This window comes from Silurus aristotelis (assembly GCF_946808225.1).
Source record: "Silurus aristotelis genome assembly, chromosome: 5".
Lineage (NCBI taxonomy): Eukaryota > Metazoa > Chordata > Actinopteri > Siluriformes > Siluridae > Silurus > Silurus aristotelis.
In genome coordinates, this window is record NC_139578.1 from 33,180,459 (window position 1) to 33,248,225 (window position 67,767).

At 39.7% G+C, this 67,767-nt stretch overlaps 1 protein-coding gene and 5 long non-coding RNA genes across 6 annotated transcripts; 5 read left to right on the top strand and 1 right to left on the bottom strand.

Moving 5' to 3' along the window:
- Window positions 1–8,399: 8,399 nt before the first annotated feature.
- On the top strand, window positions 8,400–9,269 carry LOC310725928. Its single transcript, XR_014533560.1, has 3 exons — window positions 8,400–8,515; window positions 8,793–8,904; window positions 9,004–9,269. It is a non-coding gene; the product is annotated as an uncharacterized lncRNA (long non-coding RNA).
- A 5,018-nt stretch (window positions 9,270–14,287) lies between these two features.
- Window positions 14,288–21,572, top strand: LOC310725920 (C-C motif chemokine 3-like). Its single transcript, XM_083541077.1, has 3 exons — window positions 14,288–14,447; window positions 14,703–14,814; window positions 21,303–21,572. The coding sequence occupies exons 1-3, from the start codon at window positions 14,378–14,380 to the stop codon at window positions 21,403–21,405; spliced, it is 285 nt and encodes a 94-aa protein (XP_083397203.1). The 5' UTR covers window positions 14,288–14,377; the 3' UTR covers window positions 21,406–21,572.
- Window positions 21,573–26,705: 5,133 nt separating this feature from the next.
- LOC310725925 lies at window positions 26,706–27,691 on the top strand. The gene is made up of 3 exons (XR_014533553.1): window positions 26,706–26,877; window positions 27,232–27,343; window positions 27,433–27,691. It is a non-coding gene; the product is annotated as an uncharacterized lncRNA (long non-coding RNA).
- Window positions 27,692–33,133: 5,442 nt separating this feature from the next.
- LOC310725930 lies at window positions 33,134–34,875 on the top strand. The gene is made up of 3 exons (XR_014533562.1): window positions 33,134–33,291; window positions 34,410–34,521; window positions 34,612–34,875. It is a non-coding gene; the product is annotated as an uncharacterized lncRNA (long non-coding RNA).
- Window positions 34,876–47,943: 13,068 nt separating this feature from the next.
- Window positions 47,944–49,078, top strand: LOC310725946. The gene is made up of 3 exons (XR_014533582.1): window positions 47,944–48,465; window positions 48,705–48,816; window positions 48,911–49,078. It is a non-coding gene; the product is annotated as an uncharacterized lncRNA (long non-coding RNA).
- An 8,529-nt stretch (window positions 49,079–57,607) lies between these two features.
- On the bottom strand, window positions 57,608–58,065 carry LOC310725944. The gene is made up of 2 exons (XR_014533580.1): window positions 57,963–58,065; window positions 57,608–57,698 (listed from the first exon to the last, which is right to left on the bottom strand). It is a non-coding gene; the product is annotated as an uncharacterized lncRNA (long non-coding RNA).
- Between the last annotated feature and the right edge of the window lie 9,702 nt (window positions 58,066–67,767).

Here is a 67,767-nt window from a genome sequence, read left to right on the forward strand (position 1 = left end):
GATTGCTCGCTTTGTGCTCTCCTGAAGTCCACAATCATCTCTTTGGTTTTGTCAACGTTCAGAGACAGGTTGTTAGCTCCACACCAATAATAATAATAATAATAAATAATAATAAGTTTAACTTATATAGCGCCTTTTCCAAGCTCAAGGACGCTTTACAAGGTGCAATATAATATAATGAACATACATAAACATAAACATATTCGTCTGACATTTGCCCAGGACGAAGGATCACATGCAGCTGCATGAGTTAATAGCAGAGACAACACAGACACAGAAACATACAGGACAAGAGATAGAACACTACATAGTACATGAAACATACACCACATTTCAGAAAAATGAAGGACTCCTAACACATATGCATTGACTGATAGTGGAGGTTGAAAAGGTGGGTCCTAAGCCTTGATTTAAATTCAGTCAAAGTGGTAATGGTTCTGAGTGCAATGGGTAAGGGGTTCCATAGTATTGGAGCAATGACAGAAAAGGATCTGCCACCCGCAGAGGATAGACGGTATCTAGGTACACAAAGAAGTTCAGAATTTAAAGACCGGAGTGATCGTGAAGGAACATAGGATGAGAGAAGATCGGAAAGATAGTGAGGGGAAAGAGCATTTAGTGCCTTATAAGTGAGGAGTATGATTTTATATTTTATGCGAGATGAGACTGGCAGCCAGTGAAGATCAAATAATATTGGGGTAATGTGGGCAGATTTTTTATTGGAGGTTAACATTCTGGCAGCCGAGTTTTGTATGTATTGTAAATGTGAGATTGAGTGAGCTGATAGACCAGAGAAGAGTGAATTGCAGTAGTCGAGACGGGACGTAATCAGAGCATGCACTAATGTTTCGGCATCATTTCTGCAGATGAAAGGTCGCAGTTTGACAATGCGTTGTAAATGAAAAAAATATGTTTTTGAGAGGCTGCGAATATGGGCATCAAAGGATAGTGAGGGGTCGAGTATGATACCTACATTTCTAACAGTAGCTGAGGGGAAAATCGTAGTAGCATCCAGATCAAGACTAAAGTCCACAGAGTTGTTTTTCATTAGAGATGCGGGACCAGTTATCAGAATGTCGGTTTTACCCAGATTCAGGCTAAGAAAATTTGAGTGGAGCCATTGTTTTAACTCGCTAACACAAGAGGAGAGCGAGGATTTTACATTAACAGAATCTGGTTGACAAGCAGTATATAACTGAATATCATCAGCATAACAATGATAACTAAAACCATGTCTACGAATGATGTTGCCAAGCGGCTGAATGTACAGAATGAATAGTAGTGGGCCAAGAACAGAGCCCTGTGGGACACCCTGTTTAAGTAAGACAGTAGGAGATTTGGAATTGTGTATGGAGATGTGATATTGCCTGCCCGTGAGATAAGAGGAAAACCAGGATAGTGCAGAGCCTGATATGCCTAATTCCCCTAATCGTGATAGTAAAATCTTATGACAGACAGTGTCAAAGGCAGAGCTGAGGTCTAATAACAGAAGTATAGAGAGACTACCTGAGTCTCCAATAAGTAAAAGATCATTAACAACCTTTACTAGGGTGGTCTCCATGCTATGCTGCTGGCGGGAGCCAGATTGCAAAATATCAAAGAGTTTGTTACCAGCTAGGAATGACTGCAGCTGAGAGGCCACAGCCTTTTCCATGATCTTCGATACAAATGGCAGGTTGGAAATAGGGCGGTAGTTGGATAAGTCTGCCAGGTCCAGATTAGTCTTTTTGAGTATGGGAGTAACAGCAGCAGTCTTAAGTGACACAGGTACAGTAGAGGAGATAATTGACATATTAATAAGGTGGGAGATGGGGGCAGAAATCGCCGATGTACAGTCTTTTAGCAGGAAAGTAGGTGCAGGATCAAGAGTGCATGATGAGGAGTTAGATTTTTGTATTAGGTCAGTGATTGAAGAGGAATTGGTCATGGCTAGGGTTGTCATAGAATTAATAGTTTAAGATTTCATATGCTCATCGGTAGTTGGTTTCTCACCAAATGTCGCATACAAAGTGTCTAGCTTACCCTGGAAATGGTTCAGGAAAGAGCAGCACATAACCATGGATTCAGAGTCACTAAGGCTTTGCTTTGGTGCTTGAGTCAGTTTATTAATTGTGCTAAATAACATTTTGGGCCTATTGCTTGCTTTGTTAATGATGCTGGAGATATGGGAAGAGCGGGCTGTATTTAAGGCCAGTTTGTATTGCTGAAGGCATTCAGCGTATATAAGAAAATGGCCAGTTGAACCAGTTTTCCTGAGGAGACGTTCATGTTGTCTACATTTTACCTTCAAACCTCGAAGCTCTGCATTGAACCACGGGGAGGAATGGGACATAGGGACAGATCTAATCTTAGTTGGGGCAAACTTATTCAACAATTTTTCAACAGTACAGCAATACTTGTCATAAATCATAGATGGGCAGGTTAAATTTAGCACATCAGAAAGAGCAGAGGAGGCAACAGAATCACAAAAGGAGCTATTGTCAACAGTATTTAAATGACGATAACGTATGGTTAGATTTTTGATGTGGTTGACTGGACAGATGGATGTAAAATCAAAGGAGATTAGTCTATGGTCAGAAAGAGGGATAGCTAAACTATCAACAGAGATATTATTCAGACCAGATGTACAAACAAAATCAAGCGTGTGACCATGAGTATGAGTTGGAAAATTAACATGCTGGATGAGGTCAAAACAGTCAAAGACAACATTTAGCTGAGTAGCAGTGGAGCAAGCAGTATCAACATGAATGTTGAAATCACCAAGAAGAAGAACTTGGGACAACACAGCACACGCTTGGGTTAGTAGTTCACTGAGTTCTGAGAAAAAAATCACTTTGTTGTTTAGGTGGTCTGTAAATTAATATAAGTACAACGGGATGTTTGATACCAAACTTCATAACCATGTATTTAAATGTCGTGGTATTGTGAAAAACCAGTTTAGAGACAGTTAAAGATGCACGAAGAATGACAGCAAGACCACCCCCTTTACCAGTTGTACGTGGTTCTGACATATGTCGATATCCAATAGGGGTAAGCAGATTCAGCTGGATAAAATCATCTGGTACCTGCTAAGTCTCTGTGAGAAATAACATGTCATATTTATTAACTATTAGCTCATTCATATAGGTGCCTTTGTCTGAGATAGATCGACAGTTTAGGAGGGCACAGTGTTTATTCGTTCCATTGACAGTAGGGGTGTGCTTTATCACAGAGTCAGTCATATTAATGTTGATAAGGGAGCGATGTCGATTATGAGAATGCGCCGACTGTTTCATAGCCCTGCTAATGGACCAGATAGAAGGTATCGCAGACGATGATGACTGATGAAGGACGTATCTTCTTCTGGAAGAGCGATGTATATATCTTGAGCGACGAAGGATACCAGATGCACGGCAATGGTCATACGTCGCGGGGTCGAGGCGCCAGTGCCCGTTTAGAGCCACTAGCTCACAGGGCCTGTATACGATTTTCATTTGAGTGTTGAAACCAAAAATAGCCAGAGATAGAGTAGTAAATGCCAGAAACTTTAACGTGCTGAGAAGAGCCATGGAAAAGTCAGCCAACAGCATTACCGCGTTAGCCAGAACCGAACCCAACCAAACATCAACAAAAGCACACGGAAAGTGCAGCTACCTGACCAAACAGTATGCTAGCAGACAATCCACAAGAAGAGTGTTAACTCACCTCATAGTTAGTCAGATCGATGCAGGATCGAGAGGGTAGAGGGCTCGCGATAAACTAGAAACCAAACTTTCAAAAAAACTCTCCAACACGAGTTCTCCAGCACGCCAAAAGGCAAAAGATAACATCCAGCCGTATGGAATTACTCAGATCGGGAAGTAATCCAAAACAATAATTCCGAAATGTGAATTAACACAGCAGGCATACGAAACAAAACAAAACAAAACAAGACAAGACAAAACAAAACAATAACCCAGCATGGAGCGGCAGCTAGATGCGCACAGCGTTCCCAAACCAGAAGTGGTGACATCTCACAAGGCGTAAGCTTATCCACCAGGCTGTTAACCGTTGCACCTCCTCTCTGTATGCTGACTCGTCGTTCTTGCTGATTCAAATCAAATCAAATCAAATCAAATCAAATCAAATTTTATTCATCACATACACATACATACAGGGTACGACATGTAGTGAAATGTTTTTATACGATGGTCCGGCATGAGGGAATAGGATGGGGAAAAGAAAAGGAGGCAGATAAATAAGTATAAGGTATAAGAAAAACTATTAAAATAAAATAAAAGAAATAAATAAAATAAAATAAAAGAATATAAGGTATAAAGATATATAAAAGGATAATGTATGAAACAAATATACATATAAACAGTAAACAATGTGTAGTAAAAAATGTAAACAAAATAAAAATGTAAACAATAGGCAATTTGTGGTGGGTTGTCCATAAAGTGTCCGTGTGCGGTATGGTGTGGTGTAAAGGTCCATAAAGTTTCCATGTGCAATATGGTGCAATATGGTCCATGTGGTATGAATAAAATAAAAAGCGCACTGTGATGTGCAAGTCCAGAGTTTAAAGTGTCGTGGTGCGAACGGTGAGATATGTTTAAAGTGTCGTGGTGCGAAGGTGAATATTTGTACAGAGCAGTGTGGTGATGATGGTGGAGAGAGTGGGCCAGTTCTAGATCCTGGGTGTTTCCTGGTTTAAACACCGGATGGCCTGCGGGAAGAAGCTCCTCCTCATTCTCTCTGTTTTCCTGAACGCAACAGAGAAAAGAGTCCTTTGTTGGGATGGCTGAGGTCCTTCATAATCTTCCTGGCTCTGGTCCTGCACCGCATGATTAGACCCACCATGGTCGTGTCATCGGCAAACTTGACGATGTGGTTGGAGCTGTACATTGTACAGTGCTCAGCCCAACAGCAGTGGGCTGAGCACACAGCCCTGAGGGGCCCCAGTGCTCAGTGTGGTGGTGCTGGAGAAAAGTGCTGGACTGACTGAGGTCTCCCAGTCAGGAAGTCCAGGATCCAGTTACAGAGGGAAGTGTTCAGGCCCAGTAGGCTCAACTTCTCGATCTGGTGCTGAGGAATGATTGTGTTGAATGCTGAGCTGGGAACAATGGTCATTGTCTTGAGGCACTGAGTAACAACATTGCTGCTCAGGGAGATGTTGAAGATGTCAGTGAAGACATCTGCTATCTGTTCTGAACATTCCCTGAGCACTCTGCCAGGAATGTTGTCAGGTCCAGCAGACTTCCGTGGGTTACCTCTGCATAGAGTTTTCCTCACTTCAGCTGTGGTTAGACAGAGCACCTGGTCAGTGGGAGGAGGGGTGGTCTTTCTTGCCTTCACGTTGTTCTGTGCCTCAAACCGGGCGTAGAAGTCGTTCAGCGCATCTGGGATGGAGGCGTCATGGTCACAAGCAGGTGATGTTGTCTTGTAATTCGTGATCGCCTGGATGCCCTGCCACATTCGCCGGGTGTCTCCGCTGTCCTGGAAGTGGTCGTGGTCAAATTTTCTTCGCGTGTGCGCACTTCACCTCTCTGATGGCACGGGACAGTTTGGCCCTTGCTGTTTTTAAGCCCGCCTTGTCCCCTGTTCTGAAGGCAGAGTCTCTTTGTTTCAACAGCACACGCACATTTGCAGTCATCCACGGCTTCTGGTTGGAGCGTGTAGTGATGGTCTTGGAGATGTTCACAATGCACTTGCTTATGTAGCTGGTCACTGATTATGTGTACTCCTTAAAGTTGATGGAATCGCCGTTGGTTGCAGCCTCTCTAAATATGTCCCAGTCAGTGCACTCAAAACAGTCCTGAAGAGCAGAAGTAGCTCCTTCTGGCCAGGTTTTCACCTGTTTCAGAACCGGTTTAGAGCGTCGGATGAGCAGTCTGTTTGCTGGAATTAACATAACAGAGCTGTGGTCTGAGTATCCAAGATGGGGCGGGGCTCCGCACGATACAGGCCGGGGATGTTTGTGTAAACAAGATCCAGCGTGTTCGCCCCTCTCTTTGCGAAGTCCACATGCTGATGGAGTTTAGGAAGCACAGTCCTGAGATTCACATGGTTGAAATCTCTGGCGATTATAAACAATCCGTCAGGGTGAGTATTCTGCAGGTCACTAATAGCGCCGTAGAGTTCACTTAGTGCCTCCTTAGCATTAGCGCTGGGAGGAATGTACACTCCGACAATGTAAACAGTGGTGAATTCCCATGGTAAATAAAATGGTCTGACCATTCCATGTTGATATAAACACACATGCCACCACCGGGAGTGAGCCACGTCTCCGTGAAAACAAAGTCGCAACAGTCTCTAAACTCTCGCCTTGTGGTTCACTGGAGTCGGATGTAATCCAGTTTTTTTGTCCAGGGAGCAGAAGAAAAATGGACGGGAGAGCCGGCCGGCTAGGGTTAGCATTTAGCCTAGCACAGACACCCGCCCGATTGCCATGCTTCCGTGTCCTCGAGCAGTGCTTCAGACATCCCCTCTCCAGGCCACCGGCATCACGTGACACCGAGGGCTGGGGGCCTGTTCTTTGTGGTGGAGGTCGCAGCAAGCCGAGGTCGTGAAGGTTATTGGTGACATAATCATGCAGATTGTAGGTTGCAGGATGCCTGTACCGTAGCAGTGTCTGGTGGTCGTACACATGAACACAGCTGACTCTGGTGTCCATGTATTGTGAAAGGTCGAGCTAAATATGGTGAAAGCACCATTTTTGGACCCGGAGAGGCCACTGCTACTGCCGCGCCGCCATCTTGGATCAAGTCTAGCAAGCAGGAGATTATGATCCATGGTGTCAAAAGCTGCACTGAGGTCGAGCAAAACAAGTAAAGAGACGAACCCCTGCTCAGAGGCCAATAACAGGTCATTTACCACCTTAACTAGCGCCGTCTCTGTGCTATGATGAGGCTGAAATCCTGACTGATTCATTTAAAAAATGTTATTCATTAATAGATGTGAGCAGAACTGCTGTGCTACAACCTTTTCTAGAATCTTGGAGATAAAGGGGAGGTTTGATATTGGACTGTAGTTGGACAGCTGACATGGTGATGGTCAAGTTTCTTAATTAGGGGGTTGATAACTGCAGTTTGAACGATTTAGGTACAAAACCAGTGCTGATGGAAGAGTTTATTATTTTTAAAACAGGTTCAATTCCCTCTGGAATGATCTGTTTGAGGAAACTTGAAGGTGAGGGATCGAGAATGCAGGTTGATGAAATTAATAAAATGAAGTTATTCTCTTGAATAGGAGTAAAATGTTTTAATTGATTGTATGTTATAATTACACTGCTGTCTACAGGGTTATTTATAAAAAAGTTTGGATTTATTTTAATCGGCTGGATTTCTTGCCTTTCTCGTCTCATTTCTTGTTTGTTTAGTTCAGATAGACTATATGTTTATACATGTTCCTGGGGTATCAGTGACCAATGTTTCTGTCCTTTTCTCCTCTTTGGATCTTCCTGGTACATCAAAATACGTCTACCTACTTCTGGGTGGCGTTTTCTTTAATTGGAGACCACTCTGTGTGAGGATGGGTCCACGTCTAAATCCTTAAGATCCATTAGGATCCATTAGGATCTGAGCAATATCAACATTTTGCTACGATGTTTCAGGACCATGAACAGTTCTGTATTTAACTGTACTGTTATGAAGGGACATTCAGTGATGAGGATGAAGATCCCTTTGGATTCTGGTTCCTCTCAAGGTTTCTTCCCCATGAAGTGTCAGGGTTTTTTCCATCACCACAGTCACCAATGGATCACTCATTCGAGATAAACTTACAATTATAAGGAACAGATTTATAAGCACTAAACTTCACTCTATTATAAAACTTTATAACTGCTTTATATCTAGAAAGGTGCTTTAGCATTATTTGCTTAAATCCATTATATAATTGGATGTAAAATGTCAAAGGTTTGTGCACAACTGACGATAATGACCATCTATGGAGCTGGCTTTGTGCATGCTCATGTCATGGTGGAAAAAGTTTGGGTGAATTTCATGATAGTGACTCCAACGACGTCCGAAAACAATTGTAGGTCCCCATCTTTTTTGCAAACAGTTTGGGGAAGAAGATCATATGGCTGGAAACATCAGGTTTCCAATAGTTTTGGTCAAATAATGTATGAGGACGAAACCTTTAGAGGGCCCAAGGATGCAAAATGAATCCCATATTATAACATTATGATAATAATCCAATACAGTGTATTTATTTTGTTTATGTGTGCGATGAAAACGTTGTGTTTTTCATCTAGAAAGTGCAACATAATGATTTCTGCATTCAGCTGAAAACCACAGACAGGTTCTTGTGGAAGACGTGTTGCTTGTTTTCTGTCTACTCGTTTTCAGTCCCAGTCCCTTCTCCCCTCCCCTCTGTCCACTCACTCCTCCTTCTCTTCCTTCTCTGATGGCTTTATAAACCTCAGCTTTTCAAGCTCAGATCTATCCCACATCTCAACGATTATCATCTCCATCATCAGCAGCCATGTCCTCCTGTTCTCTCCTGCTGGTTCTCCTGGGGCTCCTCTCCCTACAGTCCTTCACTATGGCACAATGTAAGACTTTTCTGTTTTTATTATTATTATTTTTTTTTTTGAAGAGCCAATTAAATTAATGTATTTATAACATACTTTTTTATACTTGGTTTATCAGTCATTTGATTTACAGTTATTAAATTGGCAGAAATAATCTGTGATTTATATAAGAAAGTAAAGTCTATCACTTTCTGATGGAACCACTAATGATTTCAGATATTCACTCAGCTCATTCAAAATGACCTGTAACTTTTATATGAACTTTAACCTTTAGTGTGAATGAAATGTTTTGTCACAGCTGCGAGTGGAGCAGATCTGTGCTGTTTTGAGTTCCACAAAAGACCAATTCCTGCAGCGAACATTGTCACTGTTGAAGAAACGAGATCCGACTGTACACTTGTTGGAGTCATGTATGATTTATGATTACAATTTGATTTAAATATATAATTCAGTGTCAATAGAGACATGATTTCACTTCAATACTGATCCATATCTTCTTTCCTTTGCAGTTTTACTACAAAAAAGGGATTCCGGATGTGTGTGGACCCCGAGGTGGATTGGGTGAAGACGATCATTGAGACCAAAAAACCGAACAAACAGGCCTGAGAGCATCCCTTCATCTTCCACGAATTCACTTTGAGTTGCAGAACGCTTCATTTCATTAACATGTTTTTATAATTTGATCTTCTTGAATGTAACAGAACAAAGGTTTTTTTTCAGCTGCACTCACTGATTTATCTGATCTTCTGCCCAAATAAACAGCATTTTTGTTACACCTTATTGTCATTGTGTTGTCATTGTTTTCAAGTCTTTTACACAAAGTGATTTTGGGGTTTAAGTGATGATGAGGTGTAGGGATCTGAAAGACATTGTGGTGTCAGTAATACCGTTTTTTTTGTTTTTGTTTAAACACAATTTTAACAACAATGATTATTTTGCCTGAACGTTACACACAATTTACACACACACATGAATAGCAGAACATCTCAGTTCTTTTGCAAAATGAAACATTTCATTGAAAACTTTACAATAATTTAACCCAATGTTTACACCGTATGGAACACACAAGGTTCATACAATAAGATTCCTTTTGATTTATTTACACACTGCTGTTCACAATCTTACACACGTAAACATTTCTAATTTGATATGATGATGTCAACTGGGTTTGATTTTTGTCACAGATACTGTAAGGAACATGAATATATTGAGCAAACAGTAAACACAAGACCATCACTGCATCCTTAGAAAAATATTGATTTCTCTCCACATTTCTAAACCAGTGAGTTCATCCACTCATTTTTTAGGGTTGAAAATCTGAATTGAAAATCAGAACATTCCAAATACAATATAGTTCATGAACAAAAACATTTACAAAATCATTGCTTTTGGATCTGTTGGATTTCCATATTATATTACCTCATTAATACAAACTGTTTTACATGCTGTTTCGCACAAACTATTTTGTTTCATTTTGTTTAATTACAATGTTCCCTCCTGTACTCAGTTCTCTTTTACACACCACACTGTGTAATTTACAGCAGGTTAACTGTTGGTGCTATTTTGTGTTTTGTGTATTTGTCCTACGTTGTATTGTGTGGTCTTGCACTGTTTGCACCAGGTTGCACACGATGCACTTTCTGTGGCGAGGACACTTACTAGTCCTGAACTCTGTATTTCTGTTATGTAGATTTATGTTGTTAAATGGAGCACCAGGGTTCTGGAGGAACGTTGTTTCATGTCACTGTGTACTGCGTCTGATATATACGGTTTAAATTACAATAAAAGTTTCATGACTTGACTTGTCCAGGTTTTTGTTAAAAAAAATAAATAAAAAAAAAATGTAAAAAATAATCAATATTTTTGTCTCAGTTTTGGCCTTTTGTCCACTTCAAAGTGGATAAATTTGACCGTGTGTGAAAACGGAGGCTTTAGAAACCGATGACTCATTTTTAGTTGCTGCCGCGTTGTTTCTAAGAGCTGTAAAGAAAATAAGCGGCGGGCGGAAATGATGCAGTCGAAACATCTTATGTTTTGCTGATGCGCAGGACAATGACGTGAGCATTTTTAAACGTTTCAATGTGTATTTTTGGGAAACAACTTTAAACAAAAGTGTTGGATGCGTGTGGAACATTTTCGAGTAGTGTAGACATAAGCTCATTCTTACAACTGCTGAAGGGCCCAGAACACCAACATCTCAACCACTGAGCTCCCCCTTCCCTGACTCGACCCAGTTTGTTTAGTTCAGATAGACTATATGTTTAAACATGTTTCTGGGGTATCAGTGACCAGTGTTTTTGTCCTTTTCTCCTTTTCGGATCTGCCTGATACATCAAACTACTTCTACCTAGTTCTGGATGTAGTTCTCTTAAATCGGAGACCACTCTGTGTGAGGATGGTTCTACGTCTAAAGCCTAAAGATCCATAAAGTTACTGAGCAACTCAAGAACTTTAAAGATGGATTTTGACTGGAATTAATATCGACATTTTGCTACGATGTTTCAGGACCATGAACAGTTCTGTATTTAACTGTACTGTAATGAAGGGACATTCAGTGATGAGGATGAAGATCCCTTTGGAGTCTGGTTCCTCTCAAGGTTTCTTCCCCATGAAGTGTCAGGTTTTTTTTTTCATTACCACAGTCACCACTGGATCACTCATTAGAGATAAACTTTTTACAATTATAAGGAACAGATTTACAAACCCGATTAAAAAAAAATTGGGACACTGAACAAATTGTAAATTAAAAAGTAATGCAATCATTTACAAATCTCATAAACTTATATTTTATTCACAATAGAATATAGATAACATATCAAATGTTGAAAGTGAGACATTTTGAAATGTCATGCCAAATATAGGCTCATTTTGGATTTCATGAGAGCTACACATTCCAAAAAAAGTTGGTACAGGCAGCAATAAGAGGCCGGTAAAGTTAAATGTACATATAAGGAACAGCTGGAGGACCAATTTGCAACTTATTAGGTCAATTGGCAACATGATTGAGTGCATGATTAAGTGTCAGTGTCTCTCAGAAGTCAAGATGGGCAGAGGATCACCAGTTCCCCCAATGCTGCGGTGAAAAATAGTGGAGCAACATCAGAAAGGAGTTTCTCAGAGAAAAATTACAAAGAGATTGAAGTTCTCATCATCTACAGTGCATAATATCATCCAAAGATTTAGGGAATCTGGAACAATCTCTGTGCATAAGGGTGAAAGCCTGAAAACCAAACTGGATGCCCGTGATCTTCAGGCCCTTAGACGCCACTGCATCACATACAGGAATGCTACTGTAATGGAAATCACAACATGGGCTCAGGAATACTTCCAGAAAACATTGACGGTGAACACAAGCCACCGTGCCTTTCACCGTCGCCGGCTAAAACTCTATAGGTCAAAAATAAAGCCATATCTAAACATGATCCAGAAGTGCAGGCGTTTTCTCTGGGCCAAGGCTCATTTAAAATGGACTGTGGCAAAGTGGAAAACTGTTCTGTGGTCAGACGAATCAAAATTTGAAATTCTTTTGGGAAAACTGGGACCCCATGTCATCTGGACTAAAGAGGATAAGGACCACCCAAGTTGTTATCAGCGCTCAGTTCAGAAGCCTGCATCTCTGATGGTATAGGGTTGCATGAGTGCGTGTGGCATGGGCAGCTTACACATCTGGAAAGGCATCATCAATGCTGAAAGGTATATCCAAGTTCTAGAACAACATATGCTCCCATCCAGACGTCGTCTCTTTCAGGGAAGATCTTGCATTTTCCAACATGACAATGCCAGAACACATACTGCATCAGTTACAACATCATGGCTGCATAGAAGAAGGATCTGGGTACTGAAATGGCCAGTCTGCAGTCCAGATCTTTCACCCATAGAAAACCAGTGTTGTGCTCGTTACTAAAAAATAGTAACTAGTTAAGTTTATTCGTTACTTCATTCAAAAAGTAACTCCGTTACTTTGTTGATTATTTACACCAAAAAGTAATGCGTTACTGTTAAAAGTAACTTTTTAGTTACTTTTTTAAAGAACCTTCTTTAATGTTCCCATTAATGCCCTTTTATGTGTTATGGTCTACAAACACAAAACTGACTTCAACACAAAGTATTTTTTAAACACTATTTTATTAAAGTCAGAGCAGCACAAACTGAATATATCACAAGGATTTCTGAAATAAAGAACAAAACAAGCTGAATAATAGATTCACAATCAAACACTAAAGTGGCTTCTGCTGTTGTGTTGAGCTCTTAAACATGTTCCCCTTTACAGCTGAAGTATGAAAACTATCAACAATGTAGAACAGAACACCGGGTTAGCGCATAGCTTCTAGCTCCTCAGGCATGGAGGTCCTGGAGGAGCTTCAACAGATTGGAGTTGCTGTTTATCGCAGTAGATACGAGCTTCGAACCAGAAACACACAGATTACATTTGACTTAAAAGTTTTTGTCTTTATGCTCAACTAAAGTGAAATAATGAGCATATTTCCACTTTGAGAAACTCGTCTTGCTCTCGCCTCAACTCGCCATTACTGCCGCACAGACCTGAATAAACTGAGACACGCCCAGAGCGCGTCTTCTTCATGTTTACAGTGGTGTTTATCCTCCAATCCTAAAATGCATCGCTGCTGTAAACAGGTTAGACTGTAGTCTACAGTTCAGCCCAAATTAATTCATTTAAAAAAGTAACGGGTAACGCACCATACGGTAACGGTAACGGAGTTACTTTATTTTTAAAAGTAGCACGTTACAGTATTAGTTACTGTCAAAACACTGTAGAAAAGATGTGGCACATCATAAAGAGGAAGATGCGATAAAGAAGACCTGAGACAGTTGAGCAACTAGAAGCCTGTATTAGACAAGAATGGGAGGACATTCCTATTCCTTAACTTGAGCAACTTGTCTCCTCAGTCCCCAGACATGTACAGACTGTTATAAAAAGAAGAGAGGACGCCACACAGTGGAGACATGGCCTTGTCCCAACTTTTTTGAGATGTGTTGATGCCATGAAATTCAAAATCAACGTATTTTTCCCCCTGAAATGATACATTTTCAGTTTAAACATTTGATATGTCGTCTATGTTGTATTCTGAATAATATATTGAAATTTGAAACTTCCACATTATTGCATTCTGTTTTTATTCACAATTTGTACAGTGTCCCAACTTTTTTGTAATCGGGTTTGTAAAAGCACTAAACTTCACTATATCATAACGCTTTATAACTTCTTTGTATCTACAAAGGTGATTTAAGCATTATTTTCCTAAATCCATTATTTATTTGGATGTAAAATGTCAAAAGTTTGTGGACAACCGAAGATAATGACCATCTTTCACTCCAGCCCATGTTTTATGGAGCTGGCTTTGTGCATGCTCATGTCATGCTGGAAAAAGTTTGCGTGAATTTCATGATAGTGACTCCAAAGACGTCCGAAACAATTGTGGGTCCCCAACTTTTTTGCAAACAGTTTGGGGAAGAAGATCATATGGCTGGAAACATCAGGTTTCCAATAGTTTTGGTCAAATAATGTATGAGGACGAAACCTTTAAAAGAACTAAGGATTCAAAATGAATCCCATATTATAACATTATAACAATAATCCAATACAGTGTATTTATTTTATGTGTGCGATTAAAACGTTGTGTTCTTCACCTAGAAAGTGCAACATAATGATTTCTGCATTCAGCTGAAAACCACAGACAGGTTCTTGTGGAAGACGTGTTGCTTGTTTTCTGTCTACTCGTTCTCAGTCTAAGTCCCTTCTCCCCTCCCCTCTGTCCACTCACTCCTCCTTCTCTTCCTTCTCTGATGGCTTTATAAACCTCAGCTTTTCAAGCTCAGATCTATCCCACATCACAACGATTATCATCTCCATCATCAGCAGCCATGTCCTCCTGTTCTCTCCTGCTGGTTCTCCTGGGGCTCTCCTGCCTTCAGTCCTTCACTATGGCACAATGTAAGACTTTTTTCTCTCTTTTTTTTTTTTACAGTTCTGCATTTGCAGAAAAATATTGTGTCTGTTTGTGTTTTTGTGTTTGTCTGTCTTATTTATATAGTGTAAGAAAGTAAAGTCTATAAGTCTCTAAAGTAAAGTCTATCACTTACTGATGGAACCACTAATGATTTCAGATATTCACTCAGCTCATTCAAAATGACCTGTAACTTTTATATGAACTTTAACCTTTAGTGTGAATGAAATGTTTTGTCACAGCTGCGAGTGGAGCAGATCTGTGCTGTTTTGAGTTCCACAAAAGACCAATTCCTGCAGCGAACATTGTCACTGTTGAAGAAACGAGATCCGACTGTACACTTGTTGGAGTCATGTATGATTTATGATTACAATTTGATTTAAATATATAATTCAGTGTCAATAGAGACATGATTTCACTTCAATACTGATCCATATCTTCTTTCCTTTGCAGTTTTACTACAAAAAAGGGATTCCGGATGTGTGTGGACCCCGAGGTGGATTGGGTGAAGACGATCATTGAGACCAAAAAACCGAACAAACAGGCCTGAGAGCATCCCTTCATCTTCCACGAATTCACTTTGAGTTGCAGAACGCTTCATTTCATTAACATGTTTTTATAATTTGATCTTCTTGAATGTAACAGAACAAAGGTTTTTTTTCAGCTGCACTCACTGATTTATCTGATCTTCTGCCCAAATAAACAGCATTTTTGTTACACATTATTGTCATTGTGTTGTCATTGTTTTCAAGTCTTTTACACAAAGTGATATTGGGGTTTAAGTGATGATGAGGTGTAGGGATCTGAAAGATGATTTTTGACTGAACTCTACACACAATTCACACACACGAATAGCAGAACATCTCAGTTCTTTTGCAAAATGAAATGAAAGTCGTATGGAACATAAACAATTCATACAATGTGATTCTGTTCCTCAGTATTACAGTTTTTTTATTTTGTACATGCTAAAATAAAAATAACACACAGTGAAACCTTATACTGGAGAAGCAAAACCTCAGCTCAGATATGCACAACAATTAGCATATTCTCAGCCTCACACTTATCTAAACACACATCTCTACATTAGACACAGAAATCTAACATAGAGCTTTGTGTGACTGCTTATGCACTATTTTAAAAACAAGGCTCATTTCACACATCCCCCCACACACACACATGAATAGCAGAACATCTCAGTTCTTTTGCAAAATGAAACATTTCATTGAAAACTTTACAATAATTTAACCCAATTTTTACACTGTACTCAGATCTCTTTTTCACACCGCAGTGTGTAATACACAGGAGGTTTACAGGTGGCGCTATTTTGTGTTTTGTGTATTTGTCCTACACTGTCTTGTGTGGTCTTGCACTGTTTGCACCAGGTTGCACACGATGCACTTTCTGTGGCGAGGACACTTACTAGTCCTGAACTCTGTGTTTCTGTTATGTAGTTTTATGTTGTTTTATGGAGCACCAGGGTTCTGGAGGAACGTTGTTTCATGTCACTGTGTACTGCGTCTGATATATACGGTTTAAATGACATTAAGCTTCTTGACTTGTTGGATCTGGCCATAGCACTTCCACATGTGTCTGAATTTCTCTGAGACATTTTAGATTATTGATCGAAACATATTTCTGATCTTGTTCCTCTGTGAAGATTGGCCTCCTCCTCCTCTACGTTCTCGACCCTCAATCCTAAGTGGATCAATCAAAATACATGTTACACAGTAAATGGTATTAAATAGTACTGATGGAGGTAATATAGTATTCTACATTGTACTGTAGACAGTAGAGAAAAGTAGTTTTTTTACCTGTTCGCTTGTCGAAATGTCTGAATTACTGTATCAATCATATATCTGCTGAAGTTGGGATGAACTCTCTACCCAGACTCTTTCCATCTCAACCCATGGTTTACAACATGGTCAACCAATGTTGCTTAAATCACATCTTATAAATTTGGTCACCTTTTTGTTTGTCCACATCCTCCCTCAGGTCTATCCCACTACTACTGCCCTTCCTTCATCACCCTCTCTTTTCTTCCATGGGCTCCCCCTCTCATCTTCACTCTTTCTCTTCCTCCTACACCGACATTGCTTTCCATTTTTGTTGCAGACACTTAAACTCACCTGTAGTTGTTTTATTGTGCGTACACCTGATTGTTGAGTCTCAGTTGCTGGTTAAACCAGTCAAATGTGTTTCGAATCGTTGAGATGAAAACAGGACAGTGAATGGCATTAGATCAATCATTTCGCAACCAGTTCTCTAAAACAGGTGAAAGGTGGATCTTGTGAACATTCAGTTGGCGACAGACAGAGCGAAACATAAAATTACAATTTTTGAAAATGGAAGAACAACCAGGAAATAAACTGACACTAATAAGTAAAAGTGTGAATTCTGTCTGGTCTCCTACAAATCAGTTTTTCTCAGTCGCTTTGGAGCGTTTCTCAGATCAGAAATGAAATTCTCAAAACTACTTGTTCACCCTCCACATCATGTCGTCATTTGTGCACATAATTAAAAGCATGTTTTGTTGCTTCGATCAAATTACGAACTCTTTTGTACATTTTTTTAATCAATCATGTACGAGTGTCTACTGTTTCCTACATTATCAGTTGCTTATGTTCATGTTGATCAAAATATATTATACTGCTTTTATCTGAATAGTTTTAACCCCCAAAACATCTCAGCGTCAGTTCATTGTATACGTCATTAAATGCAAAATGATTAAACCAGTTTTCAGAATCCGTAAGGTCAGTAAGATGATTGGGTATAAATAGTGCCTCTTAGAGAGGCAGAGTCTCAGTGGAACAATTTCAGAATAATGTTCCTGAACATCAAATTGTAAAACAGAATATCTGATCATTTACAGCTGATAATATCAAAAGCTTTAAAGAATCTTGACAAATGTCTGTGCACAAGGGACAAAATCAATATTGGATGTTTGTGATCTTTGGCCCCTCGGCGTCACTTAAAACAGTTCTGTAATAGAAAACACTGCACACGGTTCTCCATTTCATCCACAAATGCAGGTTCAATCTCTATCATACAAAAAAGATGTCATGCGTGAACATGATCCAGAAATGCCGCAACCTCTCTGGACCAAAGCTCATTTAAAATGTCGCTGTGGCTGCCAAAGAAGGAGGCATCGAAAGCGGTGTGCTAGGGCAGGGGTTAATCCTAGGCTAAAAGCTAAACCTAGCCTGCTCTACTATCTATCCTAATAGCAAATGTCTGCTTCCTGTACAACAAACTCAACATTTACATATTCATATTTATGGCATTTGGCAGCTGCCCTTCTCCAGAGCAACTGACATGTATCTCGGTCAGACAGCTGAGCAGCTGTGGGTTTAAGGGCCTTGCTCAGGAGCCCAGAAGTAAAGACCAAAAGCGAACTGCAGAACACACACCCTGACGGACTGTTATTTTCACTGTAGATTTTAACCATGCAAATCTCTGGAATATGCACTCTAAATTTCACCAGAATGTGGGCTTTGCAACCAGATGGGAAAAATGCATGTTTTGTTTATACTGTAAAAACATCCTGGGCACATACCAGGCAAAGCCCAGCCCAAACCTCGACTATTAGACCACATCTCTTACAACTACTGGACCAGCACGATTGTCCTTGAGCTGGGGCATGAGAAATATTGGGTGCCAGTGCCGGACACAGTGGAACTTAAGACGGACCACCACTAGATAGAATGCCTTGGAAGTTGGGAAAGGCCAAACGAAACATGGAGAGAGCGTCCTTGTGGCTGCCCCTAGAGGCAGGTCTCTGGTTGGCACCCAGGCTTTCTGTTTAACACGATGAAGCGGGGCGGCCCCTTCTGCAGAGGTTTAAGGTGGAGCAGTGCCCTCGGCAGGACTCGGCATCCTCAGCGGCTCAGAAGTAAAGTAACATCCTCAGCGGGGATCGGAAAAATTTCCTCAGCGGGGTTTGGGAGTGAAGTAACGTCCTTAGCAGGGATCAGCAGCTGAGGCATCTACAGGGTCTGGGCATCTGAATGGTCTATTGTTGCCAAGATTATTCTGTCAGAAACGCAACGCCTGGCCAGATTGTTCTGTCAGGAATGCGACTGTAAGGAGGACCGAAATGCAGGATGCAACAGGAGTATGGTGAAAATGGTTTTTAATGAAATGAAACAGTTTTTTCGATTCCGAAAAAACAGTCCTAAAGCCAAGAGCCAGCAGAACCAAAAGCAGAGAAAAAAACTGTCCAAAATTCAGGCATGGCAAATGGAGCAATATAAGGCAGATCGAAAACACAAACCAAAAACAGTCCAGGGCCTATACCTGAACCTAGGGAGGCAGCGCAGAACAGGGATCAGGAACAGGATCAGGAACCAAAACAGGTGGCAAGAATAATCTCAGGGATTCAGGGAGCCCGTGAAAAATTCTGGCCCTGAGTAAATTTCTTTTGTGTCCTTATATAATGGGTGGTGAGGGAATAATGGCAAAATGGATCAGTGGAGCAAATGTAATAAATGGAGGGATCAGTGGAGCAGTAATAGAGGATGGAGGGATCAGTGGTAGAGGATAGAGGTATCAGTGGAGCAGTGAAGAGGATGAAGGGATCAGTGAAGCAGTGAAAGAGGATGGAGGGATTAGTGAAGCAGTAATAGAGGATGGAGGGATCAGTGGTAGAGGATGGCGGGATCAGTGGAGCAGTGAAGAGGATGGAGGGATCAGTGAAGCAGTAATAGATGATGGAGGGATCAGTGAAGCAGTGATAGAGGATGGAGGGATCAGTGGAGCAGTAATAGATGATGGAGGAATCAGTGAAGCAGTGATAGAGGATGGAGGGATCAGTGGAGCAGTAATAGATGATGGAGGAATCAGTGAAGCAGTGATAGAGGATGGAGGGATCAGTGGAGCAGTGAAAGAGGATGGAGGGATCAGTGGAGCAGTAATAGATGATGGAGGGATCAGTGAAGCAGTGATAGAGGATGGAGGGATCAGTGGAGTAGTGATAGAGGATGGAGGCACATTTATAACAAGATTATCAGGGATTCCTTTAACTTTCCACTCCAGTCTGGTAAATTCTCCACCCACAGCTGAATTTTTACACAAAGTATCTGTTGAAATGTGCAGTGTAGTCCCTCCAAAAGTGCACATTCAGCAGGTATTTATACACTTACAGTGCCAGTGTGAGTATTTGTGTGTGAAGTGAAGCCGGAGGTGGATGGTTTACCAGGTTTCATAAGTGTGATCAGTAGTGAAAATTATGAGATCAATCTCTGAAGATAAACACCGCTCACCCACCTCTCTTGATATGTGTTCTAGTGACTGTTGTAATATCCTGTGCAATAAAGTTTTCAGAACCACACATAGTTCAAATGTTCTTCAATGTACTGTACATGTACGAGATAGACGTTTCTCTGGCAGTCACATCAGGAAGTTAAGCTTCTTCTACGTTTCCTTAGATGGTTATTTTGTGTTCTGTGATGAGGATGGATCATGTGGACATCCTGACACCTTCTAGCTGTTAGATCTCTTTACCTTGCAGCTTGCAGATAAGAAGCAGTGTGTGATCTATTGCATGAACCTTGCTGATGTTTATGACTCATACTAATGATGTATAATGTAAAAGATATAAGGTAGAAGTAATTTTTAGGTTATATTCAGTATTGTTTGAACATGTTTATACTGAAGCCTACATGTCTTTCTTTTTTATTTGTGCGCGTGATTAAGCACAGCTGGGAGGACATGCAAATATAAAATGTTAGATCGCTATCATTTTAGGTGACAACCACAGCCAGCTTCTAGCTCAAGAAGTGGCGGAGGTTTGGGCTGTGTGTGTGTGTGTGGGGGGGGGGGGGGGGGGTGTTTGTCCTTTCTCAGTCAAAAATATATATTTTTTCATCTTTAAACTGCCCTCTAACCCTCCCACCACACCACACACTCTCCCTCCTCCTCTGATTGGCTATTACCCCAGTGTGGAGATCTTATCTATTTTGTTCTCTATTAGTGAACATTTTCCCAATAACAAATCAAAACCATCATCGTCTCCATCAGCAGCAACCATGTTCTGTCGTTCTCTCCTGCCGGTTCTCCTGGGGCTCTCCTGCCTTCTGTCCTTCACCATGACAGAGAGTAAGATTTTTATTGATATATTTTAAATATAGCGATTAACCTTATAGCTCATTTTAACACTGTTTTATAAACGTTTTTTAAAAGTCATTATAAAAATGTGTGTGTGTGTGTGTGTGTGTGTGTGTGTGTGTGTGTGTGTGTGTGTGTGTGTGTGTTTATCAGTCTCTTTAGTAAAATAACTTTTTTTTCTGAATTATTTTATTTTATAACAAAAATAGAAATTATATATTTTTTATTTTATTTCACTTTTTTATTTATTTATTATTTTTATATTTCTATTAAAAAAAAAAATTTATTTATCAAAAAAGCTTCTGTCATCAAAACAAATTCCAAAGGGGAAACATACTTAGCAATAAGCTCTTTCTGATTCTGATTTTGATATAACCTAAAACTTTTAGGAAATGTCTATGCCAGTATTAAAAAACGTAAAGAAGTTAGTTAAAAAACCTCTACCTCTAGGGTAAAGTGGTAGCATGTAGTAAGTGTGACCTTGAGCAACAGCAGGAATCGGGAAATCATAAAAACCTGAATGAAATGTTTTTGTCACAGGTGCAAATGGTGCAGGTTTGTGCTGCTTTGAGTTCCACAAAAGATCCTTGCCAACAGCCAACGTTGTCTCTGTTGAAGAAACGAGATTCGACTGTACACTTCCTGGAGTCATGTACGATTTCAACTTGCTTCTGTTATAAGATATTTAAATCATGTGACTCACCGCTCTACCCTGACTTTTATCTTCTTTTCATCTACAGTATTACAACTAAAAAAGGATTTCGGATTTGTGCAGACCCTGAGTTGGACTGGGTGAAGCAGATCATCATAGCAATAAACAATACAATGCCGCGTCCGACTTAAACAACTAATTCAAAGCATCTCACCATGAATTATCTAAACATGCTGCTTAAAGCAAATAGAGGAAAATGCCTAACAGGACAAAGATAATTTTTTTATATATCAAACATGCACCTGTAACTGCACTGATTTTTTATATATTCTTCGCATTAAAGCAAATTTCTAACTCATGGCTTCTTGGTTTGTGTCTCTGAATGATCTCTTTTAAGAACACTGTTTCTATGTTTGGTATGTTCTGGGTTGTTCTCTAACAAACTCAGGGTTCTTCCAGGAACTGGTGCACATGTATACTGGGAGAACCTGATGACATTCATTTCATTGCTCATGGGGTCACTACATTTAAGTAATTCAATAAACTAGTTGTACACCAACAATGGATGAATATTTTCAACAAAATAATTTACATCATTTTAATACATGGCTCTTATGAACATAATACTTTTACACCATTTGGCAGATTCTCCTATCCAGTGTGAGCAGTTAAAGTTTAATGAATTTAATCAGGAGTCCAGCATTGCTACCCTACAATCACATGTCAAATTCCTTCACCACATGACTTCTGAAATATGGCACGGAGATTGACATTTTGGTGACACTCTAGGATATAAGAGTGGTACACTATAGACAGGAACGATATCCAGAAAGAGGTTGGATGTGATCAGTATCAGGAAGCAGAGGAGATAGTGGTGGAACGTGTATTAATAAATGGATTTAGCATCACACAGAGAGAAGAAACCTCAGAGGAACTGGAATTGAAACATTTTAAACAGTTTTCCTGAACCCTTGAAGGAATTTCTGGGAAATATTTATTATCTTTGCTCACAACCAGGTTCAGTAGATGGCGGTAAAACATCTTAAAACTGTGAAATCATCTCAACTCAAAGCAGATAATCAAGATCCATCCAAATGATCTAATTATCTCAACATTTAATCCAAATATATTTTATATACAGCAGAACATGTATGTATATGATTTACAGATCATCATCAGTATCTGAGGTGGATTAATGTTCAAATCCTAAAACAAGTTAAAGTGAAACTGGTTCCCTTTTAGGAACTCGCTTTGGGAATGCTTCCGCATTGTCCACGCTCTGAATCACATGTGTAATCTGTCCCATGAACGGTGCAGTGTCATGACCAGGAAGCTATAAAATGCACATGGAGTGAAGCGGTCACTAGCTTCTGTTTGTTCATGAAGCACTCTGTGTGTATTTCACTTGTTTGTCCAATATGAAGGTTTCAAAGAAGATTAAGTACACTTTCCAGTTGTGTTCCTCTCTGCCCTCAATATATAATAAGGGGAAACACACAGCCTTTTTGTGGCTTTCCTCGAAATGGACCACGCTAAGTCGGTTCTCAGGGGAGTCGACTGCGAGCACTGCGCCCTCATGTTTGTGCGATTGCTCTTCTCACGGTGGGGACTCTTCGAGGAGGGTACCCTCAGACCTCAAGGTTCTAGTCCTGCTCTTGCTGAGGCAGACCGGTGCTCCAGTTCCTGAGGTTCACAAATAGACCTCGCATAGGGTTTCGAGATGGGCTTGTCCCTTTTCTTAAACCTCACCTGCCCGGTCCATCTCCCGTTCGCAGGCTTCACAAGCACGTCTTTCAGCGGATTCTTTCCCCCGTGATAAAAGCATGCAGCTCTGCATCTGTTCCACTTGGCCAGCCCATGAACGGAAAGTCCGTCCATCCAGTAAGTGCTTTCTGCTCCCGGCTCCACGAGGGGGTCTCCCGTTTTTCTCTGACCTGCACACCGAGGTATCCAGGTCTTGGGCAAAGCCTTTCTTGGCCCGCGCCTTTAGCCCCAAGACGGCATTCTATTCAAACGTCATGGGGCTCAGGGAACACATTTATGCAGCCATGCCTCGGGTTGAAGAGATGCTATCTCTCCCCAGGCTTTGCCTCTTACCTTAAGGCCTGACACTACCCATTAAGATGCTGCGTACTATGTCAGCGCTGGTGGGTAAGGCTTATGCTTTGGCAGGTCAGGCCACTAGATGCCTGCACACCATAGTGGAGCTGCAAAACTAATTGGACGGCTGTTCCATAACTGTGGGCCTTAAAAAGAGAAAGATAGTAGTTACAGTAATTAGACAGTAGACTACTGAAGGTTACAGTAGTTTAATCTAGATATTAGAAAAGTATTATCTAGTTTTTTTGCATCCTGTAAAAACTTCATATGTCTAATTTAAGCAATGTGAAAGAAGGTGATCCTGGTCATTTTATCCACATAAAAGACTCGGGTCAATAATCACACCAAGGTCTTTGACTGCTGTACACACTGAGACAGAAACAACATCCGGAGATGCTACGGAATCCGAAAGTTTACTCCCAGCTGCATGTGGTCCTAGTAAAAGTACTTCTGTCTTATTACAATAGTGTTGCTCAATTAGAAAGAGCAACATGATTATTTCTTTATTCAGCTGAGAACCACAGATAGGTTTGAAATGTTTGCTAGACGTGTTGCTTGTTTTCTGTTTCAATCTGCCCTTCTTTCTTCCCCTCCCCTCTTTCCACTTCCTCCTTTGATAAACCCATATCTGAACTTTCATCGTCTCCATCATCATGTTCTCATGTTCTCTTTTTCCAGTTCTCCTGTGGCTCTCCTGCCTTCAGTCCTTCATTATGGCACAAAGTGAGACTCTTTAGAGACAACCATTTCCTATGTTTTATTAATGTGCAGATTTGTATACTTGTACACTTCTCTATTGGCCCAAACTCTATCAGAATCGCTGACTTACAGTTTTAATATATTTTTGTCTATTAATAGGTATTTAATTATTCACAATAGTCTCTTAATTTTATAGCTTTTCTCTTTTCTCGCTGCTTCCTGTAGTGTCTGTTTTGGTTAGACATTCTATCCAATCAGATTTCAGCCATCGCTTCATGTGTTGCTAGGGTCAAAATCTGCCAGGAGGCTTTCAGAATCAGCAGTGTGGATGCTTGTAGCATAAAGTACACATACAAATTTCAAGAAAAGCTGGACATTGTGAGGAAAGTTCACCAAAACAGTTAAGATTTTTCAAGAACCATTTATACATTTCCTGTAGAATTTGCACTAATGTATTTTCATTTCAAATCCCCAGAAATACTGTAATGCATGAAAAAAAGGCATGGGGTGATGTGATGAGGTGAATATCAATAGTTCTGCTGGAGATGATGTATGTGGGAGGTGCAGTTGTGGCTTCAGTGAAAGGAGACGTGTTGATTTGTGCTCATTGGGTTTCTTGCTTTATGATGTTCATTGTTACTGTATGAGATCTCGTGTGATGCAGCGCTCTGTTCTACTGCACTTCTCTACAATACTGATGCTTTCATAGATGTGGCATCATAATGATGGGATTAAGAGGTGAAGTAAACAGTGCTGAATGACAGTGGAGTCATGCATGATTTATTTATATTTTTGATTTATATATATATATATATATATATAAGTCACTGGAGAACTGTAAGAATTATAGAACAACAAATTGAATGATGTGTGTTTATCCCTGATGAGCAGTCTGGGGTCACTGTGGTGAAGGAAAAACTCTATTAGATGGTATGAGGAAGATATTTTGAGAGGAACCAGATAAAAAAGGGGAACCTCATCCTCAATTAGATCAAATTAAGATATCAAGATATCAAGGGTGATATTTGGGTGATATCATCAAAAGTAAAATGTGGTAGAGGATGGAGAGATCAGTGGAGCACTGGTAGAGGATGGAGGGATTAGTGGAGCACTGGTAGAGAATGAGAGATCAGTGGAGCACTGGTAGAGGATGGAGGGATCAGTGGAGCAGTGGTAGAGGATGGAGGGATTAGTGGAGCACTGGTAGAGGATGAAAGATCAGTGGAGCACTGGTAGAGGATGGAGGGATTAGTGGAGCACTGGTAGAGAATGAGAGATCAGTGGAGCACTGGTAGAGGATGGAGGGATCAGTGGAGCAGTGGTAGAGGATGGAGGGATTAGTGGAGCAGTGTTAGAGGATGGAGGGATCAGTGAAGCAGTGGTAAAGGAGGGAAGGATGAGTGGAGCAGTGGTAGAGGATCTGAAGCTACAGATCCAACTGGAGGAGTGTAGCATTGGGGTAGTTTAGGAGAACTTAAGAAGGTTGAAAACATGTCATGCAACTGCATTTCAAATAAGATTCGGATGGTGTTTATAGGCAGTGCTGCCAAGAGAATTGTCCAGTCTTTAAATGATAATGAACTAAATAAACACCTGAGCAAGCTGTGGAGAAATTGATTAGCAATAAATGAGAAAGAGGACAGTTGATATTCCATGCTTAGAGATCAGACGGTTGTCCAGGGAGATCATTGGATCCTGATTGTTCTACACAGGACCGGGCTCAAATACCACAACAGCTAAGCAAATCCCAGAAATTGACTCCTTTCGCGGCATTATGAGATCTATAACAAGATAAATCATCACGGATTCCTCACACCCGTCCCACTCACTTAACACTTCTCAAATCTGGTAATTCCTCCACCTCCATCATTCTTTTTTTACACAAACATCTGTTGAGATGACTCAGGGTAGTGCCATCAGAAGTGCTGATTCAGCATGTATTTATATGCTTACAGTGCCAGTATATGTGTGTGAGGTGAACCTGAAGGTGGAAGGGTTTACCATTTCTCATAAGCGTGATCAGTAGTGGAAGGGGTGAGATCGAGCTCCTGTTATAGATGTTCTGAGGGGTCATAATGAATGTTGTAATATCCTGTGCAGTACAGGACCAAACCACACAGCGAGTTCAAATGAACATGTAAAGACGTTTCTTAAGCAGTCTTCTCAGGAAATGACACTGCTTCTATGTTTCCTCAGATGGTTGCTTCGTGTTCCATGGCCAGGAGTGATCCTCGACGATGTGGTCATCATGTAGCCATCTTGTAGATGCAAGCTCTCTTTACCTTGCAGCCTGCAGATTAGAAGCAGTGTAAGATCCATCTCATTGGCCATGCTGATATTTAGGTGGTCTTACACTGATGATAAATAAAAAAAGAATACAAATAAATAAAAAACGTAGACGGTAGATCATATAAGTAATATAAGATTTTATAAGTTACATTCAGTATTGTTTTGACATGTTTAGATTACTTGTCTTTATTATTTATTAAACCCAGCTGTGAGGAAGTGCAAATATGAAGTGTTAGATCTTTTTTATTTTAGGTGACAACCACAGCCAACATCTAGATGAAGAACGGGTGAGTGGGTGTGGGGGGGGGGGGGGGGGGGAGTTTTGTCCTTTCTTAGTCAAAGTGAAAATCTTTTTTTTTTTTATCTTCACACTGCCCTCCTACCCTGCCCCACACTCTCCCTCCTCCTTTGATAAGCTTATAACCTCAGGGTGGAGATCGTATCTATGTTATAATTCTACAATTTTTTAATTATTCATTGATCTCCATCATCATCAGTAGCAGCCATGTTCTGTCGTTCTGTCCTACTGGTTCTCCTGGGGCTCTCCTGCCTTCAGTCCTTCACCACGGCACAGAGTAAGAGTTTTATTTATTTATAATTATAGCAATTTTTTTTATTGTGCTTCAATTTAATGTGTGTGTTTATGTGTGTGTGTGCTGTACACAGGGTGTCCCATTTATATTAGTGTATAATATATATGACAATATGTATAATATCACTTAGTCTTTTTGGTAGAATAACGCCATAAAATACCGAAAATGTACAGTATATACATATACACTGTTTAAAAAAAGTTACAAAAATTCTATACACTATAGATCACTTTCTTTTCCGAACACCGCCTTCAAACTCATTTAGCAAATGCCTCATGACTTTATTGTAACTTCATCCTTTAGTCTGGAATAAATAAAGACTTTTTTTTTTCACAGGTGCAAATGGAGCAGGATTGTGCTGTTTCGAGTTTCACAAAAGACCGATCCCTTCAGCGAACATCGTGGCTGTACAAGATACGAGATTCGACTGCACACTTCCTGGAGTCATGTACGATTTCAACCTACTTCTATTTTAGATCATTTAAATCACGTGATTCACAGATCACAGCTCTGACCTTTGTCTTTTTTCTTCTACAGTCTTGAAACAAGAAAAGGATATCGAATTTGTGCGGACCCTGAGGTGGACTGGGTGATGGAGGTCATGAAAAGTAAACAGGCAGCATAGACTCGGACAACACATCTAAAACATCTCACCATGATTTACATTAAAATGTTATTTTTAAGCAAACTGTTGTCATTTTTAACAGGACAAAAATGTTTTATATAAATCAAACTTTCTGCTGTAACTGCACTGATTTATTATATATTCTACGCAATAAAGCACATTTATAACTCATGGCCTCTTGGTTTGCGTCTTTGAATGATCTCTTCTTAGAACGCTGTTTCTATGTTTGGAATGTTCTGGGTGTGGTCTTTAGCAAAATCTGGGTTCTTCCAGGAACTGGTGCAGATATACTGAGAAAAGATAATGAGAATAATTTAATTGCTCATTATTACATTACTACATTGCTCTTTTAATTACTACATTCAAGTAATTATATAAACTAGTTTTACACCAACAATAGGTGAATTCTTGTGACAAAATAATTCATAATGATTTTATAATCTTTAATGATTTAGCTCATATAAATATATACATGGCTCCTATGAACATAATAATTTTAAGCCATTTGGAGAATGACCTTGTTCAAGGGTCCAGCATGATACCTTCCCATCAGATGTCCAATTTCTTGAACACATGACTTCTGAAATATGGTAGTAAATATGATATGGTAAATATGATATGGTAAATAACACATGACTTCTGAAATATGGTGGTACAGGGAAGACAGGAACAATCCAACAAATTTGGACGTGATCAGGACCAGGAACCAGAGGAGATGGTGGTAGAACTCTTTTGACTCTGTGGTGGCCTCAGCCATATTCTATGGTGTGGTCTGCTGGGGCAGCAGCATCTCTACTGCAGACAGGAAGAGACTGGACAAGCGGATCAGGAAGGCCAGCTCAGTCCTGGGGATTCCCCTGGACACTGTACAGGAGGTGGGAGAAAGGAGGATGGTAGCAAAACTATCATCATTACTGCAGAACGCCTCTCACCCCCTGTATGAAACTGTTACCTCGTTGAGCAGCTCCTTCAGTGACAGACTGTTACATCCTAGGTGTCTGAAGAAGCGTTATAGAAGGTCTTTACTTCCTGCTGCTATTAGACTGTACAATAAAAGCTGCTCCAAGTGAACCATTAACCATAATACACACTATTACGATTCAATGGTCTAATAGTTACTGTTATTACTGTTTTACTGTGTAAAATACAACCTGCGTGCAATATCACTTGCAATACGTGCAATATTACCTGCAATAAGTGCAATACCACCTGTGTGCAATACAACCTGCAATACGTACTTTTTCCTCATTTGTATTTATACATTGTGTTGTGTATATACTTGTATACTATAGTATGTCTATTGTCTATTCTTTTATATATTTGCATTTATTTTTTATTTTTTCATGCTGCTGTAACAAAGAAATTTTCCCACTGTGGGACGAATAAAGGTTTATCTTATCTTATCTTATCTTATCTTATCTTATCTTATCTTATCTTATCTTATCTTATCTTATCTTATCTTATCTTAACATAAATTAATAAATATATTTAGTACCACAGAGAGAAACAGGAGCTGAAACATTTTAAACAGACTTGATGAACATTAGAAAGAATTTAAAATAAATATTTAATACTTTGCCTATTAACCGTTACAATAGATGGCGGTAAAACACCTTAAAACTATAATTATCTCACCCTAAAGAAGACATCCAAGATCTATCTAAATGATCTGATCACCTCAACATGTACTCTAAATATACTTTATAAACAGTATGAATTTTTTTTTAAACGATTTATAGAGACAATAATAATAATAATAATAATAATAATAATAATAATAATAATAATAATAATAATAATAAAACTAGTAAAATATCTGAGATGGATTAATGTTCAAATTGTGAGGTAAGTTAAAGTGAAACTTGTTCTCTGAGCTGCTTACTGTTGGATTTCAGGTCTTGTCTGGATCTCTACATCATATCTAACAGCTTTTAGTAAACATTACTGAGTTTTCAGGTTAAAGTTCTTATGACATTTAAATTCCTTATAAGTTTATCCCTAATAAGCGAGCCAGTGGTCTCTGTGACAATAAAATCCACATTTATGGCAACTGCCAGATTTCTTTATCCAGAGCGACTTACAATGTATCTGGGTTACAATGTATCTGCGTTGCATCACAACGTTTTAAAAACAAGAATCCAATAACGCCAGCCTGACCAGTCAATGACTAGTGTGTATAGGCACAGCTAGGTTGAAAGGACAGGTTAAAGGTCAGCAGGGTGGGCCAGCCAGATATCTTGTCTTGTCTTGTTGCAGATGTCTTGGAGGGACACTCCAGAAGACCAAGCCTTAGAGGCTGCCACACTCTGGGTTGAGTGAACTCTGACCCCGAATAGAGCAGGGAGTCCAGAGGGCAATAGCATCAACAGTCCACCTGCTCAAGGTCAGAGGCCTCTCCTCTGACGGCTGTAGCAGACGAGCGACTGATCTGACTTCCTCCACTGACTTGTCCTGTGGACAAAAAGGTCCAGTGCTTGTGCCGGGTACAGCCGGTTCAGCTTTTCCTGGTCTGGGGCCTGAAACAGAGGAGGATAGAATGCCTGTAACAGGTCACGGGACGACCGAGGGCACCTTTGGAATGTAACCCGATCTAAGGTATTGGCCATACCTGGAGTAAACGTTAGAAGGAGGGGGCCACAGAAGGTCTGTAATCTCCTACTCTCTTCGGAGAGCAAATAGCCAATAGAAACATAGTCTCAACTGTGAGGTGCCTCCAAGACACCTTGGCCAATGGCTTGAAGTGGGACTCAGATAGAGTCTCCAGCACAACGGCCAGGTGCCACAGAGAGAACGCATCACTATAGGGTCACTGCCCAGTGTTTGCCCCGCTACGGGGGCATGATACGCCAGAATGACGGATGTATAGACTTTCAGGGTGGACGGAGCCAATCCTATGGCGAGCTATCCCTGGAAGAATTCCAGCACTGAACCAACTGGGCAGTGAACTGGATCCAAATGGTGATGTTTATACAACACATTTAACAGGCGCCATCTCGTGGCATACAACCTCCTCGTGAAGGGAGCTCTGGAATGGAGAATGGTCTCTACCACCTCAACCGAAACCTCAGGGACCACAGCCTCAGTGTCCACAACTCTTGACCACTCATGACTCCCAACCCCGCGAGGGACGCATCTCTCGTGACCATTACACGATGACCAGGAACTTCCAACACAAGGTCTTCAGATAAGAATACGGGATCTTTTTAAACATACATAGGCATCGCTACATGCCTTGATAGTACGAGGGAATTGCCCTTTTATGAGAACCAACGGATCCTGACCCACCACTGAAGGGGGTCATGTGCAGGAGGCCAAAAGGAATCACATTGGACACTGCTGTCATAAGCTCAAGCAGTTCAGGAGCTGCTTGACAGTGAGTGTCTGTCCTTCTCTGACCTTTCTGGACGCAATGCAGGCAGGGGAAAGCAGCGCGCGCATAATAGCTGAATTCCATTTGGTGCCTAGATAAGTGGTTGACAGGTCTAGCTTGGTGACAGCTCAAGCCACAACCTCCATTAGCTCCTCAATCTCTGACTCGCAAACTGCGCCCCACACAGAGCGTTTAATGAGCAAACAGAAGCTGGCACCCACTTCACTTCATGTGCTTTTTATAGCTTCCTAGTCGTAATGTCACCCCGCCAATGACGCTGCGCCTTCCATTATACAGATCACACAACACATCACACGTGATTCAGAGCGTTGACAACGCGTAAGCGTTCCCAAAGCGTTGCAATGCAGCTCGAGTTCCTGAAAGGGAACTTATCTGTTGCGGATTAAGGTACTTGCTGAAGGATCCATCATTGACACCTTGGTGGTGTTGGGACTTGAATTTGTGACTTTCTGATCCAGAAACCAATGCCATAAAGTTAGATAGGTTATTTTCAGCAGTGAGTCCTGAAAGTGGGGGTGCGATCTAACAGGTTAACCACTAAGCTACCACCAGGGGGCAAAACTTCTGGAGGCTTCATAAGGAGAAAACCACCCTTCGATTCCCAATGTCCTGAGAGTGTTTGCACCCAGGACCATGGTCGTGTGTGTGTCCTCAAGAAGGAGAACAAGAAATTCTAACAGAGAGTAAAGTATCCTTTCTGACACCCTCAGGGACACTGGTGTTCTGCCATACAATAAATGAATGGCATGAAATAATACATATTTGGATGCCTCCTCCTGTACAAAGCAGAGGTGAGCTTCTTTGCTTCACAGCAGACAGCACAATGCTCTCTCTGCAATGGACCTTATGTTGCCCAGGCTGCATTCTCATGGATTTCCACCAATCTATCAGTAAGAGAGAGTTAGACCCTTGTTGATGGACCTCTCTCCTTACTGATAGCACAATTTTGACTGACCAGACTATGGTTCTTAGATCTAATATCCTTCCTGAGAAGTAATATTCCATCTCAGGTGGACAGGACAGTGTTTCTTCGGTGGTCGGAGCACTGTAACATCATATCGGACGCCTGAAAGGAATCAACTAAAAGATGATGGGCTTCCAGACAGTGTAATACAGACTATTTTAAATGCTAGGACTCCCTCCACCAGCAGTAGCTATGTCCTCAGATGGCATGCTTTTAAAGATTGGTGTATGACACACAATGCAGACCCTGTTGACTGCCAAATTGTTTCAGTGCTAAAAACATTTCCCACAGATACAGGTCCTGTTACTCTCAGGGTTTATGTGGCCACCTTTTGGCTTGTCACACTCTGATTGATGGGGTCTCTGTAGGCAAGCAGCCCCCAGTCATCCGCTTCATTCATGGAGCAAAGCAACTGAGGTCGACCAATGGCTACAGTCTGTACACAGGGCTTAGATGCACCTCAATTTATGTTTCAAAAAGTAGCTGTTGAGATGTTTAGTTACATTTATTTACTTACAGTCTCAGTGTCTGAGGTCAACCTCAATGTGGAAGGGTTTACCTGATCTCATAAGTGTGATCAGTAGTATAAAAGATGAGATCACTCTCTGGTGACTAACACTGCAGGCCCATCTCTAATGTTGTAGATGTTCTGAGAGGTTTTAATGAATTCTGTAATATCTGGGCAGTACAGTCACCAGACCTCACAGCGAGTTCAAATGTACATGTAAGTGAAGTTGCTTATATGTTTCCTAAGATAGTTGCTTCGTGTTCATCCTGGAATCTTCTAGCTGCAAGCCCTCGTTACCTTGCAGCCTGCAGATTAGAAGTAGTGTTAGATCCATTTTATTGGCCATGCTGATATTTAGGTTGTCCTACACTGATGATATATAAAACAAAAAAATATAAGGTAGAAGTTATTTTTTATAAGTTACATTCAGTATCGTTTTAACATGTTTTAACATTTTTATCTTTATTTTTTATTAATAAACAAAGCTGTGAAGAAGTGCAAATTTCAAGTGTTAGAACGTTCTTAATTTTAGGTGACAACCACAGCCAGCTTCGAGATAAAGAAATGGTGTTTGGGTGGGGGGTCAGTTTTGTCCTTTCTTAGCAGAAAATTTTTTGTAAATCTTCACACTGCCCTCGTACAACACCCACCCCACTCTTCCTCCTCCTCTGATATATATATATATATATATATATATATATATATATATATATATATATATATATATATATATATATATATATATATATACACATATATAACTCCAGTGTGGAGATCGTGTCTACTTTATTCTTCCACATTTAGCAGTTATTCATTGTCTCCATCATAATTAGCACCAATGTTCTTCCGTTCTCTTCTGCCGGTTCTCCTAGGGTTCTCCTGCCTTCAGTCCTTCACCATGGCACAGAGTAAGATTCTTATTTATTGAATTTAAATATACCAACAATCCTATTATCATACCTGAATTTTAAATATATTTGTGTTTGTATGTTCACTGTACATGGGTGTCCGATTATTTTTAATGTATATATTTATTACTTTCTGGGTTTTCAAAATAAAAAAATCGTCTATTAAACTAAGGATGAATTTAGATGTTTATTAAGATCAGCGGATCACCAACATGGTGCTGAGATGGAATCAATAAACATCCTAAATTTTGCTAAATAATTCATACCTAAAATGAGAAAAATAGAAAAAATTATAACATACAAAAAAAAACAAAAAAAACATTTCTTGTAGATGTCCTACAAGGTGTGTAGCTGAGTGCTGAGGGTTTTCACCACCCTCTAAAGGACTTTATGGTCCAAAGCAGTGCAGCTCTGTACCACACTGAGATGCAGTTTGAGATAAAAGTTCTCCAGTATCCTCTAGCACGGACGGAGCTTTTTTAAGTCTCCTCAGAAAATGTACCTATCTAATCAGAACAGGAGAGTTCAGATACTAGGTGAGATCCTCTGCGATCTGGACTTCAAGGAACTTGAAGCTGGGTACACAGCAGCTCCGTTGATGTGAATGGGAGCATGAGTGGTGACAAGGGAGTATAGGAGAGGGGACAAAACACATCCCTAAGGAACCACAGTGCTGAGGGTGAGACTGGAGAAGGTTACAGTGTTAAGTAAGGAAGTCCAGAGTCGAGTTGCAGAGAGGTGTGCTGATGCCAAGCTTTTCAGCTTCAGGACTAGCTTGGAAGGGTTAACGTTCTTGAAAGCTGAGCTAAAATCAACCACCAACATCCTTGCATAAATCTCGTGGCATCCTTTAGATGTCTTAAGCCACCATTACATTGGATTATTCCAGAAATTGTATAATGATCATGTTATTATTTATCAGTCTCTTGAGTAGAATATAAACAGAAAATTCATGAAATATGTATACACTACTTAAAGCAGGAAAAAAGTTGTTTTTATATCCCACGGATCACTTTCAGTTTGATGTAAATGCTGATGTAGATCATTAGAAAAATGCCTTGTGGCTTTAATGTAACTAATTTAAATAAATGAGAAGATGATGAAATGTTTTGTAACAGATGCAAATGGAGCAGGATTGTGCTGTTTCGAGTTTCACAAAAGACCGATCCCTTTAGCAAACATCGCGGCTGTACAAGAAACGAGATTCGACTGTACACTTCCTGGAGTCATGTACGATTTCAACCTACTTCTTTTTTTAGATCATTGAAATCATGTGATTCACAGATCACAGCTCTGACCTTTGTCTTCTTTCTTCTACAGTCTTAAAACAAAAAAAGGACGTCAGATTTGTGCGGACCCTGAGGTGGACTGGGTGAAGGAGGTCATAAAAAGTAAACCATCAGCATAGACTCAGACAACACATTTAAAACATCTCACCATGATTTAGCTTAAGATGTTTTTTTAAGCAAATTGTTGTAATTTTTAACAGGACAAAAATGTTTTAAGTAAATCGATGAATCCAATTTTCTCCTGTAACTGCACTGATTTTTTATATATTCTACGCATTAAAGCACATTTCTAACTCATGGGCTCTTGGTTTGCATCTCTGAATGATCTCTTCTTAGAACATTGATTTATGTTTGGTATGGTGTTGGTTGTTTTCTAGCAAACTCTGGGTTCTTCCAGGAACTGGTGCATGTATACTGGGAGAACATGATAAGATTAATTTATTTACTCATGAGGGTAACTTCATTCAAGTAATTATATGAACTAATTTTACACCAACAATGGATGAATTTTTGTAATAGAATTATTCATAATAATCAATCTAGTGTGAGCAGTTGAAGGTTAATGACCTTACTCAAGGGCCAGAATTGGTACGTTCTCATCAGATGTAATTTGATGTCATTTTTTAACCTCTTTGCTCCACCACCCCAATCTACTCAAATATGACAGAATGAAAAATCACATCCTTGTAAGCAAGGAGGAGTACAAAACCTTTTTTTTTCCTTCTTAAATAGAATGAATTAAATGTAAAGATCATGGGAAGACAGTAAGCATATCCAGAAAGATGTTGGATGAGATCAGGGTCAGGAACCAGAGATAATGGTGGTAGAATATGTATTAATGAATGGATTTAGGATCAAACAGAAAGAAGAATCCTTAAGGAAACAGGAACAGAAGCATTTAAACATTTTTCATGACTATTAGAAGGAAATTGAAATAAATCATTAACATCTTTGCCTACAATCAGACCCAGTAGATGGCAGTAAAACACCTTAAAACTGTGAAATCATCTCAATTCAATGAAGACATCAGATCTATCCAAATGATCTAATCCTCTCAATATGAACTCTTAATATACTCCATATACAGTAAGAGGTTTGTGCTTTCTTTTTAGCAAAGTTATTTCTAGAATCTTTGAGATAAAATAGGGGTTTGTTATTGGCCTGTAGTTGGACAACTGATGAGGTCAAGGTCGGGTTTCTTAATTAAGTGGTTGATAACTGCAGTTTAAAAGATTTAGGTACATAACCAATGCTAATAGAATAATGTATTATCTTCTTTTTCTTCTTTCGGCTGCCTCCATTAGGGGGCACAACATCGGATAATCCGTCTCCAAACCCCCCATGTTCTTTACATCTGTCTCTTTCACACCAACTACCTGCATGTCTTCCCTCACCACATCCTTAAACCTTCTTCCTTTTTTCCTCCTTCCTGGTGTCTCCATCCTCAGCATTCTCCTACTGATATACCCCATGTCCCTCCTCTGCACATGTCCAAACCATCTCAATCACACCTCCCTCACCTTGTCTCCAAAACGTCCTACATGCGCTGTCCCTCTTACAAACTCATTTCTAAACCTGTCCATCGTCATCACTCTCAATGAACATCTCAACATCTTTAGCTCTGCTACCTCCAGCTCCACCTCCTGTCTTTTACTCAATGCCACTGTCAATTTATTATAATCTGCATCAGGATTGGACTATTGGACTGTGTTTTTCCAGACCCTGCTTTCAAGTTGGGAGAAGAAGGGCCTCTCAGGTCGGCAAGACCTCACCTTCTCAAAGCCATCAAGAAAGCAAAACATCAGTATGCACAAAAAAAAATTAACAATCACTACTGTGATACTAAGGATACTAGAATCATGTGGCAGGACATCCAGAGCCTAAGTGACTACAAAATCACATCACAGTCAGTGCGCATCGGCAAAAAACACCAGGCACCATTAAACTGAACAGAGGGGCACCTCAAGGCTGTGTGCTCTGCCCACTGCTATTCAATCTGCTCACTCATGACTGCACATCAAAGTCGGTATCCAACCTCATTGTCAAGTTTCCTGATGACACAACAGTAGTGGGTCTCATCAGCATTGACAATGAAACACTATACAGAGAGAAGGTGAACTTGTGAACATGTGTCACATCAACAACCTGTTTCTTAATGTAGACAAAACAAAGGAGATCATTGTCGGCTTCAGGAAAGGAACGGGTCATCACCCTCCCCTGCTCATCATTGGCTCAGTAGTGGAGAGAGTTTCTTGGTGTACATATCTCTGATGACCTCACCTGGATTAATAAAACCAACTCCACTTTGGAGAAGCTGAGAGGATGATCAGGGTCTCCCTTCCCTCTATTCAGGACATCTTTAATAGACACTGCATACGTAGAGCCACTTCTATTGTGAAGCATCCCCCTCAACCCTTCCACAGACTGTTCAAGACCCTGCCCTCAGCCAGGAGGTTTCAAAGCATCAGGACCAACACTACAAGGTTCTGCAACAGCTTCTCCCCCCAAGCTGTCAGAGCCCTGAACACCCTGATGCTACCCATGACCTTGCTCCCACCTACTTAACTGTGCACTGGAGACATTAATGGTCACTACATGATCAATGTTTTATCTTTTACACCAGGAACAAGTTAGTATCTATGTGTTTCACAGGGCGCTCTGGCACCATCTACAGGTGTGGAGGTAAACTGACATATAAACCTATTCTATTGGTCAGTATCAGTGTCTGTGTGAGGGGGAGCTGTAAGTGGAATGGTTTACCAGATCTCATAAGAGTGAACAGTGAGTGAAAGGGTGAGAACAAGCCATAATGACTATCATTGCTCGCCCATTTCTCTTTTTATAGACATTCTGATGTGTTGTAATGAGTGTTTAATTTCCTGGGCAGTACAGTCACCAACCCACACAACAAGTTCAAATGCTCTCCAGTGTAGAAGTTTCTCAGGCAGTCTCCTCAGCATGTAAAGCTGCTTCTATTTTTCTTGATTTTTGTTCTGCGACCAGGATGAATCCTCGTCAAAGTGGTCATCCTGGAATCTTGATGCTGTTAGCTCTCTATTCACCTTGAAGCTTGCAGCAAAGAATCAGTGTAAGATCTATCTCAATGGTCATGTGGACAACAAAAAATTATAAGGTAGAAATGATTTACAGTGTGTTGTTTAAACATGTTTTAATAGTTTTCATGTTTTAAGTGCATGTGATTAAACACAACCGTGGGAAATTGTATATTTGAAGACATTGATCTTTATCATTTTTGGGGACAACCACAGTGAGCTTCTCGCTGAAGAAGTGGTGGTGTGTTCTTTTTTAGTCAAAGACGAAATGTTTTCTCAAACTGCCCTCCAACCCCTTCCACCACACCCCACATTCTCCCTCCTCCTCTGATTGGCTTATAACACCAGTGTGGAGATCATATCTATGATATTATTGTTCATTGTCTCCATCATCAGCAGCCATGTTCTGTCATTCTCTTCTGCTGGTTCTCCTGGGGCTCTCCTGCCTTCAGTCCTTAACCATGGCACAAAGTAAGATTTTTACTTTTGTGTTTTAAATATAGCAATATATATATTACCATGCTTGAAAATCAATCAATAAATATATATATATATATACTGTATAGCTATAATAGTATATTGACAATACGTAATCATTTTTTCAGTTTCTTTACAAAATTTTCACAAAACACTTGAAGATGCTTGATGTAGATCATTAAACATGCATCATGACTTTATTGTATCTTTACTTTGATATAAATGAGCAGATAATGAAATGCTCTGTCACAGATGCGAATGGAGCAGGATTGTGCTTTTTTGAGTTCCATAAAAAACCGATGCCTGCAGCGAACGTCGCCGATGTCACAAAAAAATGAGATTCAACTGCACACTTTCTGGAGTCAAATCACAGTTTTATCCTGATCTTTCTCTTCCTTCTTCTACAGTCTTACTACAAAAAATCAATTTCAAATGTGTGCAGACCCAGAGGTGGATTGGGTGAAGGAGATTATGAAAATCAAAAATGTAACATTGACCTAGACTCAGATGACAAAATCACCGTGTTTCTTCGTTCCTTTAGCTTAACATGTTGCTTAAAACAAATTCATGCCGTCCATAACTGTAAAAGCTTTTTTACAGCTATCAGATGTATCCTTGTAATTGCTCTGATTTATTAATATATTCTATGCATTAAATCACATTTAAAACTCATTGCCTCTTGTTTTGTGTCTCTGAATAATCTCTTCTTTGAATACCATTTCTCTGTTTGGTATGTTCTTGGTTGTTCTCTAAAATTCTGGGTTATTTGAGGAACTTGTGTAAATGCATACTGGTTGAATATGATAAGATAATTGTAATTGCTCATGGATTACGTTCACTCAAGTAATTATATAAAATATTTTTATTCCAACAATGGGTGAATACTAAAAAAATAATTACTAAAAGATCATTTTTCAATTTCTACCAATTTAGCTTACATAAGATATGCATGGCCTCTTTGAACATAATATTTTACATCATTTAGCAAATGTATTCATTGGTATGAGCAGATGAAGGTGGGTACATTGGTACCTTTTCATCAGATGTCCAAATTCTTAACCACTGTGCTTCAACCACCACAGGACGTCTGAAATATGACAGAGCAAAGAATCACACAACTGCTGAGATCTATCCAAACAATCTAATCATCTCAACGTTTACAAGAAATGTACTTTATATATATTTCTGTACATGATTTGGAGACACAACAATAATATTAGTGAAGTATCTGAAGTAGATCCATTTGTTTATGTTTAAATCCTGAGGTAAGTTAAAATGAAACTGTTCCTCTGAGCTGCTCGGTGCCCAGGTACTGACTAGATCCTGAAAATAAATACTCCCAGGTATTTGAGACCACCTGTTTTTTCAAATCAGCACAATTAGAGGTGCTGGTTGGAAGTCCTCCCAATTACCAACAGCCAATACATCACTCTTGGCCCAATTTACTTAATCAGATGAAATCATTTGAAACTCATCAACAATTTTCAAAATAAATCAAGCTGCTAATATCATTTTGTCCCTTTAACATTATCACATCATCTGCATAAACTGATATCTAAAGCTATAAACTCTTGGGGAATTCCCACACCGTCTATTTTTTCTAATTTGTTCAATTGCTAAAGAATATAACATTCCAGAGAGTGACTTTTGTCTAATAACTCTGTTAACTTTAAAAGAGGCGCTTAAACCACCATAGCCCATTTTCAATGTCCTGATATATCACTTCAGCTATTCCAACAAAGCCAGAAAGCATTGAGTGTGTTCCAAAGGTATTGATGTTCCACATTAATGAATGATTTTTCCTGGTCCACAGAGATTAGATGCAAATTAAGACAGAACAGTCCAGATACCTCTAAAATATCCCAAGCAATAATTCCATTCTAAAACATATTGCTAGTAGGCACACAGTAAGTCTGGTCAGCATGAATGACCTGCCCTCTCACCACCTTCAGTCTGTAGGCCAGGGTCCTAAAGAGGATTTTGAAGTCAGCACAAAGGTGACTTACAGGTTGCCAGTTCTTAATCTCTTGATGGTCGCCCTACTCCTTTTTTTGGTAGTAGGTCACTGCTCTCCTGCACCTCAGTTGCACCTCCACAATGCTCTCATTGAGAACTGGCAACGTTCTATAGAACTCAGTTGGAACCCCACTGATGCCAGGGGTCTTTCCATCCATCATGTCCTGTAGAACTTTATTAAGCTATTGTTTGCACAAGAGATATTTCAGCTCTGCCACTGAATTCTTCAGTACTCGTTTCAGGTCTTTATAAAAACTGACTTACAAAGTTTTTCCTCCCTACATTGACTTTTATGTAGTTTATTATAGAACCGTACATCCCGCTGTCTAATTTCAGACAGCTCTGTCAACTACATGTCTATCATCAGACCTGATAGAGTGAACTAAGCAGCTCTGGCCATTATTTCTTCCCAGACAATGAACAACTTGAAAGGGGCATCCATGTCTGCAAGAGAGCTCTGTAAACTTGGTCGATCTGGAGGTGCCATTGCCAACAACCGAAACGCTGGGGGCCACTGGGGGGGTCCTTTTTAAACACTAATTCACTGACCCATAAACTTTACTCTAACTCTCACCATGTGTCTTCACTAATTTCTAATAAGATAAAAAACAAAAAGAAAAAAAAGAGCAAAGACAGAGCTCACACACTGTAGGACTCTCACTCTCGGTTGAGCTTTTAACAGTCATGGAGATGATAGGCTCTTCCACTGTAAAGTCAGTATGCCAAAAGACATTGTTCTATGTACATTGGGAGCTGTGCTACTGTTGCTATTCTGACCGTGGGCATTAACATTAAGAACTTCAACAAAGGTCAGAATAGCACCAGTAGCACAGCTCCCAATGTACATAGGACAATGTCTTTTTGCACAGTTACTGCTCGCTCTCTGTACCTTGCAGCTTGCAGATTTGAAGCAGTGTGTGATCCATCTCATTGGTGTTGCTGACGTTTAGGTTATGACACTGTTGATGTTTTATACTAATGATGTATAATTAAAAAAATATTGGGTAGAAATGATTTAGATGACTTACAGTCAGTGTTGTTTTAACATAATTAAATCCAAATTTGTCTTTTTTTTAATTTATTTGCGCATGAGATTAAACACAGCTGTGAGAAAGTTTTTTTTTTAGATCTTTATCGTTTTTGCGGATAACCACAGTCAGCTTCTAGCTGAAGAAGTGGTGGTGGGGTAGAGGGATGGTTGTCCTTGCTTGCTCAAAGAAGAAATGTTTTCTCATCTTCAAACTACTCTCCTACCACACCACACCACACCACACCACACACTCTCTCTCCTCTTCTGATTGGCTATAACCCCAGTGTAGAGATCATATCTACATTATTATTGCATATTTAAGTGATAACACATTTTAACGATCATCATCTTCATCAGCAGCAGCCATGTTCTGCCGTTCTCTTCTGCTGGTTCTTCTGGGGCTCTCCTGCCTTCAGTCCTTCACCATGGCACAGAGTAAGATTTATTTGTGTATTTTAAATATAGTGATTAACCTTTTATCATAACTAAATTATAATTATGTGTGTTTGTGTGTTCACTGTAAACCGGGAGTCTGATTTATATTAGTGTTCATATTTATTACTTTCTGGGTTTTCAAAAAATGAAAACAATCACATTTTAAACCCAAGCATGAATTCAGATGTTCAGTGAAAATCAGTGGGTTTCCAACATAGTGCTGAGATGGACTATATAAACACTCTCTATTTCCTTTTTTTTTTTTGCTGAATAATTCCCACATAAAAAAAAAAATCTATGATAACATTTCATACAACATTAAAATACTGATATAATCATTATTACATATTATTATAGTTTGAGGTTTTATTTACAGAATTTGGAATTATACAGTCATATAATTTCAATTATATAGATCAATAATTAATATTGAAATAATTAACATTAGTGTATATTGAGCTATCTATCTATCTATCTATCTATCTATCTATCTATCTATCTATCTATCTATCTATCTATCTATCTATCTATCTATCTATCTATCTATCTATCTATCTAGATATAAATACATTTTCATATATGTAGTGGAACCTCGCATAACGAGCATAATTCATTCCAGAATCTTACTCTTAATGTTTCCCATATAAATTAATGTAAAATATAATCATACTTTCCATGGCAAAAATATGACTACATTTTTTTATATGTAACATTTATTCAAAGAAAATTACTTATAAATTGTTTAGGAGCGTAAATCATCTACATATTTTCTTCTATCGTGGAACGAACCAACCTGGAACATCGTCGAGAATACGTAACCGTTGATTGAACACAAGTTTGGAAAAATGCGTGATTACAAGCGACACTAACATGCTAGCAGAATGAGTGCTAAACACAGACTATTGTAGCACGGGTTCGGAATGTCCCAGTGCACAAGCGAGTGACTTGAAGAGAGGGGACGTCCCCTTTCCATGTCACTTGTTATGCGAAATGTCGCTTGTTAAGGTAGCTATATATACTTTTTTATTGTGCTTGTTATGCGAATTACTCCTTAAGCGAGTTTCCACTGTAAATATATTGCAATACAGTACACACTGTACTGTGCAAAAGTCAATTTGATTGTTTCTGCAGTAGATACCAGAAATGAATATAAAAAAAGAATAAAAAAAGAAAGAAATCTGAAAAAAAGACGCTTGATGTAGATAATTAAAACAGGCCTTATGATCAAGACCGAAGAATTTGTATAATGAATATGTTATTATTTATCAGTCTCTTGAGTAAAATATAAACAGAAAATTCCTGAAATATGTACACACTATCAAAAGCATGACAATTTTAGTTTTTATACCCCACAGATCACTTTCTGTTTGATGTAAATGCTGATGTGGATGATTAGAAAAATGCCCTATTACTTTAATGTAACTAATTTAAATAAATGAGAAGATAATTTAATATTTTGTAACAGATGCAAATGGAGCAGGATTGTGCTGTTTTGAGTTTCATAAAACCCCGGTGCCTCCAGCGAACGTCATCAATGTTGAACAAACGAGATTCGACTGTACACTTCCTGGAGTCATGTACGATTTCAAACTTCTGCTATTTTTAGATAATTCAAATCATGTGATTCACAGACCACAGTTCTGACCTTTGTCTTCCTTCTTCTACAGTCTTGAAACAAAAAAAGAACTTCGGATTTGTGCGGACCCTGAGGTGGACTGGGTGAAAGAGATCTTAAAAAAAAAATAAACAGTCAGCATAGACTCAGACAACACATTTAAAACGTCCCATAATGATTTAGATTAAGATGTTTTTTAAAGCAAATTGTTGTCATTTCTTACAGAACAACTTATATATTAAACATTCTCCTGTAACTGCACTGATTTATTGATGTCTTTTATGCAAATAAAAGCACATTTCTAACTCATGGGCTCTTGGTTTGCATCTCTGAATGATCTCTTCTTAGAACATTGATTTATGTTTGGTATGGTCTTGGTTGTTCTCTAGCAAACTCTGGGTTCTTCCAGGAACTGGTGCATGTATACTGGGAGAACATGATGAGATTGATTTAATTACTCTAAGATTACTACATTCAATTAATTATATAAACTAATTTTACACCAACAATGTATGAATTTATGTGATAGAATTATTCATAATAAACAACCTAGTGTGAGCAGTTGAAGGTTAATGACCTTACTCAAGGGCCAGAATTGGTACGTTCTCATCAGATGTAATCAAATCAAATCAAATCAAATCAAATCAAATCAAATTTTATTTGTCACATACACATACATACAGGGTACGACATGCAGTGAAATGCTTTTTACGACGGTCTGGCATGAGGGAATAGAATGGGGAGAAAAAAATAAAATACAAAATAAAATTATAAAATAAATAAAAAATAAATAAATAAAACAAAGAAAAAGGAGGCAGATAAATAAGCTATAGGAACTATATAAAATATAAGAATATATTTTATCAGATGTAATTTGATGTAATTTTTCAACCTCTTTGCTCCACCACCCCATGACTACTCAAATATGACAGAACGAAGAATCACATCCTGGTAAGCAAGGAGGAGTACAAAACCTTTTTTTTTCTTTTGAAATAAGAAGATTTAAATGTAGAGACCATGGGAAGACAGTAACAATATCCAGAAAGATGTTGAATGTGATCAGGGTCAGGAACCAGAGATAATGGTGGTAGAATATGTATTAATGAATGGATTTAGGATCAAACAGAGAGAAGAATCCTTAAAGAAACAGGAACAATAGCATTTAAAAATTTTTCATGACTATTAGAAGGAAATTGAAATACCTCAATAACATTTTTGCCCACAATCAAGCCCAGTAGATGGAGGTAAAACACTGTGAATTCATCTCAATTCAATGAAGACATCAGATCTATCCAAATGATCTAATCCTCTATCAGGGAACCACCAACCACACTTTCCCTCAGCACCCAGCACGCTCGCAGCACCTCGCCCACTTACTAACCACCTTCTTCTGTTTCCCATCATCTCTCCCCCTACTTAAAGCCTCTGTTCACACTCACTCTGTCAGAGATATGGGTGCAGGGCTAGGTAAGTGCTGGGTGAGTGGATGGGAGGACCCAAATGTAGGATGCACACAGGGTTATGGAGCGAAGAAACATTAGTGCAAAGGCAAAAACACTGTTTACCAGTACTGTTACTTCCTAACTGTTAAACCTTGTTTCCGTCCCTTGATTACCTTCTGTCAGAAGATCGTACCCAACTATACACTACCTCGATGGATCCACAAACCACTTCCATCTCGGATCCCATCAAGGAGCTCACCGCAGCTTTCCGGGAGGCTTTCGTAGCAACCGCCGCCAGCCGGATTTTGCAACCCACCTTCAGCAGCCCGATGGCTCTCCCGGCTTCATATTCCAGAGAAGCGGCAGAGTGCAATGACTTCCTTCTGCAAGTAAATCTCTATATTAAGATGCAACCTCACAAGTTCCCCTCCGATCGAGCCAAGGTGGTGTTTCTCACTTCCCCACTCACCGGGAGGACGTTGGCTTAGGCGAGGGCAATATGGAGAGCCAATAGCGCAATAAACATGTCCTACCCGCTATTCACAGTGGTATTCTGCACCGCCACTGGGGCCCTCACAACGGCGGATCAACTACTTAATCTGCGCCAAGGGACTTTTCCCCCCTGATGGATTACAGCCTCCGTTTCCGCACCTTAGCGGCCACCAGTGGCTGGAACGAAACCACGCTCCTCAGGGCTGACCGCCAAGGGTTAAACCCGGACATTAGATTGGCGATGGCAATATATGATGATGCACTGGGGTTGGAGGCTTTCATACAATGGTCCATCTGCAGCTCCCAGCAGCTGGCGGCCTGTCGATCTCCGGAGCCAGAACCTGCTCCTCCTCACACTGTCTCTTGCTCCGGAGTCTGAACCAATGCAGCCTGGCTGTCTAAACACTTCCCCAAGTGCTCATGGGATCCCTGTGACATCCTCGAGTGGAGGACCCAGTGCAAGTAGCAGTGCCTGTAGCACCTACACTGTCCACTCCCAAACCTGATCCCCTTGGCAGGCACAAGCTCATCAGGGGTGGAGATTCCCTTGGATTACAAATCTTTCGCGGAACAGGCAGCGACCCGCCTGCCCCCCCACCGCCCTTGGGATTGCACCATGGTTGTGGAGAAGAAGGGAGGGGGACTCTTGCCCTGCATTGACTATAGGAATATAACATTTACATCTCTGCTGAAAGGGAAGGCCAAGACTATGGTGTGGACCACAGAGGCCAAGGAGGCCTTTGAGGAGCTGAAGAGGAGGTTCTGTGTCGCCCCCTTCCTGCAGCACCTGGATCTCCAGCTCCCAATTGTAGTGGAGGTGGATGTTTACTCCACCGGCGGAGGGGCCGCCTAGTCCCAACAGTCGAGAACCCTATCACGGCTCCGGCCCTGTGCCTTCTTTTCAAGAAAGCTGTCTCCCGTAAAGCAGAAATACGACATCGGGAACCAGGAGCTCCTCCCCATTAAACTGCCGCTTGATGAGTGCCGGCACTGGATAGAGGGGGCAGCGCACACCTTCACGGTCATCACCGACCATAAAAACCTCCAGTACCTCTGAGAGGCCAAGTGTTTGAATCCCAGGCAGGCAAGATGGGCGCTGTTATTTACCCGGTTTCATTACACCATTACTTACCGTCTAGGCTCACAAAACGGCAAGGCGGATGCCTTGTCCCGGATTAATGCCGCTGACGAGCCTACAGACCCCCAACCGATCATTCCTCCCAAGCTCATCCTATGCCCCATCGCCTGGGAGTTGGAGGAGGAAATCCGCGCGGCCCAGGATGATCCTTCCCCAGCAGGGTGCCCAAAGGGAAGGACGTTCGTCCCAGGGGCATGCTGGCAGACCTTGTTCAAATCCTATCATGAAGCCCCCGGTTCTGGTCACCCGGGGAGAAGATGCACTCTCCTCTTGACCCAAGCACGCTACTGGTAGCCCGGAATGAGCAGGGACACCACCTGTCTGACACCGTTCCAGTGTGTGCTGGGTTTCACCCTCCGGTCGGACGATTCATCCCACGTTCCCGCAGTAGATTACTGGTTCTGGAAGAGTGTGCGAGTGTGGGAATCAGCACAAATGCAACACAAAACCTGAGACTCTGGCTCCCCTGAAAGAAACTCAGCCCTTGTTTCATTGGGCCGTTCCGGATCATTCGGCAGGTCAATGAGGTGGCTTATTGGCTAGACCTGCTCCCTAGGTACCGCATCCATCTAACCATTTACATGTCTCTCCTGAAACCCTTTACACCACATAACAGGTGGGGCAGGTCTAGGTCAGCACCTGCAAGTCTTCTCTCACCACATCCATAATCCTTCACCTTGGTTTTCCTCTTTTCTTCCTTCTTTGTGGCTCCATCCTCAGCATTCACCTACCGATATAACCCATGTCCCTCCTCTGCACAAGTCCAAACCATTGTAATGACACCTCTCTCACCTTGTCTCCAAATCGTCCTACATGCACTGTCCCTCTAACAAACTAATTTCTAATCCTGTCCATTGTCCCAATGAAAACCTTAACATCTTCAGCTCTGCTACCTCTAGCTCCACCTCCTGTCTTTTACTAAATGCACTGTCACTTTATTATAATCTGCATCAGGATTGGACTATTGGACTGTGTTTCCAGACCCTGTTTCAAGTTGGGAGAAGAAGGGCCTCTCAGGTCGGCAAGAGCTCACCTTCTCAAAGCCATCAAGAAAGCATCAGTATGCACAGAAAATTAACAATCACTACTGTGATACTAAGGATCCTAGAATCATGTGGCAGGACATCCAGAGCCTAACTGACTACAAAATCACATCACAGTCAGTACACATCAGCAGTAGAACATCAGGCACCATGAAACTGAACAGAGGGGCACCTCAAGGCTGTGTGCTCTGCCCACTGCTATTCAATCTGCTCACTCACGACTGCACGACAAAGTCGGTATCCAACCTCATCGTTTCCTGATGACACAACAGTAGTGGGTCTCACCAGCATTGACAATGAAACACTATACAGAGAGAAGGTGGAACAACTGGTGAACTTGTGTTACATCAACAACCTGTTTCTTAATGTAGACAAAACAAAGGAGATTGTTGTCAGCTTTAGGAAAGGAACGGGTCATCACCCTCCCCTGCTCATCATTGGCTCAGTAGTGGAGAGAGTTTCTTGGTGTACATATCTCTGAGGACCTCACCTGGATTAATAAAACCAACTCCACTGTGAAGCTGAGAGGATGATCAGGGTCTCCCTCCCCTCTATTCAGGACATCTTTAATAGACGCTGCATATGTAGAGCCACTTTTATTGTGAAGCATTGTGGTCATCCTGAAATCTTGATGCTGTTAGCTCTCTATTCACCTTGCAGCTTACAGCAAAGAATCAGTGTAAAATCTATCTCAATGGTCATGTGGACAACAAAAAATGATAAGGAAGAAATGATTTACATGAGTTACAGTGTGTTGTTTTAACAGGTTTTAAGGTTTAATGTTTTAAGTGCATGTGATTAAACACAGCCGTGGGAAATTGTATATTTGAAGACATTGATCGTTTTTGGGGACAACCACAGTGAGCTTCTCACTGAAGAAGTGGTGGTGTGTTCTTTTTTAGTCAAAGAGGAAATGTTTTCTCAAACTGCCCTCCAACCCCTTCCACCACACCCCACATTCTCCTTCCTCCTCTGATTGGCTTATAACACCAGTGTGGAGATCATATCTATGATATTATTGTTCATTTAAACAATAACACATCTAAATGATCATTGTCTCCATCATCAGCAGCCATGTTCTGTCGTTCTCTTCTGCTGGTTCTCCTGGGGCTCTCCTGCCTTCAGTCCTTAACCATGGCACAAAGTAAGATTTTTACTTGTGTATTTTAAATATAGCGATATATCTATTACCATGCTTAAAAATCAATAAATATATATATATACTGTATAGCTATAATAGTATATTGACAATACGTAATCATTTTTTCCGTTTCTTTACAAAACACTTGAAGATGCTTGATGTAGATAATTAAACATGCATCATGACTTTATTGTATCTTTACTTTGATATAAATGAGCAGATAATGAAATGCTCTGTCACAGATGCGAATGGAGAAGAATTGTGCTTTTTTGAGTTCCATAAAAAAATGATGCCTGCAGCAAAAGTCGCCACTGCCACAAAAACGAGATTCGACTGTACACTTTCTGGAGTCATGTACGATTTTAACCTTCTTCTATTTTTCACAATTTAAACCAGTTGATTTACAAATCACAGTTTTATCCTGATCTTTCTCTTCCTTCTTCTACAGTCTTACTACAAAAAATCAATTTCAAATGTGTGCAGACCCAGAGGTGGATTGGGTGAAGGAGATTATGAAAATCAAAAATGTAACATTGACCTAGACTCAGATGACAAAATCAACGTGTTTCTTCGTTCCTTTATCTTAACATGTTGCTTAAAACAAATTTATGCCGTCCATAACATTTTCATAAAAAAGCTTATATATATATATATATTTTTTTTTTTCAGATGTATCCTTGTAACTGCTCTGATTTATTAATATATTTTATGCATTAAATCACATTTATAACTCATTGCCTCTTGTTTTATGTCTCTAAATAATCTCTACTTTGAATACCGTTTCTCTGTTTGGTATGTTCTTGGTTGTTTTCTAACAAATTCTGGGTGTTTTCAGGAACTTGTGTAAATGCATACTGGTTGATATCTAAAGCTGTAAACTCTTGGGGAATTCCCACACCTTCTATTTTTTTCCAATTTGTTCACTTGCTAAAGAATATAACATTCCAGAGAGTGCACATCCTAGTCTAACTTTGTTAATCTTAAAAGAGGCGCTCAAACCACCATAGCCCATTTTCAATGTCCTGATGTATCACTTCAGCTATTCCAACAAAGCCAGAAAGCATTGAGTGTGTTCCAGAGGTACTGATGTTCCACATTAATGAATGCTTTATCCTGGTCCACAGAGATGAGACCCAAATTAAGGCTGAGCAGTCCAGATACCTCTAAAATATCCCAAACAATAATTCCATTCTAAGACATATTGCTAGTAGGCACACAGTAAGTCTGGTCAGCATGAATGACCTGCCCTTTCACCACCTTCAGTCTGTAGGCCAGGGTCCTAGAGATGATTTTTAAGGCAGCACAAAGGAGACTCACAGGTTGCCAGTTCTTAATCTCTTGAAGGTCATCCTACTCCTTTTTTTTTGGCAGTAGGCCACTGCTCTCCTGCACCTCAGTTGCACCTCCACAATGCTCTCATTGAGAACTGGCAAGAGATCTTCACCAAACACCCCCAGAAAAAAGTTCTATAGAACTCAGCTGGGACCCCACTAATGCCATGGTGCTTTTCATCCACCATGTCTTGTAGAACTTTATAAAGCTATTGTTTGCACATGAGATATTTCAGCTCTGCCACTGAATTCTTTAGTACTCGTTGCAGGTCTTTATAAAAACTGACTGACACATTTTTTTTTCTCCCTACATTGACTTTTATATAGTTTATTATAGAACCCTACATCCCGCTGTATAATTTTAGGCAGCTTTTTCAACTACATGTCTATCATCATACCTGGGAGAGTGAACTAAGCAGCTCTGGCCATTATTTCTTCACACACAATGAACAATTCGAAAGGGGCATCCATGTCTGCAAGAGAGCTCTGCAAACTTGGTCGATTTGAAGGCACCATTGCCGACCAACAAAACACTGGGGGACAGCGGTCCTCCTTTTAAAACACTAAATCACTGACCCATAAACTTTTCTCTAACTCTCACCATGTGTCTTCACTAATTTCTAATAAGTAAAAAAAAGAAAAAAAGAGCAAAGACAGAGCTCACACACTATAAGACTTTCACTCTTGGTTGAGCTTTTACAGTCATGGAGATGATAGGCTCTTCCGCTGTGAAGACTTCATCTACGGGACATAACCGTACACCAAAATTTTTGTCACATTTTGTCAAATTTACCGTTACTTTTAAAAATAAAGTAACTCCGTTACCGTTAGTGTATGGTGCGTTACCCGTTACTTTTTTAAATGAATGAATTTGGGCTGAAGTGTAGACTACAGCCTAACATGCTTACAGCAGCGTTGCATTGTAGGATTGGTGGATGAACCACTGTAAACACGAAGAAGACGCACTGTGGGCGTGTCTCCATTTATTCAGATCTGTGCGGCAGTAATGGCGAGTTGAGGCGAGAGCAAGACGAGTTTCTCAAAGTGGAAATATGCTCATTATAATAATAATAATAATAATAATAATAATAATAATAATAATAACTTTATTTTTAAATTTCGCCTTTAAAGTAGCTTCTCAAGGCGCTTTACATACAGGCAAACAAGAATACAACACACACAAAATAGAGCAAATAATACACACATACTTATAATTACACACAAAATCAAAATGTAAAAAAAAAAAGCAACCATAAAAAAATGAGTTTTTAAAAGGGATTTAAAAGTAATGAAGATCTGTGCGTCTCTGATGTGAGGAGGGAGTGAATTCCAAAGTCTTGGTGCATACGAAGAAAAAGCCCTATCCCCTACTGAACGCAGCAGTGTCTGTGGAACAACCAATAGTCCTGCTTGTGAAGAGCGTACGATACGCTTAGGTGTGTATACAGTTAAAAGTGCAGACAGATACTGTGGGGCAAGACCATACAGTGCCTTGTATGTAAGCATGAGAACTTTAAAATCTACTCGGAACCTGACCGGAAGCCAATGCAAGGACTTGAGAATTGGTCTAATGTGCTCATTTTGCCTGGCTCCAGTCAGGATCCTAGCAGCTGAATTTTGTACACATTGCAGTTTATTAAGTGTAGTGCATTGCAATAATCAATGCGGGAAAACACAAAAGTATCAATAAGCCTTTCAGTCACATAATGGGATAACATATGACGAAGTCTAGCGATATTTCTGAGATGAAAAAATTAGTTCTTTACAGTATACCGAATGTGAGGGTCAAAAGATAGACTTGAGTCAAAGATGACTCCTAGATTTTTTAATTTGGTTTGTACTTCCAGAACAGAGCCGCCTACGTTTAGGGATAATGAACCAGCTTTGCGAAGCTGGTGAGGGGTGCCAATAAGCAAGACCTCTGTCTTATCACTATTGAGGCACAAGAAGTTTTGAGACATCCATGTTTTTATCTCAGCAATACAGTGTGTTAAAAAAGAAAGGTCCAAATGTTGATTAGGCTTAGAGTGAATATAAATCTGAGTATCGTCCGCAAAAAAGTGTTAATTTAGCCCAAGTGTTCTTAAGAGCAATCCAAGCGGAAAGTGTATATATATATATATACACTTTCATACGTGATACTTCCCTAGTGAGCAGCTCGGTATCAATTTGTGAAAAGGTAGAGAAGGGTGTGCCAGAAAAACTAGGTGAACAAAATATGGATGATGAAACAGGTGCAGCATGAATAAGTTTGTAAACATTGTCAATTTTAGAACTGAAAAAATTAAGAAAATCGTTACACAGCTGATTTGAGACAGGTAAAGAAGTGCCAACATTAACTTTCAGAAGTCGGTTTATGGTGTTAAAAAGATGTTTAGGATTACTTTGATTGTTGTCAATGATCTGAGAAAAATATGCGGATCTCACAGACTCAATTTCAGCTTTGTATTCCCCCAGGGTGTCCTTCCAGGACTGATAAAATACATTCAGACCTGAGTCACGCCACTTGTGCTCCAGTTTACGGCAAGCTGTCTTCATAGAGCGCAGGTTATCATTGTACCAAGGGGCAGAACGAGCAAAAGAGACATAGCAAAATTTCAAGGGAGCAAAAAGGTCAAAATTAGAAGCCAGAGTAGTGTTCAGTTTTAGGATCTTATCTTCGAGAGGAACCAAATGAAGATCAATAAGAGAAGGAACAACAGAGCCAGCAAAATCTGCCGAATTAATTGATTTCCATTTACGGAAATTAACAGTGTGTAAAAGTGAAGTACGAGGAAAATGCAGTTCCAATTTAAAGAAGATTGCCAGGTGATCAGAAAGTCCAATGTCTGTAAGAAACTGCTGAGACACAATTGCATTGTTTGCAATCACAAGGTCTAAAGTGTGCCCTTTGTTGTGAGTTGGGCCACTTATAAACTGTTTAAGATTAAAACAATCCAGCAGGCATAGAAAATCCTTTGTCAACAAACAGTCATTAGCATCAATGTGTATATTAAAATCCCCTAAGATGAGGATGCTCTTAAATTTAAAACACAGCAATGACAAGAAGTCAGCAAATTCAGACATAAAAGAATCGTTAGCCTTAGGTGGTCGATAAACAGTAGTGATGGTGATTGCCATCGGAGCAGAAATACTTAACACAAGGCATTCAAAAGAAGAGAACTGTGGAATACACACAGAGCTAATGTTAAATTGCTGATTGTGAACCACAATTATTCCCCCACCTCGACCAGTAAGTCGCGGTAGATCAAACAGTCCGTACCCCTCAGGAGTAAGCTGATTAAAGATTAACCATCATTTTGTTTATGCCATGTTTCTGTTAAGAACAACAAGTCAAGTTTTTGATCTGCGATGATGTCCGATAAAAGCAGGGCTTTGTTGTTTACTGAGCGTGCATTAAACAGCGCAGCATTGATGGGGCTCTGCGATACGACTGAAGGTAACTCCAATCGAACGAATGAAGATACATTTTTGAGGGCCACACCAGATTGCTGATATGCTCTTTTAGACCGACACCGGCTCATAGGCACGCAGATGTTGTAAGAAAGGCAGTAGCTGCGTCCAGATCTCCGATGTATGTACCGTCTTTGCCTCAACAGGCCAGCATTACAACATAGATCATAAGCATCTTTGTGTAACCTGTAGTTCTGTTTTAAGTTGAGCAACTGATGTGCGGTGTACCTTAAAACCATAATCCGTGTGGCTAGAACCGCAACAGATCCACAACAGCAACAGGATAGACTCCTTCGATGTAGCTCCAGGGACCACCAGAGAATCCAGACAGGTAAGAGCAATAATCCAGGGAGAGTGAAGAAGACCCGCGACATTACTAAAATACGTTTTAAAATCATTTATATAATTCATGTTGCTGACATTTAGGTTATTAGACTGTTGATGTTTTATATCAATTAAAAACAATATAATGTAGAAATGATTTACATGAGTTACAGTCAGTGTTGTTTTAACATCATTAGATTAGAATTTTTCTTTGTTTTTTATTTGCGCATGAGATTAAACACAGCCGTGAGAAAGGTTTTTTTTAGATCTTTATCATTTTTGTGGACAACCACAATCAGCTTCTAGCTAAAGAAGTGATGGTGTTGTGATGGTGGGGCGGGGGTGTTTGTCCTTACTTACTCAAAGAGGAACTATTTTCTTATCTTCAAACTACCCTTCTACCCCCCACCACACCACACACTCTCTCTCCTCTTCTGATTGGCTATAACCCCAGCGTGGAGATCATATCTATTATTATTGTATATTTAAACGATAACACATTTTAACGATCATCATCTTCATCAGCAGCAGCCATGTTCTGCCGTTCTCTTCTGCTGGTTCTTCTGGGGCTCTCCTGCCTTCAGTCCTTCACCATGGCACTGAGTAAGTATAAGTAAATATAGCAATTAACCTTTTATAATAACTAAATTATAATTATATGTGTGTTTGTGTGTTCACTGTAAACCGGGAGTCTGCTTTATATTAGTGTACATATTTATTACTTTCTGGGTTTTCAAAAAAAATCACATTTTGAACCCAAGCATGAATTCAGATGTTCAGTGAAAATCAGCGTTTTTCCAACATAGTGCTGAGATGGACTATATAAACACACAAAAAAATGTTTTTGCTGAATAAATCTCGCGTAAAAAAAAAAAAAAGTTCTATGATAACATTTAAAGAATAAAAATACTGATGTAATCATTATTAAATATTATTATAGTTTGAAGTTTTATTTATAGAATTTGGAATTATACAGTCATATAATTAAAATGATATAGATCAATAATTAATATTTAAACAATTGTAAACTTTAGTGTATATTGAGCCGAAGAATTAGGATATTTAATCAATTCTTCTGTTTATATATATATATATATAAACTGAAACAGACTTACCGCATGCTCACCATATTTTATAAGGTACTATTACAGGTTATCAGAATCCATTTCCTCCCTCTATTTCACATGCAATGACTTGAATGTTCTCCATATTTACTGTAGTGATGCCGAACCCTCTCTGTATTATATCCTGAAAAATATTTGGGTCTCATGTCAACAGGCACAAACTTACAGCAGGATTTTTGATTTATCACATTATATTACACTATACAACAGTATTAAATGGAATGTATGTTTTACATCTGTGTTTAAAATTAAGGGTTAAATTCATGAGACACTTGCGGACACTTTAATATAACCAGATTTAAATAATCAGACTGGTGTGTTAGACATAATCAACCATATAACAGGTCATAATTTTTTTTATTGCTTTGTGGAGAACATTAAAGTCACAAGTGAGTGACATGAAGAGGGGACGTCCCCTTTCCGCGACACTCGTTATGCGAAATGTCACTCGTTAAGGGAGCAATTTCTTTTACAATTTCTTTTGCTTGTTATGCGAATTACTCGTTAGGCGATGTTACACTGTAAATATATATATATATATATATACACTGCAATACAGTACACACAGTATGTCAATTAGATTGTTTTTGCAATAGGGTTAAAAAAAAAAGAAAAGAAAGAAATCTGAAAAAAAAGAGATACTTGATGTAGATAATTAAAAAATTAATATAACTTTGGTATTTATTCTGAAATAAATGAGTAGATAATGAAATATTTTGTTACAGATGCCAATGGAGCAGATCAGTGCTGTTTTGAGTTTCATAAATCCCTGGTGCCTGCAGCGAACATCGTCAACATTAAAGAAACGAGATTCGACTGCACACTTCCTGGATTCATGTACGATTTTTACCTGCTGCTTTTTTTAGATGATTTAAATCAGTTGATTCACAGATCACAGCTCTGATCGTTATCTTCTTTCCCCTTCAGTCTTACAACAAAAAAAGGGTTCCAGATTTGTGCGGACCCTGAGGTGGACTGGGTGAAGCAGATCATCAAAATTAAAACAACAGCTTCGTCTCAAGCATGAGATTCTAATTAGATTAAAATGCTGTTTAAAGCAAATTGATGTCTTGCCTAACAGGAAAAGCTTTTTTATATATCAGACCTGCACCTGTAACTGCACTGATTATTCATATTTTCTATGCAAATTAAAGTACATTTATAGCTCACAGACTCCTGGTTTGTTTCTCTGAATAATGTCTTTTTAGAAAACTAATAAAGAAGACAACAAAAATGTTTAATATTTCCTTCTACAATGGAATGATCTAAATGTAATGATCATGAAAAAAACAGGAAAATATTTAGAAAGAGTTTGGATGTGTTCAGTATCAGGAATCAGAGGAGATGGTGGTGGAATGTATAATAAAACATGGATTTAGTATCACACAGAGAGAAGAAGCATCAGAGAAACAGGAACTGAAGCATTTCTAACAGTTTTCATGAACATTATGTGACCAGTTGAATGTCTTTAAAATGAAGACAAATAGACATGCATAAATAATGGGTGCATTTTAAATCCGAAGGCACGCCCCCTGCTGTGGAGTTGCGCTTTGACATTGAGCGCACCTGTGCCACGTGATTGTGTCCGCGTGTTTGTGGCTTTATAAAAAGCACAGTTGAGTGGGGCGCTTTGAGTCCTTTCCTATCTGTAGGCTGGGTGGCTAGAAAAGGGCTTTTTTTTATTTATTTTTTATTTATTTATTTATTTTTTTTAAGGTGCGGCCAAAGAGCGCAAGCTGCTGTTTCGTATATGCTTTTACACACTGTTTCATAAACCCGAATCAGCTTGTTAGTTTACAGGTTGGACCAAGCGGACGTCGCAGCTGTAAACCGCTGGATTACTGAGTGTTTTAAAAGCTTATTCTATGAAACGGTTCTGTGCTATGTTTCAGTAAGGACTTGGATATTGATCTCTTGTGCAGGTGTATTAAATTAACAGGCTCGGTATTTTTGCTCTGTGAGCCGCTTGGACGCTTTTTAAATGTTAATCGGGAGTTAATTGTTTTTCTCTTTTTAACGTGTGTATAAGTGTAAGTACCATTTACATAACTCTTTCCACATGTAACTATCTGAGCTGTGATTTGAGACTTAAACAGACGGGGGGGATTGTTTGTGTGTGTTTGGTTTATTCTTGGTAAGAATTCTGCACTGATTTGTTGTGTGCTCTGTCTCTTCTGTTACAGAGAGGATGTAATCTAGTCTCTCCGATTGTGGGTAAATAACTGGTAAGCTGTAAATAGCATTTAAAAATATTTTTAAGTATTTTTTTGTTTAATAAATTTGTACTATTTTTGGAAAGTCACGTCTGTCTTTAATCCCATCTGCACCAGCAGGGCCCTTCATTTTGTAACTTTATTTTTTTTTTTTGGTTTAATTATTCTTTTGGGTTTAATCTATTTTCCTGGGTGAATAAATAACCCAGGTGGAGTAGTCGGTTCCTTTTTATTTTTAATACCTTTTTAACCAAGGGTTACAATTAGAAGAAATTTGGAAAAAAAAAAATTCACATCTTTGTGCACAATCAGGTCCAGTAGATGTTGGGAAAACACCTTAAAACTGTGACATCATCTACCCACAATGTAGACATCTGTGATCTATCCAAAAGATCCAATCATCTCAACATGTACTCTAAATACACTAAGTATCTGAGGTGGTTAAATGTTTACAGTCTGATAAAAGTTTAAGTAAAACTGGTTCTCTGAGTAGCTCAGTGTCGGCTACCAGGTCCTGACTGGATGTCAACTTCATATCTAACAGTTGTTACGTCGCAGTCTAGGGTTGGGGCGTACAGCATGATTGAAGGCACGGGGTGTGTGTGTGTGTGTGTGTCAGTCAGTCAGTCAGTCAGTCTCTCTCTCTCTCTCTCTCTCTCTCTCTCTCTCTCTCTCTCGAAAAAAGACCACCTTCACACCATTTTAGAGTTCATCCATGCGTTGTGTTTTACTGAGGGTAAAATAAAAAGACACGCAGGTTGCATAGTTACACAGCTCATCCGGTCACAAAACTGTTAAATAATACAATTAAGGGAAACAAAATGAGTACACAAAAATAAAAAAGGGATAACACAAATTACACACACGTACAGCACGCCCGCACACATGTGGAACACGTGTGAAACACCTGCTACTTAATTATGAAATAAAAAAAAACTCAACTACTCCAAGTTGTCAAAAAACACTTTAGTGAAATCATATCGTTTGTAAAATAAATAAAAAGTTTATTAACAGCATGTGTATGAATATTACCGGAGAGGACATTTGTTGCTTACCGTTTACCTCAACAGTTCAGGTGGAACTGAGAGAAAATGGCCGATGCAACTTGCGTTTTATTCTTTTCTTACTTCACCTATAGGTGTCGCTAATTCCCCTCTTCTCAGGTATAATAAAGACAAATGAATTACACAGAATATATATATATATATATATATATATATATATATATATATATATATATATATATATATATATATATATATATACACTGTATAATGAACTATTTCACAGTAAAAAAAAAAAGTATTTTGGCACCATTCAAAATAAATCCATTTTCTTTGTTACATATGGAAGTGTATTTGGTAAAAGTGTGATGGAGGAATCGAAACACAAACATCGTAAAATGGAAGGTATATTGTAGTATGTGCAATACAGCGCCTGGACAGACTTTAGCATGGACCAAAGCTAAAATAAAACAAAAAACACTTTAAACAAACACTAATTACTTTAAAAAACACTTCCCCAACTCCCTCACCAAAAACAGGGAACAAACTCACACCCAACAGAAATGCCAGCCACACCCCTACTACCGGTGAACAAAAAAACAAACATACATATATTTACAGATATAATACTGTGAGGTAAATATGGTCAAAACCAGACAAGGCAAACTCGGAGTCAGAACGGGCGTAGATCAGAAACAGGAAATCACGAAAGCTTGGGACAGAATAACAATCAAAGAGTGTCGGCTAAGCGAGCTCCTGAATCCCAGCTTTCCCTCGACTTTATAAGTCGCCTCCTGCTGATGTCATCAGAAGGGAAGAGGTGTGACTTTAGTTTACTGGAATGCAGGGAAGACCTGGACTGGATCATCACAGATCCAGCATCAGCTTCTCCATGCCAGAGCCTTTAAACACTTTAGGAGGTCCAATGTCAAACTCCACACATGCAGTGGGATCCAATTGGCACTGGTACGTCTCTAAATGGTTCAGGATGTTTGCGAGTTTGGCATCTACTTCTTTAAAGTTCATAATCTTAATGAGGTGGGACGTGACTGGAGCTGGCCAAACCTCAGGAAGCCTCGGGATGGGGAGAGAAAGAGAAGCAGTGGAGAGAAATTAGCGTAGCTGCTGTTCATGATATTAACAGCACAAGTTGGAAATGTGCATGTGATCAGATGTTCTGGAGCACAAGGTTATGATGTGATGTGTGTTATGTGTAGGCTTTGCTAAAAAGATATGTTTTTAATCTACACTTAAACTGGGAGAGTGTATCTGAACCCCGAACACTGTCAGGAAGACTATTCCAGAGTTTAGGAGCTAAATGTGAAAATGCTCTACCGCCTTTAGTGGACTTTGCTATTCTAGGAACTACTAGAAGCCCAGAGTTTTGAGATCTCAGGGAGCGTGACGGATTGTAGCGTGTTAAAAGGCTGGATAGATACATGGGAGCCAAACCATTTAGTGTTTTATAAGTAAGTAGCAGTAGTTTGTAGTCTATTCGAAACTTAACTGGAAGCCAATGTAGGGACGATAAGATTGGGGTTATGTGGTCATATTTTCTTGACCTTGTGAGAACTCTGGCTGCTGCATTCTGAACTAACTGAAGCTTGTTTATTAATGACGCAGGACATCCACCTAGTAACGCATTACAGTAGTCTATTCTCGAGGTCATAAACGCATGGACGAGCTTCTCTGCATCGGATACAGACAACATATTTCTTAAGAAATATTTTTAAGGTGAAAGAAGGCTGTTTTTGTAACTTGGTTGATATAATTTTTAAAAGATAAGTTGCTGTCTAAAATAACTCCCATGTCTTTTACTGTTGAACTAGTGGTTACAGGTTACAGTGGTTACATTTAGACATCCGTCTAAATGCAGGTTGAGATGCTGGAGCTTCTGTATACTAGTTTTTGGGCCATGAGCAAAATCTATGTCTTATCAGAATTTAAAAGTAGAAAGTTATGGGTCATCCAATCTCTTATTTCCTTAACACACTCAGTTATGCGAGCTAATTGATCTGTATCGCCTGGTTTGGATGAGATATATAGCTGGGTATCATCAGCATAACAGTGGAAGCTAATTCCATGCCTTCTAATAATATTTCCTAAGGGAAGCATGTATATTGTGAAGAGCAGGGGTCCTATAGCTGAACCTTGTGGCACGCCATAGTTTACTAGCATTAGCCTGGATAGCTCTCCATTTAAATCTACGAAATGGTAACGATTGGACAGGTAGGATTTAAACCAGCTTAATGCCTGTCCCTGAATACTGATGTAATTCTGTAAGTGATCTAGGAGAAGATCATGATCTATAGTGTCGAACGCAGCACTAAGATCTAGTAAAACTAACAGCGAGATGAAGCCTTGGTCTGAAGCTAAAAACAGGTCATTAGTGATTTTAACTAGGGCAGATTCTGTACTATGATGGGGCCTAAAACCTGACTGAAACTCTTCAAAGATATTGTTCTCTTGCAAGTGGGAACAAAACTAGGCAGCGACAATCTTTTCTAAAATTTTAGACATAAATGGCAGATTTGAAATTGGTCTGTAATTCGATAACGTGTTTGGATCCAGATTAGGTTTTTTAATGAGGGGCTTAATAACTGCTAGTTTGAGACATTTAGGGACGTGACCTAACGATAGTGAGGAGTTAATAATATTGAGAAGAGACTCACCAGTTGTATATAACACTTCCTTTAGTAGATTTGTTGGAATTGGATCTAACTGACACATTGTTGATTTAGCTTTGATAATAACATCATACAGCTCTTCCTGTCCTATACATGTAAAATTGTGGAGTTATGGAGTTGAAGGTGACACTGTGTCAGGAGATGGTCTCAGAGGTTGAACTGCCACAATTGTTTTTCTAATGTTATCTATTTTTTTCAGTAAAGAAATTCATAAAGTCCTCACTACTAAACTGTAATGGAACACAATTTTCAGATCCCTGATTTGTAGTTAGTTTAGCATACTGTCTTTATACGCAATTCTTAATACCTCCAATTTAGTTTTCCTCCATTTTCTCTCCAGATTACGTGCTGTTCTCTTGAGGGCATGCGTATGATTATTATACCAAGGTGCAGGTGCTTGTTCTCGAACCTTTTTTAACCAGATGGGGGAAACAGTGTCTAAAGTGCTAGTGAGGATAAGGTCTATGTTGTTAGCCATTTTATCAAGATCATTAGTAGTTATGGGTTTAGTGACAAACTGAGATAAATCAGGCAGGTTATTTATGAATCTGTCCTTAGTGGTCTGAACAATAGTCCTACCAGGTCGATAGAGTTGTGCAACACAGCTAATCTGCTCTACCGGTAGTGTGTACAGTAGGAGATAATGGTCTGTGATGTCATCACTCTGAGGTAAAATATTTATATCAGTGACGTCTGCTCCGTGGGATATTATTAAGTCTAGTGTGTGGTTAAAACGGTGGGTTGGTCTGGTGACGTTTTGTTTAACTCCAAAAGAGTTTAGTAAATCGACAAATGATAATCCTAGGGCATCGTTTACATCAACTACATGAATATTAAAATCTCCTACAAGCAGCACTTTATCAAAACTGATCAAGAGGTCTGAAAGAAAACAAGCAAACTCATGAAGAAAATCAGCGTAGGGTCCTGGGGGTCTGTACACGGTGACCAGAGCGAGTTTTCTATGCATGTCTGAAAGTGCAATTTTAAGAACGAGCACTTCAAATGATTTAAAGCTGAATCCTATTCTCTGACTAACATTAAGAGAAGCACTATAAATGGTTCCTACACCCCCCTCACGACCAGTCTGACGGGGCTCATGCTTATAAACATATCCTGACGGTGTCGACTCGTTTAGACCCATATAATCACCTGGTTTAATCCAGGTCTCAGTGAGACAGAGTGCTGAGAGATTATTCTCTGTGATCATCTCATTTACAATCAGTGCTTTGGGTGCAAGTGATCTAATGTTTAAAAGACCGAACTTTAGAACTTTGTTGTGTTTGTTTATCTGGCATTTTTCAGTTTTAACTGCAATAAGATTATTTCTGGATCTTGTGTATTTAATTCTTGGTTTTACTACCAGAGGAATAGATACGGTTTCTATAAACTGGGCTGTGTGTGAACTTGTAACTATTTGGTTTGTTGTATAAGTGTTCTCATAGTCATAAATTTCCTGATGTCTTACCAGTCAGATGGTGTGAAGTATCCTAGAGATGTTATCTGATAGCACTGCTGCTCCAACTCTGCTGGGGTGCAGGCCATCAGGGCGGAAGAACCTAGGACGCTCCCAGAAACAGTTCCAGTTATTAACAAAGAGAAGTTTGTGCTCTCGACACCATGACTGTAACCATTCATTTAGAGCTAAAAGTCTACTAAACTTCTCAGCCCCTCGCTGGTAAGTGGGAAGAGGTCCTGACACAATGATCTTCGTTGTGGGCGATGTGCTGCGTACCATCTCCACCAGGATCCTAAAATCCCTCTTTGCCGTTTGTTTGATTTCTCTCCGAGAATCATCCGAGAATTTCCGCTCTTGCAGCTGGGCATGCTTTGCATGCAGCTCGCGAATTTGTTTCTCCAAAGCTTCCATCTCCAACGCCACCGTTTGCAACTCGAAAGAGTCACCTGCGCTCAAAGTCAGACACACAGCCGGCATAGTGCTCATAATCACGAAACAGAGTTAATATGAAGAGATATGAGTGAGAGGCAATGAATATAGACAACTGCCATGATTGTTGGTAGTTTCTATCAAAACGATACTTTCTCATGTGCCAAGCATTTCATTAGGCTAGACTGATCAGAGAGTCCAGATCCAATAGAAGCTCCTGGGCAGTGTGTTTGTTCTTGACCAAGAGTGTGAGACCCCAGACAACAGCGTTGTAGAGTGCTATGGAATATCATCTGCTATCCGCTATCTGCAAGACATTCTAAAAAAAATCTAAACAAAGTCAATGGATTCCTCAGTCCACACAAAAAAGACAAGCTTATAAAACCCAATTTATACAACCATGTTACAATATGGATGTGACTGATGTCTCCACTGACTGTGGGAACTGACATTTGTAGGTCATCTATGGTTACTTTTATTGGCCAACTAATCAAGAGAAATAAAAATGCACACATCGTTAAGATCACTCCACCAGGAGAGTCACCACTGCTACACTTATGATGTGTAGTTTAAAAAATATAAGGCAGAGGTTATTTTAGTAAGTGTTACATTCAGTGTTGTTTTAATATGTTTAGATTTGAGCTTCCTTTTTGTTCTTTTTATTAAAAATTGTGATTAAACAGCTGTGGGAAAGTGAAAATTTGAAGTGTTAGATTTTTTATCATTTAGATTGAGAACCACAGCTGGTTTCTAGTATTAAAAGTGGCGGTTTGGTCGGGGTGTTTTTCATCTAAACTCCTACACTCCCTTCACACACACCACACTCTCCCTCCTCCTCTGATTGGCTTATTACCACAGTGTGGAGATCACATCTACGTTATTTTACCTTAAAAAGATAACACATCTTAATAATTATCAGCCATGTACTGTCGTTCTCTCCTGCTGGTTCTCCTGTGGATCTCCTGCCTTTAGCCCTTCATCATGGCGTGTAAGATTTTTATTTAAATACATATAGCAATTAACCTTTTATCATGCCTGAATTTAATTATATTTTATCTTATTGATGTTTATGATTTTAGTTCAAGTGTGTGTGTGTGTGTGTGTGTGTGTGTGTTTGCTTTACACTTGGTGCCTGATTTATATTAGTGTTTATATTTATTGCTTTCTGGAACCCGGTTATGTCGATGTCCTGGGGGGTCGCCAAAAAGCATCGAGGTAACCGATGATCGAGATAAACGAAAATCTAAATAGCGGCAGTATATTAACGTGCTTGAAATTTCTTTATGTACATGATGTGCGTTAATAAATGAGACTGTGCATGCACGTGTTTTTAAAGGTTTTTTTTACACAACAGCGTTGCCACGATTTGTTTGATGAAGACATGCTCTGAAAATACATCCATTACATGTTTATCTGTCAGGAATCCACCTGCCACGCCCCCTTCAGCCCCCTTCAGCGTGTCAGGTGTTTTCTCGGCCGCTTTCTCTGAAGCTCACGAAAGCTTGGGACAGAATAACAATCAAAGAGTGTCGGCTAAGCGAGCTCCTGAATCCCAGCTTTCCCTCGACTTTATAAGTCGCCTCCTGCTGATGTCATCAGAAGGGAAGAGGTGTGACTTTAGTTTACTGGAATGCAGGGAAGACCTGGACTGGATCATCACAGATCCAGCATCAGCTTCTCCATGCCAGAGCCTTTAAACACTTTAGGAGGTCCAATGTCAAACTCCACACATGCAGTGGGATCCAATTGGCACTGGTACGTCTCTAAATGGTTCAGGATGTTTGCGAGTTTGGCATCTACTTCTTTAAAGTTCATAATCTTAATGAGGTGGGACGTGACTGGAGCTGGCCAAACCTCAGGAAGCCTCGGGATGGGGAGAGAAAGAGAAGCAGTGGAGAGAAATTAGCGTAGCTGCTGTTCATGATATTAACAGCACAAGTTGGAAATGTGCATGTGATCAGATGTTCTGGAGCACAAGGTTATGATGTGATGTGTGTTATGTGTAGGCTTTGCTAAAAAGATATGTTTTTAATCTACACTTAAACTGGGAGAGTGTATCTGAACCCCGAACACTGTCAGGAAGACTATTCCAGAGTTTAGGAGCTAAATGTGAAAATGCTCTACCGCCTTTAGTGGACTTTGCTATTCTAGGAACTACTAGAAGCCCAGAGTTTTGAGATCTCAGGGAGCGTGACGGATTGTAGCGTGTTAAAAGGCTGGATAGATACATGGGAGCCAAACCATTTAGTGTTTTATAAGTAAGTAGCAGTAGTTTGTAGTCTATTCGAAACTTAACTGGAAGCCAATGTAGGGACGATAAGATTGGGGTTATGTGGTCATATTTTCTTGACCTTGTGAGAACTCTGGCTGCTGCATTCTGAACTAACTGAAGCTTGTTTATTAATGACGCAGGACATCCACCTAGTAACGCATTACAGTAGTCTATTCTCGAGGTCATAAACGCATGGACGAGCTTCTCTGCATCGGATACAGACAACATATTTCTTAAGAAATATTTTTAAGGTGAAAGAAGGCTGTTTTTGTAACTTGGTTGATATAATTTTTAAAAGATAAGTTGCTGTCTAAAATAACTCCCATGTCTTTTACTGTTGAACTAGTGGTTACAGGTTACAGTGGTTACATTTAGACATCCGTCTAAATGCAGGTTGAGATGCTGGAGCTTCTGTATACTAGTTTTTGGGCCATGAGCAAAATCTATGTCTTATCAGAATTTAAAAGTAGAAAGTTATGGGTCATCCAATCTCTTATTTCCTTAACACACTCAGTTATGCGAGCTAATTGATCTGTATCGCCTGGTTTGGATGAGATATATAGCTGGGTATCATCAGCATAACAGTGGAAGCTAATTCCATGCCTTCTAATAATATTTCCTAAGGGAAGCATGTATATTGTGAAGAGCAGGGGTCCTATAGCTGAACCTTGTGGCACGCCATAGTTTACTAGCATTAGCCTGGATAGCTCTCCATTTAAATCTACGAAATGGTAACGATTGGACAGGTAGGATTTAAACCAGCTTAATGCCTGTCCCTGAATACTGATGTAATTCTGTAAGTGATCTAGGAGAAGATCATGATCTATAGTGTCGAACGCAGCACTAAGATCTAGTAAAACTAACAGCGAGATGAAGCCTTGGTCTGAAGCTAAAAACAGGTCATTAGTGATTTTAACTAGGGCAGATTCTGTACTATGATGGGGCCTAAAACCTGACTGAAACTCTTCAAAGATATTGTTCTCTTGCAAGTGGGAACAAAACTAGGCAGCGACAATCTTTTCTAAAATTTTAGACATAAATGGCAGATTTGAAATTGGTCTGTAATTCGATAACGTGTTTGGATCCAGATTAGGTTTTTTAATGAGGGGCTTAATAACTGCTAGTTTGAGACATTTAGGGACGTGACCTAACGATAGTGAGGAGTTAATAATATTGAGAAGAGACTCACCAGTTGTATATAACACTTCCTTTAGTAGATTTGTTGGAATTGGATCTAACTGACACATTGTTGATTTAGCTTTGATAATAACATCATACAGCTCTTCCTGTCCTATACATGTAAAATTGTGGAGTTATGGAGTTGAAGGTGACACTGTGTCAGGAGATGGTCTCAGAGGTTGAACTGCCACAATTGTTTTTCTAATGTTATCTATTTTTTTCAGTAAAGAAATTCATAAAGTCCTCACTACTAAACTGTAATGGAACACAATTTTCAGATCCCTGATTTGTAGTTAGTTTAGCATACTGTCTTTATACGCAATTCTTAATACCTCCAATTTAGTTTTCCTCCATTTTCTCTCCAGATTACGTGCTGTTCTCTTGAGGGCATGCGTATGATTATTATACCAAGGTGCAGGTGCTTGTTCTCGAACCTTTTTTAACCAGATGGGGGAAACAGTGTCTAAAGTGCTAGTGAGGATAAGGTCTATGTTGTTAGCCATTTTATCAAGATCATTAGTAGTTATGGGTTTAGTGACAAACTGAGATAAATCAGGCAGGTTATTTATGAATCTGTCCTTAGTGGTCTGAACAATAGTCCTACCAGGTCGATAGAGTTGTGCAACACAGCTAATCTGCTCTACCGGTAGTGTGTACAGTAGGAGATAATGGTCTGTGATGTCATCACTCTGAGGTAAAATATTTATATCAGTGACGTCTGCTCCGTGGGATATTATTAAGTCTAGTGTGTGGTTAAAACGGTGGGTTGGTCTGGTGACGTTTTGTTTAACTCCAAAAGAGTTTAGTAAATCGACAAATGATAATCCTAGGGCATCGTTTACATCAACTACATGAATATTAAAATCTCCTACAAGCAGCACTTTATCAAAACTGATCAAGAGGTCTGAAAGAAAACAAGCAAACTCATGAAGAAAATCAGCGTAGGGTCCTGGGGGTCTGTACACGGTGACCAGAGCGAGTTTTCTATGCATGTCTGAAAGTGCAATTTTAAGAACGAGCACTTCAAATGATTTAAAGCTGAATCCTATTCTCTGACTAACATTAAGAGAAGCACTATAAATGGTTCCTACACCCCCCTCACGACCAGTCTGACGGGGCTCATGCTTATAAACATATCCTGACGGTGTCGACTCGTTTAGACCCATATAATCACCTGGTTTAATCCAGGTCTCAGTGAGACAGAGTGCTGAGAGATTATTCTCTGTGATCATCTCATTTACAATCAGTGCTTTGGGTGCAAGTGATCTAATGTTTAAAAGACCGAACTTTAGAACTTTGTTGTGTTTGTTTATCTGGCATTTTTCAGTTTTAACTGCAATAAGATTATTTCTGGATCTTGTGTATTTAATTCTTGGTTTTACTACCAGAGGAATAGATACGGTTTCTATAAACTGGGCTGTGTGTGAACTTGTAACTATTTGGTTTGTTGTATAAGTGTTCTCATAGTCATAAATTTCCTGATGTCTTACCAGTCAGATGGTGTGAAGTATCCTAGAGATGTTATCTGATAGCACTGCTGCTCCAACTCTGCTGGGGTGCAGGCCATCAGGGCGGAAGAACCTAGGACGCTCCCAGAAACAGTTCCAGTTATTAACAAAGAGAAGTTTGTGCTCTCGACACCATGACTGTAACCATTCATTTAGAGCTAAAAGTCTACTAAACTTCTCAGCCCCTCGCTGGTAAGTGGGAAGAGGTCCTGACACAATGATCTTCGTTGTGGGCGATGTGCTGCGTACCATCTCCACCAGGATCCTAAAATCCCTCTTTGCCGTTTGTTTGATTTCTCTCCGAGAATCATCCGAGAATTTCCGC

Excerpts from the sequence above, each read along its gene's own strand:
- LOC310725920 (XM_083541077.1), top strand. The coding sequence starts at position 14,378 with ATGTCCTCCTGTTCTCTCCTGCTGGTTCTCCTGGGGCTCTCCTGCCTT. Across the intron at positions 14,448-14,702 it reads GTCCTTCACTATGGCACAAT|CTGCGAGTGGAGCAGATCTG; the intron begins GTAAGACTTTTT and ends GTTTTGTCACAG. Across the intron at positions 14,815-21,302 it reads TGTACACTTGTTGGAGTCAT|TATTACAACTAAAAAAGGAT; the intron begins GTATGATTTATG and ends TTTCATCTACAG.